This window comes from Muscardinus avellanarius (assembly GCF_963383645.1).
Source record: "Muscardinus avellanarius genome assembly, chromosome: 15".
NCBI classification, from domain to species: Eukaryota; Metazoa; Chordata; class Mammalia; order Rodentia; family Gliridae; genus Muscardinus; species Muscardinus avellanarius.
The window spans coordinates 87,184,470-87,250,946 of record NC_137801.1 but is presented as its reverse complement, the minus strand read 5'-3'; the positions used below and the strand labels follow the sequence as shown (position 1 = coordinate 87,250,946).

The 66,477-nt window shown below is 48.3% G+C and overlaps 2 protein-coding genes across 2 annotated transcripts in view; one reads left to right on the top strand and one right to left on the bottom strand.

Moving 5' to 3' along the window:
- Positions 1-13,706: 13,706 nt before the first annotated feature.
- On the bottom strand, positions 13,707-22,702 carry IL1B (interleukin 1 beta; the record flags this gene model as incomplete). The annotated part of the gene is made up of 9 exons (XM_080711440.1): positions 13,707-13,916; positions 14,811-14,941; positions 15,954-16,118; positions 16,320-16,382; positions 17,331-17,532; positions 18,279-18,348; positions 19,100-19,161; positions 20,498-20,587; positions 22,511-22,702. The coding sequence occupies 9 exons, from the start codon at positions 22,700-22,702 to the stop codon at positions 13,707-13,709; spliced, it is 1,185 nt and encodes a 394-aa protein (XP_080567566.1).
- Positions 22,703-46,609: 23,907 nt separating this feature from the next.
- The window catches only part of LOC308274055 (interleukin-36 gamma-like), a gene marked incomplete at both ends in the record, with an annotated part of 32,976 nt that continues 13,108 nt past the window's right edge, over positions 46,610-66,477 (top strand). The window contains 2 exons of the mRNA XM_080711439.1: positions 46,610-46,691; positions 55,049-55,192. Of these exons, the coding sequence (XP_080567565.1) occupies positions 46,610-46,691; positions 55,049-55,192 (226 nt within the window). The remainder of the gene's footprint in view (positions 46,692-55,048; positions 55,193-66,477) is intronic.

Sequence of the window (66,477 nt, the reverse complement as noted above, 5' to 3'; positions counted from 1 at the left end):
TAGAGTTCACTCCCCAGTAACACGCCACACACACACACACACACACACACACACACACACACACACACACACACACACACGGTCTCTGCTGGCTCCCTTCAGGGAAAGGGCTGCAGGAGCAGAGATAAGAGGTCGTAGGAAGGTGAAGGTCAGAGCTACGCGTTTTTATACAACAGCGAGTTGGGTCGAAAGCAGGGCGGGGCGGCATCTGTTTTTGTAACTGGACAGGACCTCGGGTGGCATCTGTTGTACAGGCGGGAAAAATGGAGTGGAGAAATTCAGTGCACAGCCCCAGGTCAGTCTGCAAGTTTGCCTAAAAGTTGGGATTCCCAGTCCAGTGCTTCTCTTCTTTAAAAAATTAAAGATTTTTTTGGGGGGGAGCTAAAGCGCTGATATTGATGTATATTACCTTGAGATTATCTGTGATGGCTAAAACTGGATATATCAGCCAGGAAAGGAGGCTAAGTAAGTTTTATTTTTTGAGGGGGTACTGGGGACTAAATCCAGGGGCATCTACCTCCAGCCTACACTCCCAACCCTTTTTATTTTTTATTTTGAAACAGAATCTCACTAAGTTGCGGAGGGTCTTCCTAAATGTGTTTGATGTTTCATCTGCATTTTACAAGCTGGGTGTGGTGGTCCTGGCCTGTAATCTCAGTACTTGGGAGGCTGAGACAGGAGGAACGCAGGTTAGAGGCCAGCATGTGGTAATTTAGCAAGACTATTTCAAACTAAAAAACAGAAAGGGCCAGGGGTGCAGCAATGGTAGTGCACCCTTGGGTTACGGTTTCTCTAGTGCCACACAATTAAAGACCGACACAATGACAGCAACAACAAAAATGAAACACCTGTTCAGTACAAATATAATTTTGCTTTCAATTTTGTTTTATTTTATTTTTGGTGGTGCTGAGGATAGAACCCAGGGGCATTCTACCTCCGAGCTACATCCTCAGCCTGATTTCTTAATTGTTCTTTTCAATCAGGGTCTTGCTAGGTTGATGAGAGTCTCACTACTTGCCGAGGCTGCTGTGAACCTGGGATCCTCCTGTCTCAGTCTCCCGAGTCCTGGGATTATAACTGTGTGCCCTACGCCCGGCTCTGCCTTCAAATATTTTCTGATCCATAGTTGGTTGAATCCATGGGTATAGAATCCACGTATACGGAGGGCTGACTGTACGTGTGTTTAAGTATGCAACACACACATATATATATATAGCATATACATGTATGTATTTATAACATACATATTTAATATGTGCATACATAACAGATGATGTATACCATCATCAAAATTGCAATCAATTGTATATTTTAAAGCTTGCTTTTATTTTCATCTAATGCTAAAATGAGTATTTACTCATGTTATATGATTGTCTCCTTCAGTGTGATTTTCTTTTCTCTTTTTCTTTCTTTCTTTTTTTAGTGGTACTGGGGGTGGAACCCAGAGGCTCTTCTATCTCCGAGCCACACGCCCAGACTTATTTTATATTTTATTTTGAAACAGGGTCTCACTAAGTAGCCGAGAGCCTCACTAAGTAGCCGAGGCTGGCTTCAAACCTGCGCGATCCTCCTGTTTCAAACAGCCTCCCAAGCGCTGGGATGACAAGCGTGTGCCACCACGCCCGGCTGTGATTATCTTTTATTTTATTTTAATTTTTTTTAGGTACTAGGGATAGAACCCAAGGGACCTCTACCTCTAAGTTATACCTCTAGCCCTATTTATTTTTTATTTTTTATTTTGAAACAGGGTCTCACTGAGTTGCAAATGGCCTCACTAACTAGCTGAGGCTGTCTGCTATCCTCCTGTCTCAGCCTCCTGAATGCTGGGATTACAAGTGTGCGCCACCACGCCCGGCTTCTTATATTATTTCTTTTGAGTAGAATTTGGGGCCAAAGGAGAGGCGTCTTGAGCACTTCGGAGGCCCTGCGCCAAGTCCATTCCTCTGCTCAAGGCTGGCTGCGTTCCGCGTGACTCAGAGCGTGGGGAGCAGAGGAGGTGGAGACAGGGCCCCCATCCTGTCCTCCCAGGACTGCCTGCTGAGGTCAGCGTGAGGACAGGTGGGGTTCAGCTCTGGCCAGACAGGCTCTGCTTCCTGCACGTCCTCTTCTTCCGCCTGGCACAGCCTCGTGATGCGGTCTCTTTTTCTTGGCTCTGAGAGCCCTTGAGCTCAGGGGGGTCAGGGCTGGGATGGCTAGGAGGGCTGCAAGGCCTGGGAGCAGGCGACAGGCTGGCCCAGGTTAACCCTCGCAGTTTTAATTCCAAAGGGGGGGGGAGGAGGAGGAGGAGGAAGAGGAGGAGAAGGAAAGGAGAAGCTGATGCAGAAGCTGTCAAGAAAATAGAACTCACTGGGTGTGGTGGTGCACACTTATAATTCTAATATTTGGGAAGCTGAGACAGGAGGATTGTAGGTTTGAGGCCAGTTTTGGTAGCTTAGCAAGACCTTGTTTTTTCTTTTTTTGTGGTACTGGGGATGGAACCCAGTAGCATTCTACCTCCAAGCTATACCCCAGCCCTATTTTTTTTTTTATTCTTTATTTTGAAACAAGTTCTCACTAAGTTGCGGCGAGCCTAAGTAAGTAGTTGACACTAGCCGCAAACCTGTGCCTGACGCTAGCCGCAAACCTGTGATCCTTCTGTCTTAGTTTCCTAAATACTGGGATTACAAGTTTGCGCCACCAAGCCTGACCAAGACCTTATTTTTATTATTTATTTAATTTTTAAAAATCTCTCGAACGCCTGGTGTGGTGGTGCACACTTGTAATCCCCGCACTTGTGAGGTGGAGACAGGAGGATCTCACAGGTTCGAAGCCAGCTGTGTGCGCTGGCTTAGGAGACCCTGTTTCCAAAAGAAAAAAAAAAAAAGAGGTCTGGGAGTATAGCCTGGAGGTAGAAGGGTTCCCAGAACCCAGTACCACCAAAAAAAAAAAAAACTCTTACTAATCTGTAGTAGACTTCTATAAAAGTTTTATTTAACTCATTATTGGCAGAACCAACAATTTGGCACAGCTGATCACACTAAAATTTCTTTTTTCCACAGACAGAGATTCAAATATTCATGAATACATAATCAGTAGAATAGAAAATGCTGGAATAAAACTGCAAAGTGAGATACAAAAGAGGACTTGGCTTTGCTTTTCTGCTGGAATGAATAATTTGCGATTCCACCAGACAGACATTACTATACTCCTCTCTCCCGGCTAGCATCTGACTCTTTGGAGCCTGGACCTTCATCACTACGAAATAGTCAAGCAAAAGGCAAACAGACCTTACCTAAGCTATAGTGAATCCGAAAACTTTTAAACACCACCCAAAAGTGTTACTGCTGTGGGTTTCACTAACATTATCAACTCTATGCTTTTAAAAATAATTACTTTCTGGTGTTATAACTACAGGTCACAGCTCTTAGAACAACCATCAAAGATGGTTCCTGAGCCAGGCGTGGTGGCACACGCTTATAATCCCAGCATTTGGGAGGCGGAGACAGGAGGATCGAGGGTTCAAGGACAGCCTCAGCTACTTAGCGAGGCCCTTTGCCAACTCAGTGAGACCCTGTTTCCAAATAAAGAATAATAATAAAAAAAAGGGGCTGGGGGTGTAGCTCAGAGTAGAATGCCCCTGGGTTCCATCACCAGTACCACAAAAACAAAACAAAACAGAACAAAAGACCAAAAAGGTGGTTCCTGGATCAAAGGCTCAGGAACTTGACTTGGGCTATTGGCTAAAGGACTAGAGACGGGGTTACTGGTCTACCCAGGCCCAGGATCAGCTATTCTCCCTCTGTCACCTCGCCTTGGGCTGCTTGCACACTTGGCTCCTTTTCTTGCACGCCTGACCTCTCCGTCCACCTGCAGGAGGCACACCAACCTGCAGTGTGCCACGGCAGATCCCCCTTAAACACAAGAAAGCCCCTTTCCACCCAGGTACCCTGTGTTTCCCTGACCCACGCCCCGCCCAGTGCCCGCTCTTATCTTACGAGGAAATCATTCCACGGAGTGAGTCTTCCTGTGCCCGTGGCTCCGCGCCCCGCCTTCCATTCCCTCCATAATGTGTTCCCATCAGGGATTTTCATCCTCAGGTTCTTCCAGGCCTTTGCTGTAGGGGCGCCGGTGCCTCTTTCTCACTGGGTCTTCTGGCTGGCACATCAGCTGGGCCACGTCCTGCATCTCCGCTTTCTCCAGGTCTCTCCCTCTCGGGTCTCTCTCACCTAACTGGCTTCTCCCGCTTAGTCCTGGAGGGTTTCTTCCTTCCAACCTCTGTGCTGATCTCTCTCCTTTTTCTCCAGCCTGCATCTGCGCTTGCCAGGACAGCTGCTGCCTTCCAGGGGCCTTGCCTGACCGGCCATGTCGCCTGATACAGCGGCACTCGGCCCCCTCCACGACCCAGTTACTCTCCCTCCAGTTCACTGGCTTGAAGTAGCACAGAGGGTCAGAGCTTCCGGTCTACACCGCTGCCCCGTCTAGATTGCAGCCATGGGCCTCCGGTGTCCTGGGGAACCCTGGTGAGGAGGTAGAAGGAAATAGGCAGATAGGGAAGAGGCCTCAGTAGAAAGAAAGTCAATTTCCTGAGGGGTGAGGAATACTAACTTCCAAGGCTTTTGAGATCAGCTATTCCAAGGTTCAGAGATAAGAAGGACCAAAGCTTCACAAAGCCATCGGTTTACTAATCAACAACCCCAGGAGCCATCATGGAGCAAGTCTGATGCTTTACTGAGAGGAGATTCTTCAAAGGACATGCAAATTCTGAGAGCTGCTTCCCAGAATTCCCCAAATCCCAAACTCACCACAACCAAAAAGAGGACCCGCAGACATCTGGCAAAACCTCAGGCCGGCCACCAAATTGGGTTTTTCCCTCTCGGGGACCCCCTCCCCTTTTGGGGGAGCTTTTCTCTCTCTTGCAGGTCATGTTAGCCTTGAAAGAAGGTGGAGTGCAATGAAGGCATTTGGCCCGGGCTGCTCTTGGGTAGTGACTGGAAGGCCTCTGCTGGACATCAAGGCCAACCAGGGAGGGCCCTTAGGGGTGACCTGCACTTTTCTGGCAGATCGTGTGGACCCTGAGAGAAAGTAGTTTGCTCGGGTGACACTCAGGTAGTGACCTGAAGGCAGCTACTGGACACCAGAGCCCCAACATCCCCTTTGGGGTGTTCGGCCACTTTCCCCTATTCCTTTCTGGCAGATCGCGTGGACTCTGGAAGAAAGCAGCCTGCAATTGAAGGCATTTGGCTTGGGATACCCTCAAGTATTGTCCTGAAGGCAGCTGCTGGACCCCAGAGTTCTGACAGCCCTTTGGGGTGTTCGGTCACTTTTCTCTATTCCCTGCTGCTTCCAATAAACCATTTACTCCCCTTCCTGCGGTCTGTGGGTGTCATTCTTCGCTCACCGTAGACAAGAACCCGGTAAGGAAACGCCGAGTTTCTTCTGAAGAAACTTTGTTTCATCTTTGATGAAACACCAGGTTTCTTCTCAAGAAACCCCCTGCTTCATCTTGGGGGCTCAGAAGAAACCCCCCGTTTCACTGGCCTGCCAGTCCCAGGAGCCCGCCCTGGCATCCCCGCAGACTGCAGGGCTGTGAAAGAGGTCCGAGGGACTCTCTGCTTCTCTTCCTTTCCAAAGAGAGCGGAAGAGCAGGCTCCCCGCGCCCCTGGAGATGAGAACCCCGCTCCGAACGCCCCGCAGCGTCCAGGCCTCCTGCAGACACGCGCAGGCTGCGGTGCGCCACCTCACTCCCGGGGCAACCTCGAGACCACTGACGGCTCGTTGTTTGACAAGTCATGAAAAGTAATTTTTGGTGAAAGATGATTCCGTGACTTTGGCATGTCGTTCCAAGGATTTCAAAGAGCCAAGTGACATTGCTAAAACAAGGGTCAAGGGCCGGGCGCGGTGGTGCACCCTCATGATCCCAGCACGCGGGAGGCCGAGGCCGGAGGATCGTGGGTTCGCGGACAGCCTCAGCCACTTCGTGAGGTCCTCCACAACTTAGTGAGACCCTGTTTCAAGATGAAGAATCAAAAATAGGGCTGGGAGTGTAGCTCGGAGGTAGAATGCCCCTGGGTTCTGTCTCCAGGATCGTAAAACAAAACAAAACAAAATTCCTTGCATTCTTCTTTACTTGTTTTTTATACATACAGGATTTTCCCTGCATTTATGTTGAAAAAAGCCAAGATAAGAACGAGAGCAACATTGGGCTCATGTTCTGTATAGCAGTAATGCATAAATGTACGAAATAGTCCTTTTTTATTTTATTTTTTGGTACTGAGGATGGAACCCAGGGGGATTCTACCTCTGAGCTACACCCCCAGCTCCATTTTTATTTTTTATTTTGAAACAGGGTCTCACTGAGTTGCAGAGGGCCTCACTAAGTAGCTGAGGCTGGCTGTGAACCACGATCCTCCTGTCTCAGCCTCCCAAATGCTGGGATTAGAAGCATGTGCCATCACGCCTGACTATGAAATAATAATATTTTTTTGTGGTACTGGGGGTGAAACCCAGAGGTTTTCTACCTCCAGGCTATACTCCCAGACCTATGTTATATTTTTATTTGGAAACAGAGTCTCACTAAGTTGCTGAGAGCCTCACTAAGTAGCTGAGGCTGGCTTTGAACCTCCTGTCTCAGCCTCCCAAGTGCTGGGATGACAAGCGTGCGCCACCACACCCGGCTCTATATGAAACAATTCTTGAAAGCCTGATCTCATTAAGACCTAGTGTGAGCCAAGCATGGTGGCACACACTTGTCATCCCAGCATTCAAGAGGCTGAGACAGGAGGATCACAGTTCGAGGCCAGCCCCAGCTACTTAGTGAGGCCCTTTGGAACTCAGTGAGACACTGTTTCAAAATAAAGAAGAAAAAGCAGGGCTGGATTGTAGCTCAGAAGTAGAATGTCCCTGGGTGTCATCAGTGAGTGGTGAGACTCTCATCAACCTAGTGAGACTCTGTTTCCAAATAAGAAATAAAAATCAGCCTGGGAGGGTAGCTTGAAGGTAGAATGCTTCTGGGTTCAGTCCCCAGTACCACAGATACGCACAATTTTTGATAAGACATTTAGATATTAACTTCTTTTTGGGTGCTGGGGATTAAACCCAGCATCGACACCCCTGGTCCTTTTTATTTTTATTTTGAAACAACATTTCACTCATTTGTTGAGGCTGGCCTTGAATCTTCAATTTTCCTGTCAACTCAGCCTCCCAAGTACTGGGATTCTAGGTGTGCACCATGACGCCTGCCTTAGATATTAACCTTAAAATAACATGTGGAGTGAGGCGGTTCTGACAGTCTATTAAGGTGCTTCTAAGGTTCTATTAAGACACAGAGCTTTTTAGAATTCTTCTAGGCTCCCTGCAAGCCAAGACTTTGAAAGACCAATGTTCTGTGGGGATCGGGGCCCTAGAAGGGTCTGTGGGGAGAACACCGCAGTTGTAGGTGCGGCGGTGAGGTCCACGGTGAAGGGAGGGCAATCTGGACGACATCCGCCCTTGGGACAAGGGTCCTACCCCCCAGACCCAGAGGGTTCTGAGGCTCAGCCTACCTGCTGCTCAGGCTGCTACCAATGACCTGTCCGCTCTTCGCTCGACTTCTGCGCCAACTGGGATGCTTTGGACCCAGGGAGGTCTGTTTTAAAGCCAGACTGTAGCATGTAGATGAACTCTATCTGAATTTCAGATATCCACTCGGAGAAAGGCTCATTCAAATCTGTTATATGCAAACTAGGGGGCCCCCTAATGGCCAGATATTTCCTTATGTGGTGCTTTTTTTTTTTTTTTTTTTTGGTGCTGGGAATTGAACCTAGAGGCATTCTACCTCTGAGCTAAACTCCCAGCCCTTTTTAAAATTCTTTATTTTTGAAACAAGGTCTCCCTAAGTTGCCGAGGATCTTGTTAAGTTGCTGAGGCTGGGCTCGAACCTGCAATCCTCCTGTCTCAGCCTCCCAAGTACTGGGGTCACAGGCTGGTCAAGTGATCCGCAGCACAGGATGTTCGGGAGAGCTGGATCTTCGCTGGGCCCTGCTGCCTGGCCTCGGGGTCCTCTTCAGCAGGAGGGGAGAGTGGAGTCTTGAAGGGTTGTGCGGTTCGGATGCAGGAGGTAGGGATGATGGGCTGCAGAGAAAGAGAAGTCCAGGTCTCTCAGACAACCCGCGAGGGCGCTCAGGTCTGGACGGGAGCGTCCACATACCTGTCACAACTCCTGCCTTAGTTCTCCGAGGACTGAAGTTGCTTGGACCTTACCTGGATCCCTCTATCCCAGCCGCTCTGTTTTCCAGAAGTCATAATATTCCCAGAGATGGTGGGACCCCTAATTTGGCAGCACAGCCCAGGACTCCGATGCCATTCTCGGCCTCGCCCCAGCCCGGTTCCACGGTGTGTTTCATGGTTTTATGACCTGCTTTTGGAGAGGATTTGAATTCTTTCTTTAGTATATACTTTTATTGTTGCGTTGTAATTATACAGCGTAGTGAGATTCAGACGGTACCTTCGTACACGCACACAGCTCTTGGTGTATTCCCTCTGCCCCGCGTCCCAGCTGACGCCCCTCCTCTCTCCCCACACGTCAGTGAGGTTGGACATACATTATGTGCACGCTTCCCTTCCTCCCATCTCTTTCCCCTCTTTGCCGCCCTCCCTCAGCCCCTTCCCACGAGTCTCCTGGTCTCCCCCCTCACTTCTCTGAGCCTGCAATCCTCCTGTCCCTTCGCATCCTGTTTCCTCTCTGGCGTCTGCACGTAAGTGTAAACATAGAGCCCTTGACTCTCAGAGGCTGGCTGACCTCATTTAGCATATGGTCTCTAGTTCCACCCACTTTCCTGTAAAGGACATACGTTTTTTCTTCTTTATAGTCGAGTAAAATTCCCTTGTGTGTATAGGACACAGTCTCTTTATCCACTCATCTGCTGATGGACACCTAGTTGGTTCCATAACTTGGCCACTGTGAATTGTGCCGCTATAGACAAGCATGCATCTATTGCTATAGTATTCTGACTTTTGGAAAGATACTGAGGATACCAGCAGGCGGCTGGGTCTCTAGTGATGGATATGGTGGCTACATTTTAGTCTTTTGAGGAACCTCCATCTGATCTCCATCGTGGTTGTACTAGTTTATAATTCCACCAACAGTATAAAAGAGTGGCTATTTCCCCACAGAGGATTTGAATTCTCATGATTACTTGAATGAGCAGATAGTTTCTCATTATTTGTTTATACAATTTCTTATTTACATAAGCAGATAGTTTCTTGCTGTGCTCATTTACAATCCCACCAATAGTGTATAAGAGTTGCTATTTCCCCACAGAGGACTTGAATTCTCATGCTTATTTATATAAATAAATAGTTATCATACAGATAAGAAAAACAGTGCTTCTGGACCTTTGAGGGAGGACCTCATCACTTGGTTTTCCTTGTGCTGTCAATTTAGGATCTAGGCAGTGGGTGAGATATCCTAAGAACCGAGAGAGCCCGGTGCAGGGGTGCATGCCTGTAATCCTAGTACTTGGGAGGCTGAGACAGGAGGATTGCAGGTTCAAGGCCAGCCTCAGCAACTTAGCAAGAGTCTTTAGCAATTTAGTGAGACCCCATTACAAAAATAAATAAAAATAAAAAGGGCGGAGGGTATAGCTCGGAGGTAGAATGCCCCTGAGTTCAATCCCCAGTAACAAAAGAGAGGAGGCCGTCTGTGGTCACACAGTCCTGGGCAGGCAGTACTCAGGCTCAGCACCCTCACCCTGGCTTCCTGTTGAACCAGATGTTTGTGGTTGGCTCAGCAAAGTGTCCTGGGGGACGAGGGTCACTTTGGGGAGGAGTCCACACAGAATATACTCTGACTTAACCTCCACGTCTGACTAGGGCGTCACAGCACCCACAGCCTCCCCAGTCTGTCTTTCGGACCAGGTCTGCTCTCAGGCTTCATCTTGGGCACTTGGTTGAGATCTGGGAGGACTCTGGCTCTCCCCGCTCCAATCATCAGACCCGTTCCTCTTAGAAGCAGATCATTACCTCTTTCTAGATGGAAGACACTGGATGCAGAGAAATACAGACCTATCAGTAGGGACAGGAACAAAAGAGTCTGGCAGGGGCTAAATCCAGGAACTGGAACTCAAGCCTTTTACAGTTTTAATACAGAAGGTGAAGCAGATTAAAATATGCAGATATAGTTGGGCATGAGCGAATGGCACATGCTTGTAATCCCAGTACTTGTGAGGCTGAGACAGGAGGGCCACAGGTTCAAGGCTGGCCTCAGCAACTTAGTGAGCTTCTCCATAATTTAGTGAGGCCCTGTTTCCAAATAAAAAATAAAATAGGACTGGGAGTGTAGCTCAGAGGTAGAATGCCCCTCTGAGCATTCAAGTGTGTAGCTCAGAGGTAGAATGGGTTCCATCCCCAGCACTACACACACACACACACACACACACACACACACACACACACACACACACATATTTCACAAATATATCCTTCCGGCAAGAAATTACAAATGGTGCTAAAGTTCCTCTTGATTGCCCCTTACTGTGCCCTTCCCTAGCCCCAGGTAACGACTGTTTTCCTTCTGGTCAGTTTTCTGCCTCCATAGACCCTTAGCATGTAACGCGTGGAGATGCTCGGCGTCGCGGTGCGTCGCAGGTGTGGGCGCGTTCTTCTTTTGCAAAGGTGCTGAAACTCTGTGTCCTTGTGCAAGTCGCCCTTTTCCTCAGTGAGCCCCCTGGGTATCTTCCATGTCTCAAGGTCTCTCCTGTTTTTCTAGCTCACCACGGTTTACTTAACCTCCCCCCGACACGCGATGGCTAGGTTATTTCCAGTTGGCCTTCGTACGTGTTTATAAACAGTACATCCATAAACAGCCTTGGACTTGTTTCTTGAGGAGGAGAAACGGGGGACTGCTGAGTCATAGGGCATTCAGTCTTTTTTTAAAAACTAGACACTGCCAATTTTCTTTCCCAAATGGCTGTACCAGTTTACCCACACAGAGCTGGTTTGGAATCTCACATGCATAGACACGGTGAACGTTGTGTCCTTCCTTCTGGACATGAGGGGTGGGGGCAGTGGGATGGGTGGCGTAGCCAAGGAGAGGGCGCTGCACCCATGCTGGGCTACAGGGGCACCTCTGCTCTTTAGTTAAAATTTTTACCATTATGAATGATGTTCAGTGAACAGTTTTGATCATGTGCTATTTCACATGGGTTATGTCTATCACATGGGTTAAGTCTCAGAAGTAAAATTGCTGGGCCGGGAGGGAAGTGTGTTTGTGATTTTCATAGTTATTATCAAATTTTCCTCTGTAGAGCTCACATTTATACCCCACATGTAAAGTGTAACAGCGGGGGTTACCCCACAGTTTCACCAATAGGTGTATTAAACTTTTGATTTTTGCTAATCACATAGGAGAACACTGGTGTCTTAAAGTGCTTTTAATTTGATTTTCTTTCTTTTTTTATGTGGGTCTGGGGATGGATCCCAGGGACATTTGACCTCTGAACTATACCCCTTGCCCTGTTTTTTATTCTTTATTTTGAACCAGGTTCTCACTGAGTTACGGAAGGCCTCACTATATAGCTGAGGCTGTCCGCAAACTGCGACCCTCCGGTCTCAGCCTCCCGAATGCTGGGATTACAAGCGTGCGCCACCACGCCCGGCTTTAATTTGATTTTCTTGTGAGCAGTGTTGAACTTTTTTTTTTTTTGTGTGTGTAGTGTATTGGGAATTTAAATCAAGAGCTTTCAATCCCCAAGCTATACCCGCAGCCCTTTTAATTTTGAAGCAGTTTCTTGCTAAGTCACTGAGGGTCTTACTAAATTGCTGAGGTTGTCCTTGAACTTGCAATCCTCCTGTCTCAGCTTCTCAAGTATTGAGATTACAGGTGTGCACCACCATGCCCAGCTCTGAAAATCTTGTATTTTGGTAGGGATCTAATAATAGTTAATTTCCTGTGAATAGACTGTTAATATCCCTTGACTATTATTTTGTTAGATTTTTGGTCCTGTTTTCAGAAATGTTTTGAGGGAGCTCTTTATATACTCAGTAAATTATCCCTTTATCTGGGATACGAGTTACAAATATTTACTTCTACTTTGTTCTAATTTTTGACTCTGTGTGTGTGTGTGTGTGTGTGTCTTTATGTTTTGGTATTAGGGACAGAACTCAGGGACATTCTGCCTCCAAGCTATACCCACCTAACCTTATTTTATTTTTATTTTGAAACAAGATCTTGCTAGGTTGCTGAGAGCCTCACTACTTGCTGAGGTTGTCCTTGAACCTGCGATCCTCCTGTCTCAGCCTTCCAAGTAGTAGGATTACAAGCGTGTGCCACCACGCTTGGCAGCTTGTGTCTTTTGACTTCTGCTATCCTGACTTCGGTTTTGGCCTCCTTCCTTCTAGTCTCACGCGCCTTTATGCACGTAGCTCCTCTCCCTGGCCTGGCCTTCCTTTATTTTTCCATCGGGGAGCCTCCCCTCGCCCCTTTGGGCCTGCCTCCCGTATCACCGTCCTCAACACTGCGATCTGTGGCTCCTTCCTGGATGCTCCTTTCATTCTCTGTCTTGCCTCAGCTTCTCAAGTTACCTCATTTTCCCCGCATGGGCGGATCTGCCTCTCCTGTCCAACCAAGAACGCCTCACCTCTGTCCCTCAGCCTATATAGCACATGGCATCGCTTTATAGATGTCTGTCTGTCTTTTTGTTTGCTTTGCAGTGCCTGGGATTGGACCCAGGGGCATTCTGCCTCCGAGCTTCACCCCCAGCCCTATTTTTTATTCTCTATTTTTGAAACAGGGTCTCGCTGAGTTGCAGGGTCTTGCTATGTTGCTGAGAGCCTTACTACTTTCTGAGGCTGTTCTTGAACCTGCAACCCTCCTGTCACAAGTAGTTGAGGCTGGCTGTGAACCTGCGATTCTCCTGTCTCTGCCTCCCAAGTACTGGGATTACAAGCCTGCGCCACCACACCCGGCTTGTAGGCATGTGTTGGATAATTGGACACATGAATCCTGGCTGCTGTTCCTGCCGCTTCCTCTTTGTTATTCCTCAGCCATTCCTCAGCCAGCCTAATTTTTCAGGTGATATTGTGCGCCAACTATCTTTTGTTGAAAGATACGAAGAATGAAGCGGAGGGACGGGGAGGCTTGTTTTTGTTGCCAGAGATGATATATCTAGGTACTTTGCAGCACTGAGAGGTGATCTCCCCGCCCCCCAAAAGAACTCTTATGGCCCCATTTATATTTGGTTGTGTGTGTCCAAACCAAGAAAAAAGCCAATAACCAAGGCAGAAATTCTGTTCAGTGAGATTTATTTCAGAATTCTTGAATTAGCATGACCCCACTTCATCATTATACATATCCCCGTCTACGTAATCCGAGCCCATCTAGTTTCAGCCTCAGTGGAAGAACTTGACATAGATGGCACACCAGTTCATGTCGCATTGATTCCAGAAATATCAAAGACGGGGATCTTTAAATTGCAGACATCGCTGCCGCCTGACCCCCTTGAAGTAAATTAAATAGACCAACCAATCAATAAATACATAAATAGAGAAGTGGCTGCTCATCAGAAGCTGGGAGCAAAAGACAGAGGGTTTCTTTGAACAAAATATTGCTTCCACCCAGCTGGCTTTGAAAAGCGGAAAAGGGGAGAGAGACCTGGCGTGGCAGAGGGGCAGCAGCTGGCACAGAGCCCTCCTGTGCCCTCCTGGCCGCCCTGGGGGTTGAGGACCTGTGGACGCGCCGGGCAGTGCTCTCTCTAGGGAGACACGAGTTCCATGGTGAAGTCAGTTATATCCTGGCCGTTATTGTTTCCCAGGAAGACGGACCTGTGCTCTTCCTGAGAAGTACTGATGTACCAGTTGGGGAACTGAGCCGACTCGAATTCCACCTTGTCTTTAATTTCTATCTTGTTGAAGACAAACCGCTTTTCCATATTCTTCTTTGGGTAATGTTTGGGGTCTACAGTCTGCAGCAAAACAGAAATAAGCATGTGAATGAGGGAAGGGACAAAGGTATTAGAAGTGTTGTTCTCAGGACCAACTGGAGTGGGAACGGACAGGCAGGTTGCCGGACCAGAAGCCATACTCCCAAATCATCTCTGGGACCCTAAATCTCTATGCAGTTGCTAACGAGCCCTTGTTTTTTCTGAATCTTAGGATTAATGCTGGGAAGCATCATGTTGGTGTGAATTTTTTTTTTTAAATGTAAAGATTAGCCAGGGCGGTGCATGCCTGTCATCCCAGTATTTAGGAGGTTGAGACAGAAGGATCAGAGGTTCGAGGCCAGCCTGAGGAACCTAGAGATATCCTTAGCAACTCAGGGAGACCCTGTTTCAAAAATAAAAATAGGACCGGGACCGCAGCTCAGAGGTATACTGCTCCAGGTTCAAACCCACAAAGATTTGGTGAAAGCTTCTGAGAGTATGTAGTTTCCAGCCACTTATCAGTATACAGATATTTATGGCCCTGGCTGGAATAACACTGTGGTGTTGGGGGTGGAGTGAGTGTGGAATTGGAGTGGAGATTGATGGCAGGTCCCTTTAACTGATTAGTTCACCTAAGCATTATCTGTCAAATAAAAGACACCCCAACCATGTTTAATGGTGTTAGTCTTAACACTGTGTGCTCTGTTGGGTGGTAACAGTGGCAGAACAGGATAATGGCAGCGGAACGATCTGATTTTCTGCGGTGGGAATGAAGCTTGCATGTGCTTAAAAATCATGTTAAGTTTTCACATTTTTGTAGCACTGCTCCCAGCTTTCCTGGGGTGGTGGTAGGTAGCAGGAGATGGCCTGGGAAGCCAGTGATGGCGGGGGTGAGTCAGAGGGCACTGGGAGGGCTTCTCCTGGGCGCTCACTCACCTCCAGCTGCAGGGTGGGCTTCTTGTCCCTCATCACACAGGACAGGTACAGGTGCCTTCCCTTGAGGCCCAAGGCCACCGGCATCTTGTCGTTACTTTCTCCTCCTTGCACAAAATTCATGGAGAACACCACTGAAGAAAGGCGAGAGGCCCTCGGTCAGGGACACAGCAGTGTGGGGACAACTCAAATGCAAGACCCGTGCAATTTGGCTCCCTCCAAGGGAGCCAGCGTGAGGCTCCGCTGGCTCCGACAGGATCTCTGGGCTTCTCACAGACAACAGCAGGGTCAGCGGTCTCCCCGAAGAAGACGAGAGGGTTTCAAAAAGCCTTGCGAGCAGGCCAATTTGATCAATGCAAAATCCAGGAAGGAAGTAAAGCCAGGGTCCCAGAAGAAATCAGGCCCCAGAGCTTTGGGAAGAAAGGTAGGGGAATGGCTCAGATGTGTCTCCAAGAAAGAAACACTGGTTCTTAATCCCAGCACTCTGAGTGGGAGGCCCGGGGCCACTGTCCCTGCTCAGTGCTAGAGAGACAGGATTTTCCCGGCCTGGCTGAGAGCAGGAAGCGCGCCTCTGAGGGCTGCTGCCTCTGGGGTCAGCAGCCTGGGAGGAGGACAGGCTGCGGTCAGATGTCCAGCCACAGCAGAGCAGTGCCAGGCTGCTCCCCAGAGCCACGCTTGGGCTCACCGAATTGAAACCGTGCCAGTTACAGCAGAGAGGTAGAGTGCCCAATGGCCAAGACACTTCTGTATAAGGATCCATGTGGTATTGTGTGGGAAGGGTATAAGAGCAAAGGTGCAGGGCTGGGATGGGGATGGCATCTCTCCACCACTCTAGTTTCAGCCCCCACAACAGGAAAACAGAACCCACAGGCGGTTAGGCCTGTCCTTCAAGTGACCGCACGCCACGCAGCCATGACATTGTGCTCTCCTGGCTGGACCTGACTGGGCAGCCCCACACCCCGTCACACCTCCCGCCAGCTGATGAGCATGCGGAAGCTGGCGACCTGGCATCACGGCTAGGGCCCAAACAAACCTATTTTCTTTTCCCTCGTGGGCATAACGCTCAGCCTTCTACTGTGTTCAAAATGCGGAGGACCCGCAAGTGGCGAGGAGGCCGGGGAGGCGCCAGCCCAGCCGGTCTGTTACCTTCTCGGTTCTGGTTCTCTCCGTTGAGGTGGAGAGCCTTCAGCTCGCACGGCTCAGACAGCACTATGCACTTCTGCCGCGTGTCTTGCAGTCTGCACTCCAGGGATCGAACAACCGCGTCATGCACGTATCCGTCGCCATCCCCCGGCTCACAGGTGAGGGCTTCTGAAATTCGGAGCACATAAGGCATACGGTCAGAAGTGTGAGCCTGGCTGTGGGGCGGTGGGCTGGGTGTCTTGGAGGCTGCATCGTTACCCAGAGCGGAAGCTCAGTTCTAACGCTGCGGGAGGAGGTCGAGAGTGGGGTGGATAAGAACACTGGGCCTGTCGTCCAATGGGCTCAGGGTTCAGCACTATGATGCCTCACCGTGGACAACAGCGGAGGGACTTCTGAAAGATTTTGCTAATAACCACACGAGCCGACCCACACCTGCAGGCGACAGTAAGTGGGCAGGCGGCAAATGTAAGTGGGTATCTATGTTTTCTTTTAGGAGTAGCTTTCAGCTAGTTGAGGATGTGGGGAAATAGGAACTCTTACACACTGCTGGTGGGAACGGAAGTAAGTATAACTACTACGGAGATCGGCTTGGAGGATCCTTAAAAGACTAGGCATGGCACCATCGTGTGACCCTGCCACCTCTTAGTATCTTCTCTAAAAAAATTAAAGAATACTATAGTGATCTATGCACACCCATATTCATTGCAGCACGATTCACAATAGCCAAGTTATGGGGCCACCTTCGGTGTCCTTCAGTAGATGAGTGGATAGAGAAAACGTGGTGAATACACACAACAGAGTTACTCAGCCACGAAGAGCAGGGAGACGGGCAAGACCAGAGTGTACTATGCTGAACGAGACGAGCCAGATGCATGAAGTCAAAGGTGAGGTGCTTTCTGTCCATTGAGAGAAAACAGGAAACCAAAGGGACTTGAGTCAAAGAAGGAGAGAGACAGGGAACAGAGGAGGGGGTTGTGGGAGGGATGCAGCGGAGGAGCGAGGGGAAGGAGGCTAGGAGAAGAAGACAGTTCACATGAGGCTATGTCTATATATGAAGCCATTACTGCTGGTCTCACTAAGGGGAGAGAGGCGCGGGGACGGGGTGGGACCAGAGAGAAATCCACCAAGTGCTGTGCGCAGGCGTGGAGGTGTCGCTCCGAACCTCCCTATGATGTACAATTACAATGCAAAAAATGAATAAGCAAAGAGAAGGCTGGTTTTCAGCCAAAGAGAGGATTGCTTCGGTTTCTTGGTTCCTTTGTTTTCTCCTTGTTTCTGGGCCTTTAAAGGGCTCCAGCTCCGAGAGGTTGGTGGCTGCTGACTGGATGGAGGGAGAAGGGCCCGGGAGCAGGTCCACTGCTCTCTGCTGGCACTGCTTACCTTCTTCAAAGATTAAAGAAAAGAGGGTTTGCAGGTCGTCCTCCTGAGAAGCCTGTGGCCCAGAAACCGGCTTCACCCTCAGCTTCTCTACAGCCACGAAGAGCGACACCACCTGCCTGAGGCTCTTGTTGAAGTGCTGTTGGGAGACCTCCAGATGGATGCCATCCTCCAGCGAGTAGAGGCCCAGGTCTTGGAAGCAGCTCTGTGGAGAAACGAGGGAGCGAGTGCATTAGGGCGGCCAGGCCAGCCACAGAGAGCAGGAAGCGTCCTCAGAGGTAACCAGGCTCGGACAACCACCCCTGTGTCTGTGCCACCCACAGGTACAGAGTGGCACTCCCCACCACTGTGTGGGCTTCCTGACACTGCACCCGCTCTTCTCGAGGGCTAAAACCCATGGCTACTTTATCTTCTTTACACCTGCCCCACCGTACACTCACCACACGCACACATCTTCTTCCCTTTCCCATCCCGAATGCTCTAATGTTTAATCATTCATCACAATAACCACTGCGATGGTTTCTATTCACCTTGGCTCACCAATAAGTGCTCAACTGTTGGACACAGGGTCCCTTTTCTCATTGCGTTCTGCAGATACCATAAGAGTGGTTACTCTTTGTGACATAGGATGACACTCTTCTGTTATTCAGAGAAACTCCACATTTAGGCCCAACTGAAGTTGCCCCTAGGCATGATAATGGCCCTGAAGCTTGCAGGACAGAACAGAGGAGACCTAATGGTGGTGGTGGGGGGGGAGAGTTGGGCCAGGGAGAAGTCCTGCTCGGAGCGGAGGCTCCTGGTGAGCCAGCACCAGGCAGAAAGCACAGTGAAAGAGGCAAACCATTCCATCACAGAATGTCCCAGGGAGTGAGCTGACCCAGAATCCTTTCCTATGAGCTTTTCCCTTTCAAAGCCCCTCTGGGGGCTGGGTAGTGGGGCCCACAAGCTCACCTTCATCTGTTTGGGTCCATCAACCTCAAAAAACAGGTCGCTCTCATCACTGTAATAAAAAAAGACGAAGCTTAGTGACGGGTCCTAACTAAGGTTCTTTTGTGCAGGAAGGTCTTCCCAGTTCATAAAACTGCAAGCAGGCCGGGCGTGGTGGCGCACGCTTGTAATCCCTGCGCTTGGGAGGTGGAGACAGGAGGATCGCGCAGGTTCGAAGCCAGCCGTGCTGGCGTAAGAGACCCTGTTTCCCAAAATAAAATAGGTCTGGGAGTGTAGCCCGGAGGTAGACGGGCTTCCAGGAACCCCAATACCACCAAAAAACAAACAACCAAACCAAACAAACAAACAAACAAACAAAACTGTAAGCATCATGTCACTCAAGGCTTCCTCAACACTTCTAGAAAGTTTTATGGGGATAGGTAAGGAGCCATGTAGAAGGCAGATTATGGGTCATGCAGGTTGGCATCCTGGCTGCACCCTACTAGATCCTGAGACCTGAACTGTAGCCCAGAAGAGTCAGCGAAAATCTGAGCTCTTCTCACTCAAACCACGCTTAGCAAAAGGGTGCCCTGCAGGGTCCACCTGGAATCCATTCTTCCCATGTGACGTCTGCAGCGAATTCTGCCTGCAGCGAGATCCAGGCGGGGTCCAGGTCCCCAGGCTCGACCTGGACTGGGGACCTCATCTTTAAACGTGGCAACCTGGAATCCTGCTTGCTGTCAGCTGAGGAATCTGGTCGGACAAAGCTTGTCTCCAGGCTCATGTAACCTTCACTTGTGACAGGGGGCCCTGTTCGCACTACTAGTCCCTGTGTCCCCACTTACCAGGGGTAAACCATCACCTCGCTCATGAGTTCAGGTACCACTGCCATGACCGCTTCAGACACCTGTGTAAAGAAGAGGTCGTGAGTGACAGGCGTGGCTATAAGGGTCCCTCTTTATAGCACACACCAGGCTCGCAGAGAAAGGGCCTCAGCATGAGTTAACAGGAGCGTGAACAAGCTGCCTCTTGGGCCTAGAGGAAAGCTTTGGCTGAACCGAATCCTAACCAGAAAGCCAGGCATGCTGGTGCACCCTGTCAATCCAGTCCTTGGGAGGCTGAGACAGGAGGATCCTAGGTTGGAGGCCAGCCACAGCAACTTAGCAAGGCCCTCAGCAACTTAGCGAGACCCTGTTTCAAAATAAATAAAAATAGGGCTGGGGGTGTAGCTCAGAGGTAGAATGCCCCGGGGTGCAATCCCTAGTACCACACACACAAACCCGGCAGCAGCAACAACAATAACAAAACCCCTGGGAACATATCGCTAGGAGGACTGGGACGCAAGACTTGGCATCAATTGCTCAGAAACCAGCAGCCAGATAAGTGGTATTCATTCCCAGATATGTTATAGCACCACAGTCCACCTGACATTGTTTGCAAAATCCCAACTCTCAGGCAGAGGAGGCGGGAAGAAGGAGGAAGAAGGAGGAGGAGGAGGAGGAGGAGGAGGGAGAAGAGGAGGAGGAGGAGGAGAGGGAGGAGGAGAAGGAGGAGGAGGAGAAGGGAGAGGAGGAGGAGAAGGAGGAGGAGAGGGAGGAGGAGGAGCAGGAGCAGAGGCTCTTAAGACCTAGATGTAAGTAAGTTGAAGTCATACTTGGACAGCAAAGCTGGTTGGAGAGGATCCCGGATCAGCCTGTTGAGCCTCGAACCTCGAAGAAATCTGCTATCTGCCAGTTTCTCCCTGACTGTTTTATAGCCATCAAAAGCAGAAGTAAAGAGCTGAGAAATTTCCCCTTTGGTTAACTGATTTCACAACCAAGCCCAAGGCATGGGGGAGGGGAGAGGGTTGGTGAGAACCTTTGGATGGGGGGCGGGGAAGGGGGGATACCCTAAAGTAATTCCCTGGTTCGTGGAAGAGCAAGGGCGGGGGGCCGACGTGACACACCTGGAAAAACGAGTCACTGTGCAAATAGCATGGTGTTTCTTATGGCCCCGTGCTGATGATGTTGATATTAAAATACTGGATTTTCCTGGGTTAGAAGAACGTTTTAATATAGCATCTCTGGAACGCAGCGGAGGACGCACAAACACACACGTCCGCTCCCATAGCTCCTTGGACTGAAGCTTAGCGACCTTCCCGCTTGGAGACGGATAAATGGGTATAAAGAATCAACAACAGCCTCGCAGTCTGGATCGAGTGCCACTCTCTGGCCTGGGAGCTCTCCACCGAGAGGGCCCGGCACCTGCAGCTTGCAGGGGTGCGAGATCCTGGCAGGGCCGGGGGACCCTGCCAGGTGACCCTGCCAGGCCCGCCAGCAGCTCCGCTGTGTCACCTGGGAACCACACGGTGAGGGTGACCAGTGAATGAAGCCTGACTTAATCATATTAATTATATGTTGCATGAAAAGATGGGGGATGATGAATCAAGCATTCACGACCACAGTCCTTTCTTACAATACAGAGGAGATATTCTCTGCCTAAAGGAACTTTTTTTTTTTTTTGGCCAAACTTTTGTTTCTATAAGAAAACCCAGTGGAAATTCACATTCTCTTTCTCCCCTCTCCCCCGTTCTCTGTCCTCTGCCTGTCTGGCTCTGTCTGTCTGTCTATCTGTCTGTCTCTCTTTCTTTTTCTCTGTACTGGGAATGGAAACTTGGGCCATTCTACCTCAGAACTACAGCCCAACCCTTCCTTCCTTCCTTCCTTCCTTCCTTCCTTCCTTCCTTCCTTCCTTCCTTCCTTCCTCCCTCCCTCCCTCCCTCCCTCCCTTCCTTCCTTTATTTATTTTGAAACAGAGTCTGGCTAATTTGCTGAAGGTTTTGCTAGGTCCTGAAGCTGGCCTTAAACCTGACTTTAAACCTGCGATTATCTTGTCTCAGCCTCCCAAGCAGTAGGATTACAGGTGTGCGTCACCACGCCCAGTGAGGTTATATCTCCTGGCAATGCCTAGTGTTACCAGATTTCTTTTTAACCCAGAGTGTTAAACAGAATTCTGCTTAACAGCAGAGCGCCCATCGAGGGCACTGGCCTGGGCAGCTCTTCACTGTAGAATCAATGAGTGACCAGGTCATGAACGGGTGCATGAGTCCAGGAACTTGTTATGCCACCGAATGGGGCCCTCGCTCACCTCTCTGGCTCCCCAGGAGGCGGCGGACTCTTTAGAGCCGAGTCTAGCTCAGAATGACCGCAGACTTGAAGGGTCTGTTTTCTGAACGGGTGAGCAGGAATTTGACGGTGTTTTCATGCAAAGAGGCACGAGCCCACCCGTGCTGGGCAGTGTGCTCACCCTGCCTTAGCCCTGACAGAGACAGGGGAGCGCATCCCAGGCACAGAGACAGCGGGCTTTGAGGTGGGGCTGGGGTGGCTCCATGGGTTTGCTTGCCAGGCAACCTTCTGGTTTGTAACTTGGCTCCCAGTGTCTTAACATCAGGAAGGCAGGCTGGAGCGCCCCTTCTCAGGTAAGTCATACGTTCTGTTGAAAATCTGTCCACCGTATCCATTTCTTGTGAGTCTGGTTCCCAACACTGAGCCCTGAGAAGATTGGTGTCTGGTCTCGCTGATTCCCCAGAAGCCCTGTCTGGGTGGCTTGATGGACAGAATCTACTATGCAAATTAACCACTGTGTGCCCGGTGCGGTGGCACACTCTTGACATCACAGTACTCAGGGAGCTGGAGGCAGGAGGGCTCCAGGTCAGAGGTCAGCCTCAGCAACCGAGCAAGGCCCTGTTTAAGAAAATAAATAAATAAGAAGGACTGGGAGTGTAGCTCAGAGGTAGAATCCCCAACGTAAATAAATAAATAAATAACTGTTATCCAAGTCTCTGGGGGGGGGCATATCTTCCTCAAAGCCTTTGGGCGGTGGCCAGCAGGGCTTGGTGGACTGGTGGCTTTGTGAGCTGTTCTGACAGAGAACACAGAGATGTCCTCCCTCCGTGAGTGTGACTCCAAGCTGAGCAAAGGAGGATGAGAGTGGGCGAGGACAGGGGGTATGACATCGCCGTCTTATTCGTGTGTGTGTGTGTGTGTGTGTGTGTGTGCGCGCACGCGTGCGTGTGCCCTCTGAAGACTGAATCCAGAGGCTTTCTACCTCCAGCTCTTTTCTTTTCTTTTCTTTTCTTTTCATTTTGGAACAGGATCTCTTTGAGTTGCTGAGCACCTCACTAAGTTACTGAGGCTGGAACAATGCTCAATCCTCCTGTCTCAGCCTCCCAAGTACTGGGAGGACAGGCCCAGGCTACCAAGCCTGGCCCACTTCACCATCTCTGAGCTGTAGCTTTCTAGAAGCTTGGCTCCTGCCAGCTGAAAGGAGCCCTGGTGATGTCTGGTGCGACCTAGCAGGCCATATGGTGCACGCAGACTGTTGTTTGAACACGGGTAGCAGATGCCAAAAACAAGACCTAGAGATGTGAACTGGGCTTCCGGCGTCCCCGCGTGGCTGAAGCGGTGCATGGCGTCTTTCTCCTCCAGGGAAACTTTGGAGTGTGGGGCGATGTCGCAGGATGTAACGGTCTCTGCTGTTCAGCCAGGTCTTGCCCCGGCCCCGCGGCCTGGACCCTCAGCCGTCCACCATCCTGCCCGTCTCAGGAAGTGAAAGCTCGTGTGCTGGGCAGGCAAGTTACACAATGTGAGCGCCAAGCCCTCCACCTCCTCCACGGACACAGCTCACCCCGGGAGCGGAGAAGACGCACTGTGGAAATGGTTGCCCCAAAGAGGAGCGCAAGAATGACGTCCATGCGGGTGGTGACTGGACCCCAGGAAGTGGCAGAGCCGGGATGTCAGGGGGCTCCAGTTTTTGTGGGGAATTCTTCAGCCCTTGAGTCACTCAGCTCCCCTCCAGCCACTTCCCCTCCACGCGGGCAGGGCATTCCTGTGCCACATGAGGCAGGCATCAATGCAAAGCACCAAAGGCCTTGGTGTCATCTTGCACCCATCCCTGGGCTCCCTGGCTCCCGTCCCCAAGGCCGGGCGCTCCACTGGTCCTCAACGATTTTGAACACGAAGTCAAACAGAGCCATGGTGGGTCGGTTCTTACATGGGAGCGCACGTGCGAGGGGCCCTTCCTCCTTGCTCGGAACAGAGCTAAGCGGTGATTGGCCTTGCCACTGTCCCAAGCACCGTCTCATTCTTGGAGTTGACCCTAATGCTGTTCTTAGGAGTCTGCCATGTTTTCCCTCCCAGTGTTTCCACGGGCCCCTCTGGTCTCTGAAGGCACTGACCAAGTCCTTTGTTCACATACCCGCTCCTGTGGACACTTCTGTTTCATCAGTTCATGGGCTTATCAGGACTGACAATATGTGTTTTAGTTTTAAAACCTCTGCCCTTCCTCTTATGGCATTTTTTTTTTTTTGATACTGGGAATGGAACCCAGGGGCCATTCTACCTCTGAGCTACACCCCAGTCCTTTTTATTTTTTATTTTGAAATAGGGTCTAAGTTGCTGAACCTGGCCTCAAACCTGTGACCGTCCTGTCCCAGCCTCCTGAGTACTGGAATTTCAGATGTGTCACCCCGGCTATGGCATCATTGTCAGCGGGCCCGATACCTTCTTGGACTCAGAAAGGGGACAGGCGGATTCTATTTTCCTTCTCTGGTCTGGAAGAGAGGGCTCAAAGAGCAAGCGACTGGGCCTGGCGAGGGATTTGGCTTCTCGTGGCTTTTTCTTGTTGGCTGAGCTGTTATTACACTTTTGAGATGCCAAGGAAACCTTGTCCTTCCTTCCTTCCTTCCTTCCTTCCTTCCTTCCTTCCTTCCTTTCTTTCTTTCTTTCTTTTTTTCTTTCTTTCTTCTTTCTTTCTTTCTTTCTTTCTTTCTTTCTTTCTTTCTTTTTTTCTTTTCTTTTCTTTTTTTTTTGGTGGTACTGGGGTTCCTTGAAGCCCTTCTACCTCCGGGCTACACTCCCAGACCTATTTTTACATTTTTATTTGGAAACAGGGTCTCCTAAGCCAGCGCACGCGGCTGGCTTTGAACCTGCGTGATCCTCCTGTCTCCGCCTCCCAAGCGCGGGGATTACAAGCGTGCGCCACCACGCCTGGCGTGAAACCTTGCCCATTCTTTGTGTCCAGCTGAAAAATTCCCTAGGTGGGTAACACGGACGGCAGGCTTTCCTACATGGTATCTTTTCTCACAGGTAGTGGGTACAAAGGGCAGATCCTGAACACAGAGCTTTGGGACCACATATCCCAGGATTCTGAAAACAGTTTCTGTAACGGCCGAGTAGTGAAGGTCTTAGGCGTAACTCCCAGCTCTGCCACTGTTTTGGGAAAGCAGTCATAGATAATACATGACCGAGTAGACTGGATAGATTGTCCTGCGGGCCCCAGGCTTATACTATTGTATTATACCTTTTTTTTTTCTTGGCTACAAATGTAGAGAATTTTTTTTTTTTTTGTGGTACTGGGGTTCCTGGAAGCCCTTTTACCTCCGGGCTACACTCCCAGACCTATTTTATATTTTTGAAGCAGGGTCTCTTACGCCAGTGCGGCTAGCTTCCATCCTGCGCGATCCTCCTGTCTTCGCCTCCCAAGCGCAGGGATTACAAGCGTGCGCCACCACGCCCGGCGTAGAAAATATATTTTTTAAAAAGCTTCCCTTAGCTCAGTGCAGTGGCCCATGTCTGTAATCTCAGTCCCTGGGAGGCTGAGACAGGAGGGTTGCAGATTCAAGGGTGGCCTTAGCAGTTTAGCCAGACTCTTAGCAACTTAGCAAGCCCTGTTTCAAAATGAAAAATGAATGAATGAATGAATGAATGAATGAATGAATAAAAGGCTGGAGGTGTAGCTCAGAGGCAGAATGTCTCTGAATTGAATTCCCAGTACAAAAAAGGCGGGGTGGGAGGGGCTGTCTTTCAGGAGCACACAAGCACCAGGCACTTTCCCCTTCTTGTCTGAGTCTTTACAATCACCTTTAAGATAGATGGTACTGGCCCATTTCAATCATGTGCAAAGTGAGACGGAGAGAAGTGACTTATCTAACACCACACCCACAGGGTCGCACCTGAGCCAGGTCTCCTCCCTCACTTGTAATGTTGTGAACGTTTCCTGCCCCCGCCTCTGCCCGTCCACACGCTACCCATCTGTGGACCTAGTCCTTAACGACTCGGTTTTATGCCACACAGCACTGCGGGCCAGATGTGCCCGGCTCAGCGACTGGGTCCCTTCGTGTTTCCAAGCCATCCTTTCGGGATCGGGGCCATCTCCGTTCCCTCGAACTCCCTCCTTCCTCCTCCTGGCCCCAGTGAGCTTTGGGAATTTGCTCTTTCCCTCCAGGTGCCACTGGCATTTCCAAACCCGATTTTCAGTTCCCTTTCTTCCCCTTTCTGGCTCTCTTCCTCATTTCTCCTCGCTTTCTTGCCTGAAGCTGGTGGCCCCGTTGCTGGATTTCCTCTGGTCTTTCGTTCTTCCTTAAGATTTCTGATTAAACTGTCAAGAAATAAAATTCCTTTGGAGTTGCTATCCTTGGAATCGTTTGCGTTTATTTTTTAATGATCCTAAAAATACCACTTATTTCTTCAAATCTGTGATTAGACATTTCTCTCCTAAAATATCGGTCACATCTGTGGTCTCCTCTCTGGTTATTACATAATCAGGGCAGATGACGTGACATTCCCTTCCGAGATGTCCTTCTGGGATGCCATGGTTTCACTTCTTCCTATTAGCTGGAAGGGAGCTTTCTCTCTTCTGAGAGAATACGTTCTCCACAAAGCCACTCACGATTTGTTGGGTGGGTTGGTCAAGTCCAGGACCCAGATGTTCGGTAGTGGAATTCCCCTAAGTATTGAGCCATTTTAGTAGCCAAATTTCTTCTACATACTCAGAATGAGAGTCTGGCTGTAAGCAGTGCTAATCCTTTGTGTAAAAACAAAGCTTTAATACTGTGGAGAGATGTTTCAGAATTCCCAGCCTCTGACTGGGTGGTGGCTTCTTTTTTCCCCCTTCTCTAACATTACAGGTTTAGAAAGTCGGCCAACACATCAAAGGAATCTGAGACTGTCACACAGAGACCATTTCACAAAGAAAACCTGTTTTGTGTCACAGTTTCAGGAGAGAAATATCAAAGTTAGTAGTGATTTTTAAAAGAATCTCTTTCTTAGGCTTTTGGCTACTATATACGCTAATTTTCAAAGCTTAAAATAATACAAAGTATTTAAAGTAAATAGTGGGAGACCTCCACTCCCTCTGACTCACTTTCTCTTTCACTGGGTAAGAATTTCAACCAGGAGGTATTCTTCCAGTCTTTGCCCCCTCAAGGGCTCATCCATCCATCCATCCATCCATCCATCCATTTATCCATCCATTCATTTATCATCCATCCATCCATTCATCCATTTATCCATCCATCCATCCATCCATTTATCCATCCATCCATTTATCCATCCATCCATCCATCCATCCATCCATCCATCCATCCATCCATTTATCCATCCATCCATCCATCCATCCATCCATCCATCCATTTATCCATCCATCCATTTATCCATCCATCCATCCATTTATCCATCCATCCATCCATCCATCCATCCATTTATCCATCCATCCATCCATTTATCCATCCATCCATCCATCCATCCATCCATCCATCCATCCATCCATTTATCCATCCATTCATTTATCCATCCATCCATCCATTTATCCATCCATTCATCCATTTATCCATCCATCCATCCATCCATCCATCCATCCATCCACCCATCCATCCATCCATCCATCCATCCATCCACCCATCCATCCATCCATTCATCCATTTATCCATCCATCCATTCATCCATCCACCCATCCATCCATCCATCCATCCACCCACCCATCCATCCATCCATCCATCCCTTACTATCCTTTGATGGCTTCTGTGGATCACTTCCCGAATGCCACGGACTTGTAGACTTCTCTCTATCTCCATCACTGCATTGTAGTTAAAAGTCCTCTTTTGTTACCCAGGCCATTAAAATCACTTGCAATTGGGTCCCTTGATTGCCATGGAAACCTCATCCATCCACTCCCCACAATCAGCCACAGAGCTCTCTACAAAAAAGCAAGCCTGGTGCCATTAAGCCCTTGCTCATAGCCCATCATTGGTTCCCCACCTTCTGTGTGGACAAGTCTAGGCTCCTGAGCATGGAATTCCCTGCTCTCCTCTCCAAGCTCACACTTCAGCCTTTTCCAGCTATTGGTAGATATGACACTTGAGTGTCACATCTTTCTAGCCACTGTGCCTTTGTGCAACCTGCTCTTTTTACCTGGGCATTCTTTCTCCTCTTTACTAGTTGGACAACTCGGTCCTTCAAGAGTCTTGCTTCCCCTCTCCCCCCAGGGCAAGCCCATGCCCAGGCTGGGTGGTGGACACCCTTCCTCTGTGCCATCGGGTCTCCAGCACCATCCACAAAGCTCCCTCACGGTGCCGCGTTTGCTTGTCTCCTTTCTGATGAGTGCGCACCACATTCCAGGGCTGGGTTACCTCTCTCTGGAGAGTGGTAGAAAGAATTTTCCATGAAAAAATAGATTGGAGGCAGGACCAGGCAGCTTTAGTCAGCTTCCTGAAGTGCTGAGCCTCTGAGATAGTCCTCAAATGCCACGCCGGGAGGGTTTCGTCTGGTTCAAGTCTGTACATCCTCAATAGAATGGCACTTGTGTTACGGTTTAAATGATGCCGTAGGCTCTTTTTCTTATTCACCTAAAGTTTGTTGAATAGGAAAGTTAAAACTAATAGGCAGCTCGGCGCAGCTTTACGAATCTTTATTACAAAATCAGTAGGAAATAGAAAGAGAAGAAAGAAGCAGCATGCTAACAGGCACACTGGAGAGCCCGAAAATAGAACTCTCCCTCTCTGGGACCCCAGCCCTCAGGTAGAGTTTGTATTGGTGTCTTCTTATCAGCGTTACCAAGGCAATGGGCTAGTAACTCATTTCTTAGGCAGGTGGTGCCTCTTTGTCTCCGGACAGTGTACTTACTAAGTGCAGGGGTCAAGAATCTACCTGGTTTTTGCCTCTATTATATTGGGCAGTATTAGTTACTCATCAACTACGGGTGCTTCGAAACAGCACATGGAGTTTACCTTTCCTATACCCAGGCCAGGTCATAGAGAGAGGAGGTACACAGAGGCACTGATTGCCTCTATATAGTTTTGGGGCTAAAGGCTTCAGTTGATTCTAAGGCTTTTTACTATAGGTTAATCATTAGAATGAAGGGCAAAAGCCAGGTGTGATGGCACACACTTGCAATCCCAGCGCTTGGGAGGCTGAGACAGGAGGATCGCACAGGTTCGAAGCCAGCCTCAGCTACTTAGTGAGGCTCTCAGCAATTTAGTGAGACCCTGTTTCCAAATAAAGTATAAAATAGGTCTGGAAGTATAGCCCGAAGGTAGAAAAGTCCCTGGATTCCACCCCCAGTATCACACACACAAAAAATGAAGGGCAATGAGAGAGGGGGGACTCTGCATTGTAACAGCTGCCGCCCCTCCCCTCCTGAGTGCCCGCACAGCACCCAGGCTCTGACTACTTTTTACATTTTGGAAATTAATACCAAAGCAAAATTTTAATACTGGCACACATGAACACTATTTGGGAAAACTCAAGCCGGTGGCCTGGGAGTCCTGTGTTGGCCCGGGCGGTGTCCAGCACGCGCTCTGGGGGCCTGTTGTCGAGTCTGCGCCGATGGACCCTGGCTGTTCCACAATCGTTTTCAACTCAATTTGTCCCAAACACAACTCACTCTTGCTCTTCCTGCCCAGCTTGTTTCTCCCAGGTTCCTGGTTCTCCAGCTACTCAGTTGCTCAAAGAAAAATCTGAGTACCGCGCTGGGCACAGTGGCGCACACCTGTAATCCTAGTACTTGGGAGGCTGAGATAGGAGGATTTCAAGTTTGAGGCCAGCTCTGGCAATTTAGGTGTGTAACTCAGAGGTAGAAGACCTCAGGGTTCAATCCTGACTACCCAAAACTAAAACAAAAACAAACAACCCTGCCCCATACTGAGTACCTGTCTGGGATTCTGCCTTCCCCCAACCCCACCCCAGTGTGTTCAGTGGCCCTGGGAAGTGTTTTCAGGGCTCCGCCCCGCTCCTTCTGTGTAGAGCCCTCTCCCGTTACTCCCCGGTGCTGCCCCTCAAGTCCCACGATGCATCCAGAGATGTAACAAGGAAATTGGCAATGTCACCGATACCACTGGGCGTGGCTGCACGGACCCAGTTTTTTCCTTAAACGTTGTCTCTGGGTGGAGAGCATGCCGGCCTCTTTGTCCCTTGTCTCCTAACTGATTCTGTCAGTTGACAAAGAGAACGCACACCCTCCTGTCATCATTACCGTCACCCTGTAATGGAGTTATTCTTTGTAAAGGGTAAATGGGTTTTCCAAAACAAAGAAATTTGGGGTGTATTCGTGAAGGGTGACTCATGGCATCAGATTCTCAGAGAGAGAGAATCTCCCGAGAGGAAGGCCAGAGTCTCCAGGGGGTGACTTCTCTCCCAGGAGCTGGCCGCTGGGGGTGCGGGTGCCCTGGGGGCCATGGTGAGCCCAGACCCGGGCACCGCCTCCCTCGCCCAGGTGTCCCTCGGCTAGCCAAACTGCCTGACTCTTTGGGGTTTAGGTAATGACACTGAATTCACAAGGGGCTGATCAATGAGCTAGAATGTTAATGTTTACTCCTTTTTTTTATACTGGGTATTGAACCTAGGGGCATTCTATCTCAGTCCTAAAATGCCAGCCCCCCCCTTTTTAAACATTTGAGCCAGTGTAGTGGCGCACGCCTGTAATCCCAGCATTTGGGAGGCCGAGACAGGAGGATCGCAGTTAGCGGACATCCTCAGCTACTACTTAGTGATAAGGCTCTTTGCGACTCACTGAGACACTGTTTCAAAACAAAAAATAAAAAATAGGGCTGGGGGGTGTATCTCAGAGGTAGAATGTTCCTGGTTTCCATCCCCAGTACCGCAAAAAACAAAAACAAAAACAACAAAAATTGAGGCAGGGTCTCACTAAGTTGCTGAAGTTCCTGTTCAGAGCCTCAGCCTCCCAAGGACTGGGATTGCAGGGAGGAGCCACTGCACCCGGCCAAAGAATTACATTACGACGAAGGCCAGATTCATAGCGACTGTACGCAATCAACCTTACGTTAGGGTTAATACACAACGCGAGAAGCAATTAATACACATGTGTGAGGTTCATGAACTGAGATACTCAAAATGCAGATTCTACTAGAAAAGCTGAATGTGCACCTGCCGTTAACATACCTTTGTGGGGACTCTGATTCTTATACTCTCAGTATCAAAACACCTGAGAAAGTAAAGGATCAGCCTGCCATACTTAAGAGGCGGAGACAGGAGGATCGCAGGTTCAAGACCAGCTTCAGAAACCTAGCAAGACTCTTAGCAACAGATGGAGAAGAAAAATAAACTAGGGCTAGGGGTGTAGCTCAATCCAAAAACAAAACAAAAACAAAAAACAGAACAACCAATCAGATTTAGTAAATCTGCAAGTTTTTTTCTAGAATCTAAATTGGGTTCTATAATTCCTGGTCAGCAGTTATTAACGGTTCCCCCATAGCCTCTTGAATAAAATAGATCTTCTTGCTTTTGGTTGAGTATAGACTCTGCAAGGTCCTGATTGAAAACAAATAAGTCGTAGGCAAAACAGATTTTGAAATGTATTTCTGCATTGCCGGTAAAGAAAGGAAATCTCTGAGTTCCTCTTTCTGCCTCCCATGTCAAAGTGCCTTATTTATTTATTTTTCTGGTGGTACTAGGGATGGAACCCAGGGGCATTTTACCTCCGAGCTACATCCTCAGCCCTATTTTTATTATTTATTTATTTACTTATTTTTGTTCATTTGTTTTTTATTTTTATTTTTTTTAAATTGGCAGTGATTTTTTGGATATGATTCCAAAGGCACAGGCAACAAAAGAATAAACAAACAAACTTCATAAGAAATAGAAAAATATTGTACATCCAAAGACAATGTAAACAGAACTAAAAGTTACTGATAGAATGGGTTAAAGTATTTCCAAATGCTATATCTGAAGGTATATTAATATTTCAAATATAAATCCTAAAATTTAGCAACAATAAAAGCAAACAATACAATTTAGAAATAGGTAAAAGACTAAAATAGATAATGAATCTCCAAAGGTTTTTATATGACCAATAAAGACATGAATATCACTCATCATTATCATAATATAGCTAATTATTAAGGAAATACAAATAAAAACTATAGTGAAATACTACTTCACATTTGTTAGGATGGCTACTTAACATGAATTACCTTGCTCCAGCCCTTTACCTTGAGTTTGTTACTATCTTTACTTATAAAGTGTATTTCTTATAAGCAGCAGATGGGTGGATTCTGGTTTTTAATCTATTTTGCCACTTTATGTCTTTTTTATTGGGGAATTGAGGCCATTTACATTCAGTGTGATTATTGAGAGATAACTTTTTTTTTTGGAACTGGGGGTGGAACCCAGGGGCTATTCTACCTTTGGGCTATACTCTCAGACCTATTTTATATTTATTTGGAAAAAGGGTCTCACTAAGTTGTTGAGAGCCTACTCAGTAGCTGAGGCTGGCTTTGAACCTGTGCGATCCTCCTGTCTCAGCCTCCCAAATGCTGGGATTACAAGCGTGCACCACCATGCCCGGCTCGAGAGATAACTTTTAATTCCTAACATGTTAAGATTTTATTTCTGTTTGATAGACTGTGTATTCTTCTTTGCTTAGTTGTCTGCTGGATGGAAAATCTTGTTTCTCTGGTTCTGGTGTGTGTTACCTATTTCTTCTTTATAGTTAATCTCTTTGAGTATTTTCTCTAGCGCTGGTTTTGAAGACATAAATTCCTTCAGTTTCTGTTTGTCGTGGAAGCTTCTTATTTCCCCATCTAATTTGATAGATAGTTTTGCTGGGTAGGAAATTTGTGGCTGAAAGATGTTTTCTTTCAGAGTTTGGAATATGTTACTCCAAGCCCTTCTGGCTCTCATGACTTGGTTTGGGAAGTCTGGAGTGATTCTAATTGGTTTGCCTCTGAATGTCACTTGGCCCTTTGTTTTTGTTGCCTTTAAGATTCTCTGCTTGGCTTCCACATTGGTCATTTTGACAATTATGTGGCGTGGGGATCCTCTTCTCCGATCCTGTCTAAAGGGAGTTCTATAAGTTTCCTGGACCTGTGTATCGACCTCTTGCTCTCTGTTTGGAAAAATTTCTGCTATTATTTCTTTGAAGAGATTGTTGATCCCTTTGGTTTCACCTTCTTTTCCCTCCTCTATTCTTATTATTTTTAGGTTAGCTCTCTTAAAATGGGCCCATATTTCTTCAATGTCAGATTCCTGTTATCTGATTTTTTTCTAAGTTATAAATTATGCATTCGTTTTTGGAGTGATCATTTTCAAGAGCGAGATTCTATTCTCCATGTGGTCTAATCAATTGTTTATAGTTTGAATTGATGCCTTTACTTCAATGATTACATCCTTTATTTCTTTTAGACTCTCTAAATTCTTTTCAAAAGTCCTTTATTATTTGTACAATTATATTCCTGATTTGATCTTTTGGAGATCTCTGAATTTCTGTGTTATCAGATTCTCATATCATGGGGTTGTGGGCATTCGTTGCTCTATTGTTGTTCCTCTTTCCCATGATTTCAGGAGTTTGTGCCTTCTCTGGGTTCTTCCTGGGTCACCACGACTTCACTTACGGTGCTCTGGATCTTGAGTTTGTGGTAATCTCAGCCGCCACTACTCCTTTACTGGGTTGTATTGTAAAGTCTCAGACCCAGGGTGTTAATCGAGGCTGCACGAGACCATGGGGGTGCTGGGCTGGGCGTTTTCCCATGGGGAGCTGTGACTAGGGTGTGGTATCTTTGTCACCACTACTCCTTCACTGGGTTGGACTGCAAAATCTCAGACCCAGGGAGATTATCAAATTTCCCTGCCAAGTCCCTGGGGGTGCAGTGCTGGGATTTCTCCTGTAGGGCCACAATTTCACTTACAGTTATTGTGCGCGCTGATCTGGAGCATCGCGGGCATGGTGAACTCGCTGTCGCTGCTGGCAATATGGTGCTGTTGCCACGCCCTCGGCCGTGAGGCAGGCGTATTTCTTTTCTGGTTTTGAGCTCCGTTCTGAGTCCCTGGAAGGTGTGATGAGATTGGCCGCTGGGAGTTTTAGACATTTTTTTGCGCTGAAAGAACTGCTGAATTACACCCGAATGATCCGCAGCTGCTCACTTCAGCTCCTTGTTTGCCTTTCCTCTCTGGAGCCTGGTGCTGTGAGGCATGATGGCGCCGGTGAGGCTCTGCAGTGCAGGCTGTTTTCTTTTCTGGTCTCTGGTTGTTCTAGTCTTCTTTTTCTCTGTCCCTTGTGTTTACATTTATTTCTCTGCTGATAGTGTTTTCTGGCTATGAAAAGCACTGATTTTGTGGCAATAGAGATTGGGTGTTAGCAGGACTCGTAAATGCTGCTTTTCTCGGTCGCCATCTTCCCGGAAATTTATTTTTATTCTGAAACAGGGTCTGAGTTGCAGAGGGCCTCACTAAGTATCTGAGGCTGTCCATGAACTGTGATCCTCCTGTCTCAGCCTCCTGAATGCTAGGATTACAAGTGTGCACCACCACGCCCAGCCAAAGTGGCTTCTAAAGCAAGCTTACTTACACCAGCATAGCGGCGAGCTGCAGGTGAACACACATCAAAGTCAGGCTTTGAACACCAGCATCCTAATCGATGCAGCCTTGAAGGATGGTCTGGGGGCCAAGGGCCCCTGGGCTCCAGGACTGAGCTCAGGTTGTTGGCATTCCCTGGCTTCCCAGCAGGTGACCAAACACGAGTCCTCTCTAGTGGCAAGACAATTTACCCACAGATGACAGGCCCCACTGCCATGGTTGACCAAGACCAGCCACTTATGAGTTCACTATCAAAGGTCTCCAAACACACAAAGCAAAATCTATGAGCTTCATGAACAAGAGTCAGCAGAGACACCCACGCAATGTAATTAACCAAGATTTTGTTTTTGGTACTGGGACTTGAACCCAAGGATATTTTGCCTTGGAGTTGCACTCCCCATCCCGTTTTCACCTTTTAGTTCCATTTTTGAGAGCTTGTTTGGAGGTTTTAGCAGGGGAGCGTAGCTACTTGTATACCCTTTACCAGACAGGTCCTCCTCTATTCGGGAAGGTCGTCCTTTTCTACCGAGGGGGTAGCTTCGGGAGAGACACACATGGAGCAGTGAGGGAGGAAGGGGACACTGCCTAGCCAGCCAGATCAGCCGAATCCACCGTGGCGATCAATGGGGTGACAGATGTCGCAGCCAGATCACGCATATCCTAGTTTCTTTTTTGAAACAGAGTCTTGCAAAAGTTGCAGAGGGTCTCACTAAATTACTAAGGCTGGTCTCAAACCTGAGGTCCTTCTGTCTCAGCCTCCCAAGTGCTGGAATTACAGACAGGTAGAGTGTGATTCTGAATAGGGCCTGGGCCAGGGGGCAGTTCCAGCTGCGGAGCAGGCTGGAGGCCAGAGGATAGGCATGACTGTGGGGCTGGGGGCTCCTGCCTCAGCTCCCCTAACAGGATCCGTGATGAAGACAGGCGCGGGCGACCAGGCCACCTGGCGATGGCGAAGAAAGAGGAATCTGATACCCAGGCTGATCGAATATTTAGGATGGGAGGTTCCCCTTGAGCCCACGAGCCAGTCTTTCCTGGAGTGGTGTTGGGAGGTGGAGACAGTGGGGGGGGGCGGTTGTCAAAAAGACAGGAAAATCCTTGGTCAAGATTTATCCTGCCACCAATCCTTCCCTGCTTCTTGAGCTACGTTTGGACTCCCAAGCTGCGGGTTCAGTTCCGCAGGCAGCTGGGCCACGGAGCCTTGACTGGCTGTTCACACCCCCACCCGAAGAGGCTCTCCTCTGCCACCTGGTGGTCGGGCATCAGCATTGCAAAGGACGATCACCGCGGGGCGGGGAGGGGGGCATTTAAAAACCAAAGAAAGAAATAGGAATGAATACAGATGTTGTATTTATTTAGAAATTGAGCATTTGTTTGTGTTCCAGCTGCATGTTAATTAATTGCTTCCACAAATAGCACCCACCTGTGGCAGGCCATCTCCAGTACCGCAAAGAAAAAAAGGTAAAAAATAAAAAGGGCTAGAGTGTAGTTCAGAGGTAGAACACCTCTGGGGCGTTCAGTTCCTAGGGAGAAGGAGAAGGAGATAGGGGAAGGGGAAGGGGAAGGGGAAGGGGAAGAAGAAGAAGAAGAAGAAGAAGAAGAAGAAGAAGAAGAAGAAGAAGAAGAAGAAGAAGAAGAAGAAGAAGAAGAAGAAGACGGCGGTGGCCTGTGAGTGACAAGAGACGTCTCTCTTTCCATTTCTGAGAAGTTGATGGTAAAATTGGCATAGATATTTATTTAACAACAGAAATTGGAAACCAAGTAAGTTTTCACTGAAAGTTGGCTGTGTTTCCCCCCCCCCCTCTTTTTTTTTTTTTTGCGGTTCTGGGATGGAACCCAGGGACATTCTACCTCCGAGCTACACCCCAGCCCTATTTTTACTCTTTATTTTGAAACAGGGTCTCAGTGAGTTGAAAAGAGGCCCCACTAAGTAGCTGAGGCTGTCCTGGAACCATGATCCTTCCTGTCTTAGCCTCCTGAATGGATTACAAGCATGCGCCACCATGCCCGGCTTTGGCTGTTTCTTATCATTGGGGGTTTTCTAAGCTGAGTTTGGACGGTTCTTATGCTTCCAGAAAGAGCAAGGGTGATGACTAACATTTTTTTTTCTTCTACCTGGAATGCGGGTCACCTTGGGGTTAGAAAGCTTGGACTGAAATCCTGCTTCCCTCTGGTGCTTCTGAGCTAATCACATATGTTCCATCTCCTCCTTCTCCTCCTCCTTTCAAGTTATTTTTTCAAAAGTTCAAACAACATGGAATTTGTGAAAGAAATATTTTATATCTTCCCTCACCCCAAATATACTCTCTGGCCCTAATATGTATCCTTCTACATTATATCCATTCATTTGCATGTATATGTATATGTATATACACATGCATTTTTTTGCCTAAATGGGTATCACACTTAGCCGTAGAATTTCTGTTTCCTCCCTCCCCCTTCCTTCCTCGCTTTCTTCCTTCCTTCTTTGACCCGGGGATTGGACCCAGAGACCTTCTACTTCTGAGCCATACCCCCAGCCCTGTTTCATTTATTTTATTATGAAACATGGTGTCACTAAATTGCCGAGACTGGCCTCGAACCCTCGATCCTCAGCCGCCTGAGTACGAGGATTACGGGCATGCCCCACCGCTCCTGGCTTAAAATTTTCTTTTCAGATCTGTTTTATAAACACCATTTAGGTGTCTGGCTTGGTGCTGCTTGCACAGCGTGTGTCGCCCCAGACCCCTGCTCCCCTCGGTAGCCGACCTCCCGCCGCTCCCCACGTCACTGTTACCGCGTTTGCAGCGTTTTGGCCTCGACTGGCCCCTTCTGTAACTTCATAGAAAAGGGAGCCTGCTTCCTGTGACCTTTCCTTCTTTTGCTGCGCGTAATGTTCCTGAAATGTGTCCATATTTTGACTTTTCTCTATTGCTCTAGTATGCTTATGTATGTATTCAACTGCCTTCGGACATTTGATTTGTTTCCAGTATTTGGCAATGGGAATAGAACTATTCTTTGGGCGGAGTTATACTGTTATTATTTTCCTTGGTGTAGTGGTTAGAAGTGGAGACGACTGGGTTATAGCCTAAGTGTTTGTTTCTTTTTCTTTTCTTTTTTTTGTGGTGCTGGGGATTGAAGCCAGGGGCATTCTACCTCTGAGCTATACCCTCAGCCCTATTTTATGTATTTTGAAGCAGGGTTTTGCTCGATTCCTGAGGAGGGGTCTTGCTAAGTTGCTGAGGCTAACCTCCAACTTGCGATCCTCCTGTCTCAGCCTCCCAAGTACTGGGATTACTGGTGTGCACCACCATGCCCGGCTGCATGTTTAATTTTGTAAGAAGCTGCCCGATGGCTTTGCCATTTTATGTCTCCCCAGCTCTGCATGAGGGTTCTGCTTGCTCTGCATCTTTGGTGACACTTTCTGGTTCCTTTGAGCAGGTGTAGTGCACCTGCTCAACCTTCCAGTTTTCTTCTTCCTAATGAGTGGCACCGAGCATCTCACCAAGCACTTCTTCATCACTCCTACACACACACATCTTCTTTTGTAGACTGTTCATGCTTTGCTAACGGAAAAGCATGATTTTTCTTGGGTGTGGCTGGTGATCGAACCCAGGGGCATTTTAGCTCTGAGCTACACCTCCAGCTCTATTTTATTTTATTTTATTTTATTTATTTATTTTGAAACAGGGTCTTACTAGGTTGTTGAGGGTCTCATTAAGTGGCCGAGTCTGGCCTCAAATCTACCATCCTCCTGTCTCAGCCTCTCAAGTATTAGGATCACCGGCGTGCACCACCGTATCTGGCAGGAAAGTGTGACCTCGATGTTGTTCATTAAGGCACAGGATCCTGCATGGTCACAGAAACTGTCCAGTTCTTGCCTTTACCAGAGCCGCACTGATGAGCCCTCTGGTGCTCACTGTTGGCCGCTGTTAGTTAACTAGAGGGTTTTTTCCTCTTTTCTTGTTACGTCATCCCAGTTCATGACACACGATAACCTCGACGTACGTTTTCTGTTGTGACACTGGCCGAGGGGTGTCAACGAGTGGATGCCCTTGATTTGGCAACAGCTGTGTGTTTTGCTGGTCTCATAACTGCCTCTTGCGTTAATACAGGTTCACAAGAGCCAGGCGTCTGCGAACCGCCTGGGAGACCGCTGCCCTCTCTCCGCGTACTTGATTTCTCTTACATGTAATCTTTGCTTCTTCCCTTATTTTGGAAGCAAATTAAGGCTGATTGAGAAAGTTTGGAAACATAGCGGCGTAGAAGGGAAAAAGTAAAAAATAAGGAAAAGAAATCCCAGCCTCCTCAGCCCGGCCTCGTCTTCCTTCCTAACGTGTGCTTGCTGGGCCTTTAGAAGTTTCTTCTGTCTCCTGATCTGCATGTGTTGGTCTGTTAAGTACTTGGACTTGGTTTGTGACTCCTCAGAGGGATGATTGTAGAACCAAGGGCCCCCGGCTCAGGGACTGCTCTGCCCAGCCGCGACGCTGCCCTGTGCCGCAGGGAATCCCGAGGACCTTCCCTACCTCAGCAAGCCCCTGTGCGCTCACGTGGTGGGCGCTTTGGGTACCCACACACCCTCCTGCTAATTGTCAGGGTCTTTTTTCCTTTTAGATTTGTTGGTGTATTATAGTGAGAGTCATTCTGATACTCTTCGGATGTGCACAAAACATTCCTTCCCAGAATCTGATTAATCATCTCTGTCCCCATCAGTGATTGGGGGCTGGGTTGTTCAACAAAGTGGATCAGTGCGACCTCAGGGTAGAGGTCGAGCAATTGTCACAAGACTCCTGCTTTCCAAAAACCATAAATGCTTTTAACGTAGTTTAAAAATGTAGCAATATAGAGCCGGGCGCGGTGGGCACGCTTGTAATCCCCGCGCTCGGGAGGCTGAGACAGGAGGATCGCGCAGGTTCGAAGCCAGCCTCAGCTACTTAGTGAGGCTCTCGGCAACTTAGTGAGACCCTGTTTCTAATAAAATATAAAATAGGTCTGGGAGTGTAGCCCGGGGGTAGAAAGCCTCTGGGTTCCACCCCTAGTACCACCAAAAAAAAAAAAAAAGTAGCAATACTGTGTTACCTCAGTGTTAGCATCTTCAAACACACCCCTCCCCCTTTGGAACACCGTCTATAACCGAGACCCCGCACCCCGGGGCATCTTACACCCCATGGCACCGCACTCTACCTTTCCTTCCAGCCTGCACTGCCTGACCCCGCTGAATCAGTCACCACGAGGGCCTCTCTTGCTGCCACATCTTGAAAGTCTTTTCTTGTGATGAGTATCAAGTCTGTGCCCAGGCGGAGATGTGGGTACCTCTTCTTCCTTGGAAGGAAACTCCTTGGACCCCTGTCTAGTGACATCATCATCGTCACCAGCATCGATATTATCACCATCACCGTGGTTATCATTCCTATTAATATCATCACTTCATTATTGCCCTTCTCTTTAACAGTAGCAGCATCGGTGTTATCGCCATGACCACCACCATCATCGGGTCATCATTGCTATCGTATCCTTATGATCATCATTTTCATTACTGTCTTCTCATCACCATCAGCACCAGTAATATTCCAATCATCACCACTACTATCATAATCATCATTACTAGCGATGTCTTCGATGGGGATTGAGCCTGTATTGAGTGCTAAATAAGGGCAGTATTAGTTGCTAATAAGAACAAGTTTCATACTTAGGCAGAAGAGTAAAATCCTTTTCTCTGTCTCTAAGCTGTCAGCCAAAAGCTGCAGCCAAGGTTGACCTTGGTCAGCTGAAAGTTGGCTTGTTAGCCTAGCTGAACACCGAATGTTAAAACACAGACCCCTAAACTTAGAAAAAGAACTATATAGAGTCTTACAATAGTTTAGACTAAAGTTAAAAGAAAAGAAGCAAGTTATATTAACCCAATATTAATTACTAATAACACATAATAGTTATCTCCCCAAACCTCTATACTTTAAAAGACTATATTCCTGTGTCTTTTTTTCTTTATTATAAAACAAGTTTTCAACATAATAAGTAACTTCTAGCACATAGAAATAAGGAAGCTGAGAACTCACCAAGGTCACAGGTGAACAATATATGCTTTAGCCTTAAGAGTAAAAATAAAACTAAAGACAAAGCAGGCTTCTACCATGCAGCCCCTGCCCTTGCTAACCAAGTAACACATTTTGATCAAGGATGTCAGACCTGTCTGTCCCTGTGAAGATGAACAAAGAAGGCTACAGATAAGGCTCACACAGCAGAGGTACCTGTCAGGCCTCCACCGGCATTTGGTGGGAAAAGAGGACTACTGGCTAACAGGTTAGGAGGAAGGAGAAATGATTCCTATAAAAAATGTGTTCTGAGACATCAGGGTCATACTTTCAAGGCACTCCACTACATGCCCTGACGTAGCGCTTTGATCGTTCTGTCCCTTCTTTCTACCTTTGTTTATTTTATTTTATTTTTGTGATACTGGGAGTGGAACCCAGGGGCTTTTCTACCTCCAGACTATACTCCCAGACCTATTTTATACTTTATTTGGAAACAGGGTCTCACTAAGTTGCTGAGAGCCTCACTCAGTAGCTGAGGCTGGCTTCGAACCTGTGCGATCCTCCGGTCTCAGCCTCCCAAGCGCGGGGATTACAAGCGTGCGCCACCACACCCGGCTTATTTTTTCTGAAGTAGCTGAGAACAAGAACCCACAGTGTCATCCCAAACCGTTACAGTCTTTACGATGCTGGGCGTCAATATCGTGATCACTATTGCTCTTACCACCATCCACTGCCTCAGCAGCGTCACGATCCCAGTGCCATCCACATCATCACCACCAAAATCATCCTCATCATTGCCATATCAGCACCATGACTGATCACCCAATCACCCTCCTTATCACGGCCCCACCGTCAGTCACACGCCCATGACCATGTCCGCGGCATGACCGACCGTCGGCATGGTCAGCACTGCTGTGATGGAGCAGAACTCTTTCTGGGTGAGGCGGGAGCCGAGGCTCGACCACGCGTCTCCTCTACAGAAACTCAGAGTCAAATTGGCAGGAGAGCAGGTTCTGTTCAAAGCCAGCTTTGAAGGAAGATAGAAGACATCTTGTTTCAAATGTCCGTCTTTAGAGAATTCTACGGGCAAGGAAGTTTTTATAGGAGAAGGGGCAGCAAAAATGGACAAAAGAAATATGCACAGGTAGGTTTAGTTAGCAGAAGACCCATCAGTCTCTGTCAGGCCGGGCGTGGGCAGCTCTTCTGCCCTTCTGCTCAGCCTGAGGAAACAGGGTGGAGAGAAACAGGTTTTCTTTTTCCTTTTTTTTGGGTCTGGGGATGGAAGCCAGGGGCATTCTACCTTTGAACTACACCCCCAGCCCTACTTTTTATTCTTTATTTTGAAACAGGGTCTCACTGAGTTGCAAAGGGCCTCACTAAGTAGCTGGAGCTGGCTTGGAACCTGCGTGATCCTCCTGTCTCAGCCTCTCGAGTGCTGGGATTACAAGCGTGCGCCTCCACGCCTGGCTAAGCCTTGCTAACTTCTCGAGGCTGTCCTCGAACCTTCTGTCTCAGCCTCCCAAGTACTGGGATTGCAGGCATGCACCTCTCTGCCAGGCTTTTCTTCTGCTGTTCTTTTTAGGCCTGATGTGGGGATGGGGATGGGGACGGCTATTATATGGGGAAGCAAACAGGGGCCAAGCAATTCTCTGAGCCGTCTGAGGACCGGAAGTTGGCCGCATCTCTCCCACTTGCAGGGAAGCCATTGAAGGCGCTCTAGTGTCCTGGCCGTGCTCAAGGCTCATCTCTTAAATAGACGTTCAGGAAACAAGAATGTTTCCCTTTATTGGCTATGACAGGAAACAAAACAAAACAAAACAATTAGGACTGTGAGCAGAACTCAGAGGTAGGACACCCCTGGGTTCAACCCCAGCACCACAAACACACACATACACGTGGCATTAAAAACGTACAGGTGGGGAGGGTTAGAGTAAGTGCAGGCATTTCGTGGTCCTTAAATGGACGGGGAGGGGAGTGATGCTATTTATTAGCAATTGCTTTTTATAGGTTAAGAATGCATGGAATATTTCTAGGATACATGATAAATGAATGGAAAATAAGTGCATGTGTCAAACCAGTAGGAAGAAAAATTGAATGATAATAAATATTTAAACCAAATAAAGGAAGAGTAGGAGAAGAAACAGAAATCAATTAATGACACACAACAGTGGTTGGTTTCAAACCCTGATGCCTGACTTCATTGATTTTAAGACACACACGCATATATTTTTCATTTTTACATCTCTGAAATTCATAGACATGCGCCCAGCTGTGGGGCATTGCCAACTGTCAGCCAGTGCGCTGTCATGGCCCAGTAGGTAGTGTTTCTCTTTCTTATTAATTTGTTTTGTGGTACTGAGGATTGAACGCAGGGACAGTCTACCTCTGAGTTACATTCCCAGCCTTAATTTATTTTTATTTTTATTTTGAAACAAGGTTTCGTTAGGTTGATGAGAGTCTCACTATTTGCTGAGGCGGTCATGAATCTGTGACCCTCCTGTCTCCTCTTCCCAAGTGCTGGGATTACAAGCGTGCGCTCCCACGCCCAGCTCTATTTCTCATTAATAAACTCTTGTGGTGCCTTCCAATCTATGGTGTTTGGAGTGGATGTAAATGATTTATGCTATGAGCCTGATTAAGCAAAGCAAAAATCAACCCAACTACATGATGTTTGTAAGATATACATCTAAAACATAGAAGTGGAGAAACTCGAAAAAAAAGAGATGTAGAAAAAGATACCACTGAAGAACTAATAACAAGAAAGGCTGCCTACTAACAAAGAAGACGTTACGGCAGTGAGCCCTGTGATGGATAAAGGCTCCGTTCCCCAGGGAGATGTAGCAATTCTAAACGTGTATGCACCAAATACTGCGACTTCCAAATGTATAATGCCACAATTGAGATCAAAATGATCGACGCATATCATAGTGGGAGATCTTAATGTACCTTTTTTTGTAGTACTGGTTATTAAACCCAGAGAACACTTTACCTCTGAGCCACATCCCAGCCCTATTTTTATTACTCTTACTCTTACTATTATTATTATTATTATTATTATTATGTAGTATTTAGTTCTGGGGATTGAACCCAGGGGTATTCTACCTCTGGGCTACACCCCCAACCCTTTTTATTTTAAAACAGGGTCTCGTTACGTTGCTGAGGCTGGTTTCAAACCTGTGATGCCATTATTTCAGCCTCTCAAGTACTAAGATTATAGGTGTGCACCATCAAAGCTGACTTATTTTTAATTTTTGAAACAGGGACTGTCTAAGTTATTGTGTGTTGGAGATGAACCCATGAGTGCTCTACCTCTGAGCTATACCTCCAGCCATTTTTTTAGGGGACTCTACCTCCAGGCTACGTCCCTGACCAATTTTATATTTTATTGTGAAACAGGGTCTCATTAAGTTGCTGAGAGCCCCACTAAGTAGCTGAGGCTGGCTTCGAACCTGTGTGATCCTCCTGTCTCAGCCTCCCAAGCTCTGGGATTACAAGTATACACCACCATGCCTGGCTCCAGCCATATTTTTAAAAATTATTGGTTATTTAAAATTTTTTTTTCGTGGTACTGGGGTTCCTAGAAACCCTTCTACTCCAGGCTACACTCCCAGACACCGATTTTTTATATTTTTATTTGGAAACAGGGTCTCTTAAGCCAGCGAGGCTGGCTTTGAACCTGCACAATCCTCCTGTCTCCGCCTCCCAAGCGCGGGGATGACAAGTGTGCCCCCACGCCCGGCTTAAAGTGTTTATTACTATTACGAATCCTCTTTTCTGCAGCCTTGGACTGGAGGGCATCAAACCACCAGCCACACCTGGGGTGGGAAGGATTCCTTCACTATCTGGGCTGGGGGAGAAATAGTAGAAGGGCAGGGGGTGGGATGGAGACCGGAGACACCCAGGAGCCCAGGGTCGATGCACACACCCGAGCTTGCCCTGCAGGGGCTCCTTTCAAAGTCACAGCACCTGGGCCTCCAGCAACTCCTTCAAGCAGGAAGGACCGGTCACAAAGGTGGCCAGGGGATTGCCTTGAATGTGGGCTTGTAGGGACTTATTATCTAGGGCAGTGTGCCTAGAGCAGGGTTCTGCACAGGGAGACTCCCTTGCTGGCTCTGGCTGGGCAGGAGACTCGCTCCTGAGCGAGGACCTCAGACCCCTGTTGGGTGGAGGAGCCCCAGACTGCACCAAGACTGTCGGGGATGGGTGGCCATGGAATGTCAGCTATGATAACGTATAGCACTGGCTGACACCATGACAGAAGAATCGGTGACAGGCAGTTATAGAGGGTCATCCCACGAATTCAGTCTCTTCCTGTGCTGAAGCGCAAGATGTCTGCCTGGCTCCTCTGGGGACTGTGCTCCTCGCTCCTCCTGTTATGCTCTCCTGCCTTCTCCCCCGCACTCTCCCCGGAACCCTAGGAGCAGGATCTTCTTCTGCCTACCTGCCTCAGAGATCTAAACTGACCACAGGACCTGCTCACAGGAACTGGCATCTTGTGTGCCCACGCCATAGCACCACGAGCTCCTGCTCCTATCCGACATGCCCGCGACCCTCGCCTGCCTGCCAGTGTCCCCAGGGTGTCTATGGAAGGGTTGATGCTAAGTAACCATGGATCCTGAGGCTAAGTGTCCATCCCCTGATACGGGGTCAGGGGAGGTCTGCAGTTCTCAGCCCTGGCTCACACCTGGGCCCGCCCCAGCCAGGCCCAGCCCCTGGGGTCCAGCCCCGGAGCCCGGTGGATGCTAAGCCTTTTGGTTCCTCGAACCCTGCTGGGCACTGAACCACCCGTGGGCCGTGGAGCAGCGAGTGTGTGGATGGTACCGGGGCTCCGCCTTTTGGGTCAGTTCTAGGAGCTCTATGTACAGCTGGCGTGGCTGTTTAAGACAGAGGTTGTCAGCCTTGGCTGCTCACCAGCACCGCCTGGGGTGACAGCTAAAGCCATGGGTGCCTGAAACCGGGCATGGTGGCACACACCTGTAATCCTGGTCCTTGGGAGTCTGAGACAGGAGGATCGCAGGTTCGAGGCCAACTTCAGCAACTTAGCAAGGCCTTCAGCAACTTGGTGCAATCCTATTTTAAGATAGAAAACAAAATTGGGCTGGGGGTAGAGCTTGAAAGTAGAACACCCCTGGGTTCAGCCCCCAGTACAGGGAAGAAAAGGTCATGAGTGCCTGGGCCCCTCCGGAGGTTCCAGTTCAGTGGTCCAGGGTGAGGCTGGAACATGCTATTTTTAAGAAGTCGTATTTCCACCTGCACCACCACTGTACCGGGTATCCGAGTAGCTGCGCTCCCCTGTGAGAACCTCCAAACAAGCTCTCCGGTACCCAGGGGCTGATTTTGCAGCTGAACGTGCAGTCTGCCTTGATGTCAAGGTGCAGGCAGTGCGGCCCGTCCACTTGCTGGTCTTTGTGCTTGCTGAAGTTTAGACAGTCGATGAGTTCTCCACACGGGACTCCGTCTGCGAGAACTCTGGAACTGGGGCTGAGAACCCACAGAAAGACAGGGCCTTCCTGACGTCCAGGCTCCCTGGCAGGCCAGGACACTTGCCCGGTCCTTTCCTCACTTGCGTCCAGCCCTGGGCAGGTGGACTGGACAGTCAGCCCCAGAGCCTGTCTCGGCATCCTGGGCAGAGTGATGCTACCCCCAGGCATCTGTTTACAGCCTTGGTATGGATGACGGCAGGCAATGGGTGATGTCTACCCAAGATGCTATATTTATCACCACCGTCGCATTTGCATACCCCCGCCCAAACTGGTTGTCCAAATCAGGACCAGCCTGGCTCCTCCCACTCAGGGCTTATAAGGGCCAGGCCAAGCAGAGCTCCAGGAATCCACGACAGAGTCGCCGACCATAGGGATCCCTGGGCCAGGTAGGTGACCCTCGCCTCGGTTTAAAAGGGTGACGGACATGGATGAAGAAGAGCCGTGTCTGATGGGCTGGTGCTCTGCCTCTTTAGGGATACTGTGGGAGCCGCCTGTGTTTCTCTTGATTTAGGTGCCGAATTCTATACGCAGCTCACTTGCCAAGGCAGTGGGACTCTGTGAATGTGGGGGTGGGTGGGGTCCAGCCAAGGAACAAAGGCCTTAAACTTTAATGGTGGATCGTCCTGCCCTTAAAGCGCCATCAGATGTTTGATTCTGCAGAGCGGCCTCTTCCTCTCCCTCCTCCTCCACCTCTTCCTCCTCCTCCTTTTTTTTTAAAAAAAATTTGAAACAGGGTCTTGTTAAGTTGCTGAGGGTTTGTCTAAGTTGCTGAGGCTGGTCTTGGACCAGCCATCCTCCTGTCTTGAATTTTTTATTTTTAATTTTTATTCTGAAACAGGGTCTCACTAAGTTGTTGAGGGTCTTGCTAAGTTGCTGAAGTAGATCTCAAACCCCAAGTCTTCCTGTTTCAGCCTCCCAAGTACTGGAATCTCAGGCACGTGCTACCACACCTGGAGAACTATTTTTTTTATTCTGTTTCATCTTTATAAAGTGTTGTCAAGGGCTCCTACGATAATATTGTGACTGCATGTCGGTGTTGTGACCTGTGGTTTGGACAACATCACTGAGGAGGAGAGGCTGGGGAGGGTGGCCCCGCTCTGCGAGGCTTTCTGGATGCAGAGCTGTTCTGGGTAGACCGCAAGGCCAGCCTTTCAGCACCGGTCACATGTGCTGCCGCTGACTCCTGTCCTGTCCACTCAGCTCCTGTGCTTCACTGTTCTCTTATTTCATCGACATTGAAAATGTCTGTTTTGGAGGAGAACTCTGGAGTGAAAATGGACTGCGAAGATTCAGAAAAGGATGAGAGCAGGTCCTGTTCAGAAGGTGAGGTTTTGGGATAATCTACATTAGGGTCAGGGCATAATTCTGAAACAAGACTTTGCTACGTGTTGTGGCTGGACCCGCTTCCTCCCTAATAGCCTTGAGAATGAGACTTAGAACTTTCCTGGTAAATAAGTTCGAAGGAATCCTAGATGGTCCAGAGAAGGAGCCTTTGCCATAGTGCCCAGGCCCATCAGGTGTATAAATAAATGGGCCATTCTACCTAAAGGTTTGGGGCCTTTGCACCCACCTACTTAGTGGATGGTTTTATACCCTGCTAGTGTATGATGGTTTTATACCCTGCTAGTGTATCTCTCCCCTGCCAACTTTTCCAGGCAGACAAGGAGGCCCTGATGTGGAGAGTGGGATGGGAAAGATGGCCCAGGGCAGGACTTTGAGCACTTCATTCAGAAAGGCCTGTAAGTGTCTGCTCGAGGGTGACAATGAGAGATGGCTTTGGGGTCACATGACTGTGTGAAGGGAGAGATCTATGACCTGACAGGGGATAAACCCTGGCTATTTGATCTCTTGTTTCCTAACATTTGTGTCCAGGGAAGCTCTTTTTATTTTTTAATTTATTTTTATTATTTTTTTTTTGGTGGTACTGGGGTTCCTGGAAGCCCTTCTACCTCCGGGCTACACTCCCAGACCTCTTTTTACATTTTTATATTTGGAAACAGGGTCTCCTAAGCCAGCGCGCGTGGCTGGCTTCGAACCTGCGCGATCCTCCTGTCTCTGCCTCCCAAGCGCGGGGATTACAAGCGTGTGCCACCACGCCCGGCCGGGAAGCTCTTTTTAAAAATTTGTTATGGTCCTGGGAGTTGAACCCATGGAACATTCTATCTCTGAACTACACCCTCAGCCACATTTTACTTTATTTATTTACTTATTTGGTACTGGGGATTGAACCCAGAAGCAGTCTACCTCCAAGATACACCCCAGTGATTTTTATTTTTTTTATTTTGAAACAGTCTCACTAAGTTGCTGAAGCTGGCCTCAAACCTGTGATCCTCCTGTCTCAGCTTCCCAAGTACTGGGGTCACAGGCATGCATCACCATACTTGGGTCCTATTGTATATTTATATTTTTTGAAATAGGGTTTCATTAAATTGAGGGAGGCTGGCCTCAAACCAGCTATCCTGTGTCTCAGCCTTCCAGGTCCTGGGGTCACAGCCATGTGCCACCACACCCAGCTCAGGGAAGCTATTTTACATATCATTACAATCTCTCTGTGCAGTATTTTTCAGCACAAATGGAAAAAAATGAAAGAATGAGGAGACCCCTAGTTCCCCCATATGTCTGGGAAATCTCATTTTTGGAGGAAATACTAATCTTTTAACTAAATATTGTTGAAAAATAATAATTACATGAAAAAGAATAAAATTGGACCCTTACCTAACACATATACAAATATTAACTCAAAATAGATAAAAGACCTAAATATAAATCTTAATACTATAAACTTTTAGAAGAAAATCTGGGTCATAAAAACTCACAACATTGAAATTGGCAGTGATTTCTTGGATATGATTTCAATAGCACAGGCAACAAAAGGGTAAATAAACTCCCTAAAAAATATTGTATATCCAAAGACAATGTAAACAAAGTTAAAAGTTACTGATAGAATGGGATAAAATTTTTCCAAATGCTATATCTGAAGGTATATTAATATTCCAACTAGAAATCCTAAAAATTAGCAACAATAAAAGCAAACAATACAATTTAGAAAGAGGTAAAAGACTAAAATAAATAATGAATCTCCACAGATAACCAATCTTAGTTGTCTGCTGGTTCTGGTGTGTGTTACCTATTTCTTCTTTGTAGTTAATCTCTTTGAGTATTTTCTCTAGCGCTGGTTTTGAAGACATAAATTCCTTCAGTTTCTGTTTGTCATGGAAGCTTCTTATTTCCCCATCTAATTTGATAGAAAGTTTTGCTGGGTAGGAAATTTTTGGCTGGAAGTTGTTTTCTTTCAGAGTTTGGAATATGTTACTCCAAGCCCTTCTGGCTCTCATGACTTGTTTTGGGAAGTCTGGAGTGATTCTAATTGGTTTGCCTCTGAATGTCACTTGGCCCTTTGTTTTTGCTGCCTTTAAGATTCTCTGCTTGGCTTCCACATTGGTCATTTTGACAATTATGTGGCGTGGGGATCCTCTTCTCCGATCCTGTCTAAAGGGAGTTCTATAAGTTTCCTGGATCTGTGTATCGACCTTTTGCTGTACGTTTGGAAAATTTTCTGCTATTACTTCTTTGAAAAGATTGTTGATCCCTTTGGTTTCACCTTCTTTTCTCTCCTCTATTCCAATTACTCTTAGGTTAGCTCTCTTAAAATGGGCCCATATTTCTTCAACGTCAGATTCCTGCTGTAGGATTTTTTTTTTTCTAAATTAGAAACTATGCGTTCATTTTTTGAATGATCATCTTCTAGGAGCGAGATTCTATTCTCCATGTGGTCTAATCGGTTGTTTGTACTTTGAATTGAGGCCTTTACTTCATTAATTGCATCCTTTATCTCTTTTTGACTCTCTCTGAATTCTTTTCGAAACACCTTTATTATTTCTACAGTTATTTTCCTGATTTGTTCTTCTAGAAATCTCTGAATTTCTGGTTTATCAGGTTCTGATGTTGTGGGGTTGTGGGCATTCATTGCTCCATTGTTATTCCTCTTTCCCATGATTTCGGAAGTTTGTGCCTTCTCTGGGTTCTTCCCTGGATCACTACAACTTCACTTAAGGTGCTCTGGATCTCGAATCTGTGGTATCTCAGTCACCACTACTCCTTTACTGGGGTGTATCGCAGAGTCTTAGACCCTGGGAGTCAATCGAGGCTGCTTTAGACCATGGGGGGGTGCCAGGTTGGGCGTTCTCCTATGGTGTGATATCTCTGCCACCGCCACTCCCCACTGGGTCAAGTTCCTGGGAGAACAGTACTGGGATTTCTCCTCTAGGGGCCACATTTTGACTCACTGTTGTTGAGTGCGCAGATGGAGCTGTCATGGACTCGGTGAATTCGCTGCTGCTGCCGCCGGTGGCAATATGGCACCGCTGCCATGCCCTCGGCCATGAGGCTGGTGTATTTCTTTTCTGTTTTTGAGCTCTTCTCTGAGTCCCTGCAGGGTGTGCTGAGCCCAGCCCCTGGGAACTTTAGATGCTCCCTGCGCCGAGAAATCTGCCGAATTCCTCCCAGCTGGTCCGCAGCGGCTCACCTCGGCTCACTGTCTGCCGCTCCTCTCTGGAGCCTGGTGGGCTGTTGACTGTGTTGGTGGCGCCGTCCGGTAAGGCGCTGCAGCCTCGTCCTCGGGCGTGAGGCCGGCGTATCTCCTCTCTGGCTCTGAGCTCCGTTATGAGTTCCCCTCCTCTCTGGAGCCTGGTGCTGCAAGGGAAAATGGAGCCCACCGCTTCGCGCCGTGGCTCCTGCTGCAGTACTGCGGTCTGGTTTCTGGTGTCTCGTTTTTCCAGCCCTCTTTTTCTCTGTCCCTTGAAATTACATTTTGCTGATGGTATTTTCTGGCTATGAAAGGCGCTGATTTTGTGGTAATAGAGATTGGTTGTTAGCAGGGCTCGTAAGCCCTGCTTTTCTCTGTCGCCATCTTCCCGGAAGTCCCTGTCCAGTCCCCTGCTTGTCTTTTAAAGGATGGGTGGAGCCATGCAGTCCTATTAGAGCAGCTCTACCCAGGCATGGGGAGGAGGAAAGAGTGAGTCCACTTCCACTAAGTAAAGAAAGCCCGAGAGCTCAGCATGTTGTGCACACCGGTAATCTCAGTACTTAGGAGGCTGAAATAGGAGCTCAAGTTGAAGGCCAGCCTCAGCAGCTTAGTGAGGCCCTCAGCAACTTAGCAAGACCCTGTTTCAAAATAGACTTAAAAGGGGTTGGGGTGTAGCTTGGAGGTAGAATGGCCCTGAGTTCAATCCCCAGTACACACACACACACACACACACACACACACACACACACACACACTAAACATAAAGAAAGCCTAAGAGTTACCTCCTACACACATACACACTAAATAAACATAAAGAAAGCCTGAGAGTTACCTCCTACACACACACACTAAATAAACATAAAGAAAGCCTGAGAGTTACCTCCTACACACATACACACTAAATAAACATAAAGAAAGCCTGAGAGTTACCTCCCATGTAGGAGGATTTGTCTGGAACCCCTTTGAGAATGCCATCTTCCAGGATCAGAACTTGCTGGTTGTGTCTCAAATACGATATTTATTTGAAGCTAAGCGCTTGGCTCTCAAGTCTGGAAAGCAGTGCTGGATCTCAGGAGTGATGTGCGAGTCTGCGTTTGGCCTCGGCTCCCCACTTTTTTGGGCTGTGGCTCCTCTTGTTAGTTTTGAGAATAGATAAGGCCCTCCAATGATTAACCACTTTCTTGGGGGTTCTAGTGGCACAATATTGAGGAAAGCTGTTCCATACCTTCAAATACAGACGTATTTGGAATCAGGGTCTCACCAGGTTGATGGAGGTCTTACTCTTTGCTGAAGCTGTCCTCGAATCTGCGATTCCTTTGTCTTGGCCTCCCAAGTACTAGAATTACGAGCGCTCAGCACCACGTCCGGTTTATAATGTTACTTTTTTGTTGTTGTTGTTGTTTACTCCTGGCTGGGCCCACACTGACTGAGGGTCATGTCTCAGAGGAAGAAGTAAAACCTCCATTTTCCCACTAGTAAAATGGAGGTGCTAAGACCCATCTTCCGCAGGGTCCATATGGGGATGCGAGGGCTTCAGGGAAAGCCTGTTCTTATGAGCTCTAGTAGCAGTAGCTACAACACCAGTGACAGCTTCACTAGTGTTCATGGCGGTGGTGTGGATATCGTGGGCTCTAGCAGGCTGCTTGCTCCCTAGTCCTGCCATGGAAGGTCGCTGCTTTGTACAGCTCCCTGATAATCACTCTGTGGTTCCTGCCGCAGGAGGTCACTGCTCCAGGCAGCTTCCTGAAAAATTATATTTAGTAACTGGGAGGTTGGGGAGGAGAGAGCTGAAAATTCTCCTGGCCATCTATAGCTAATGCCTTACTTCTATAGAAACTCTAGACAAGGCATCATAAAAGTTAATCAAACACTGAAGCTAACAATTGTCCCAGGTTACAATAAAGAAGGTCAGCGAGGCAGGCCTGGGACAAGCTTGGAGGAAGGAGGGATTAGACGTTACTGGGTAGAGACGACATCAAAGATGGCACCCTAACGATTACACCAGGTCCCTTGGAATTTGCCCACTTTTGGACAAATCCCACTTGGCCAAATACCATATATTCAAACTGAACTGGTCCAAGATGATCGTCTCAGCGTGTGTTCTAAGACAGCCCTCGGCATATTGATAACCTTCTTTTCTGCATCTTCTTGTTGGTGGGCGGAGGGCAACGCCAGGATGGCACACATCTTGGCCAGATCAGGCACCTGCTGTGTGGATGGGGAGGAGGATGAGGAAGGAGCGGATGACGGAACCGGGCAGGGGCACCTGCAGCTCTGCGGACCACAAGCGCTGTGTGCAAGTCCGTTTGTATGACTTTGAACCTCGCTCTGATGTACAGTTACAATGCACTAATGAAAGTATTAAAAAAAGCCAGACGCAGTGTTGCACGCTTGCAATCTCAGTGCATGGGAGCCTGAGACAGAAGGATCGCAGGTTCGAGACTGGTCTCCACAACTTGGTGAGACCCTGAGCAACTTAGTAAAACCCTGTTTAAAAATAAAAATAAAACAGGGTGGGGGTGTGGCTTAGAGGTAGAATGCTCCTTAGTTCAATCCCCAGTATCCCTTCCAACCCCCGTAAAAGACACAAAAGTATAAAAAAAAATGCAGAGTCTGATTCATTATGTCTGGGAGAGTGACTAAGGCGATGTTGCTCGCAGACTCCTTGGGAACTCAGATGTAGGAGACCCAAGCATTTCATGCTGGGTGCACCCTGAAATCATCTAAAAAAACATTAAGAAATTATAGGTCTTTGGGTCCCACCCCCAGAGGTGGGATCCATTGGTCTTGGCAGGGCCTGGGCCATGGTAATGTCTGCAATCTGTCCAAGAGGCAGAGTTGGGAGTCGCTGTGCCGAGCGCTGGGCCCTGGGTTGTACCATCACATGACTCGGCTTCCTGACAATCACTAAGCACCCTGCCCAGATTGTCAGATATTACGTGAGTCATGCTTGGAGGTTTTTTACCAAAACACAAACTACCCTGTTCTTATTTTCTTTCTTAATAACAATCTTGCCCTGGGGCGTTTTGGAATTCCCAATGAGAGGTGAATCTAGAAAGTTACTCTTTTGGTTAAAGCACAGAGTCGAAAGTTGGTCTGTATTTGTGAGATGACCCAGCATGCTACTGGGTCTATTTCCAAAAAATATTTAAATTAGAATACTATAGTGGCACACCGTGCCCTGAAATCTCCTCTTCCATCAATTCATCTTTCTACTGGATCAGATGCAATCGTCCATCTAGAGTCTTATGACCTTGCTGGGGGTTTTGGAGGTCACATGTATACCAATTGCTTGTTTGGGACTATAGTTCCTGAAGTGTGGAACCCAGGGGAACCTCTGTGCTCATATAGGAGGCCTTGAGATATTGAAAATTGTTGACTGAAACCCAGAAACATCAGTCAGAGACATGTGGACCGTAACCAGTAGGTTGTGTCGACCCAAGTGCTCTGTAAGCGGGATCGCCAGGTGTTGCTTTCGGCTTAGAGGCTCCGTGAAGAAATTCCTGGGACAGAAATTGGAACTGGCACAGTTTGGGAACCAGTGGTTTAGAAATCGGAAGCAGCATCCTTTGGGTAGAGTACTGCTTTGGGGTCCATGAATCCTTTTGATGGTGCCTTTAGGAGTGGGAAGAAAGCTCTGACTGTGATGAGGATGTGCTTGGAAACAGGACTAGACTGATTCTCAGCAAAAGGCAGGGGCCTGGGAACAGGGACAAGCCGAAGGGAAGGGAAGGAGGGGAGGCCCGGAGCTGAGGCCGGGTGCGAGGTGCCTCTGAGAAGTGCAGCATGACGTCACTGAGGGAAGCTGGCGGCTTGGGCTTGTGCTCAGTGCGAGCTTCTTCCTCAGATCCACACCATCCCCGAGGCTGACAGCTTTTTCTCACACCATCCCCGAGGCTGACAGCTTTTTCTAGACACCGTGTACTCTGGGAAGGAGCAATATCACAGCTGAAGAGCTTGTTAGAAATGTAAAGTCCAGCCGGGCGTGGTGGCGCACGCTTGTGATCCCCGCACTTGGGAGGCGGAGACAGGAGGATCGCGTAAGTTCGAAGCCAGCCATGCTGGCTTAAGAGACCCTGTTTCCAAATTAAAAATAATATAAAAATAGGTCTGGGACTGTAGCCCAGAAGTAGAAGGGCTTCCAGGAACCCCAGTATCACCAAAAAAAAAAAAAAAAAAAAAAAAAAAAAAAAGAAAGAAATGTAGAGTCCAGCCTGGTGGGGTGGTGCACCCCTGGAGTCCCAGGACTTGGGAGGCTGAGACAGGTTCAAGGCCAGCCTCAGCTACTTAGTAAAACTTCCAGCGACTTAGGGAGACCCTGTAACAAATACAAAGGGTTAGAGTTGTCACTCAGAAGTAGAATGCCCCTGAGCTCAATTCCTGGTATAAAAAACCAAACCAAGGCAAGCAACCAACCAAACAAAAAACTCCAAAGAAATGCAAACTCTGGTGCCTCATCCCAGACCACGAGGCAGACCTACATTTGAACAAGGCCTTGGCTGATTCTCACGCACGTGCATCCTAGGGACACTGACAGAGTTCCCAACGTGCCGGACACTGAAAGGCCCAAAGGAGCTTGCTTGCAAGGTGCTGAGGTCAGGTTCCATCGTGCACAGAGTCTCATGCATTTGGTCCAGGAGCAGACTCAGCACCGGGTGTTTACATCATGCAGGCATTTGTAAAGTCAGGGTTGAGAGCTATTTGGCTCATATAAATGCAGAGAGAGAGAGAGAGAGAGAGAGAGAGAGAGAGAGAGAGAGAGAAGCAAGTTCTGTGCCAGCGACATCACAGCAGGGCAGCAGGAGCACTTGAGGGCTCTGACAAGGAGTGTAGAAACAGATCTTCTGGCTGGGCCTGGCAAGGCATGCTTGTAATCGCTGTACTTGGGAGTCAGATCACAGGTGCAAGGCTAGCCTCAGTAATTTAGTGAGACCCTCAGGAACTTAGCAAGACCCTGTTTCAAAATAAAAAGGGCTGGGAATGTAGCTCGGAGGTAGAATGCCCCTGGATTCAGTTCAGTCGGCAGTATTACAGGAAAAGAAAGAGGAAAAACAAAAGTAACATTTGTGTGGTTGTGAACTGAGCAGCAGTGTAATTGTATTTCCCATAGTAGGTTTTGGTGAAAAACAGCTGAGACGGATGGTTCTGTGTTTAGGACTAAAGTCCTGCCTCCAGGTACCACACTGCGCCCAGAGGTCTGCAGATGATGTCCTCCGGGGTGGGCTCCAGCGCGATGTCACAGCGCCCTCTGCTGGTCCTGAGAGGCACAGCTGGAAGAAGGCCTGCAGGTATTGCGAAGGTAAGCCTAGGGTGCACTCAGGTGCTCTCTGCAGCAGGACCCAGGATGGGCAAGTGCTGAGGATGTTTCTTGTAGGAATTTTTTTTTTTGGTGGTACTGGGGGTGGAACCCAGAGGCTTTCTACCTCCGGGCTATACTCCCAGACCTATTTTTAAAAATATTTTATTTGCCGGGCGTGGTGGCGCACGCTTGTAATCCCCGCGCTTGGGAGGCGGAGACAGGAGGATTGCGCAGGTTCGAAGCCAGCCGCGCTGGCGTAAGAGACCCTGTTTCAAAAATATAAAATAGGTCTGGGAGTGTAGCCCGGAGGTAGAAGGGCTTCCAGGAACCCCAGTACCACCAAAAAAAAAAAAAAATAATAATATTTTATTTGGAAACAGGGTCTCACTAGGTTGCTGAGAGCCTCACTAAGTAGCTGAGGCTGGCTTCGAACCTGTGCGATCCTCCTGTCTCAGCCTCCCAAGTGTGGGGATTACAAGTGTGCGCCACCACGCCCGGCTTCTTGTAGGAATTTTTAATGCACTGAACAATGTGTGCACTTGTGAGGCTGCTGAGAGCAGTCCTGAAAGGCTGTGCAGTCTCCTCACAGAGCTTGGGCTTGCTCTGCATAGGATGCAAAGCCGCTGAGAGGCTTGGGAGGGCTGCTTGGCTAAGGTGAGTCGGGCAACCTTCTCTGTTGCTCATCAGCCACCATCCTCTCAAAGCCGGAGCTCCTAAAGGCCCAGGAACGAGGAGAAAACAAAGGAACCAAAAAACCAAAGCAATCCTCTCTTTAGCTGAAAACTAGTCTTCTTTGTATTTATTTTTTGCATTGCAATTATACACCATAGCGAGATAGATGATAGATAGATAGACAGATACTAGGGATAGAACCCAAGGGTGTTCTAATTCTGAGCTACACTCTCAGCCCTTTTAATTTTTTTTTAAATTCAAGACAAGGTCTTGCTAAGTTACTGAGAGTCTTACTAAGTTGCTGAGGCTAGCCTCAAAACTGTGACCCTCCTGTCTCAGCCTCTCAAGTACTGGGATTACAGGCATGCACCACCACATCCAGCTAAATAAAATATATTTTAAAATTAACTTCACCTGTTTCTTTTTCTTTGTGTTAGCAAGGCCACACGAGGATCTAAAATCACATAGGTGGCTCATGTGCTATTTTGATAGGACCTTCATCTGAGGGATGCAGCAGTGATCCCAGAAAGACCTAAGTCCAAGACCAAGACGGGCAGCTAGGGCGGCCCTGCTGGGTGGGACGTGGTCAGGAGTTCCAGCACTGAAAAGCAGAATGTTTTGATGCTATGACTTCTTTGCACACTTACTTAGCAGCCCTAAAAAGCTCACAGGATCCACTTATTGGTTTAAGTTACCAAGCATGTGCCAACACAATATGCTCGCTGAACTGCTCGGCTTCCTCTCTGACTCGCTGACTCAGCCCATGAGGCTCAGGCTCAGCGCTGGCACCCGTGTCGCTGCTGCTGACCTCGGTGGACTTGATCTTGCTGAATCCGACTGTCGATCTCATTTCAACCAGACAGATCTTTCCAAACTATAATCTGCTCTTGATGCGGCCCTGTCTAAACCCCTTCAACAGCCCCCCTCGCCACTGCCTGGAGGATAAATTTCAAACCCATTGGCATGAGTGAGGTTCCGGCAGGGGTCAGAGCTCACACTCCAAGGTGCACAGTGGAGAGTCTTTGAGGGGTGGAGTCTTAGCCAGGTGCAGTGGCCAATGCCTGTCCTCCTACTACTTGGAAAGCTGAGATAGGAGGATTACAGGATTGAGAACAGCCTCGTTCTATATAAATGAAGGGTGAGGCCAGTAGAATTGTGGAAGGGTCAGCAGGGTATGGTGGTCCACACTTGTAACCCCAGCATTCGGGAGGCTGAGACCAGAGGATCGTGGTTCGCAGACAGCCTCAGATACTTAGTGAGGCCCTCTGCAACTCAGTGAGACCCTGTTTCAAAATAAAGAATAAAAAATAGGGCAGGGGATGTAGCTCGGAGGTAGAATGCCCCTGGGTTCCATCCCCAGTACCACACACACACACACACACACACACACACACACACACACACACACGAATAGCAGAAGGGGTTTGGGGGAGGGATGAAGTGGAGGAGGGAGGGGAAGGAGGCTGGAGGAAGGAAACAGTTCACACGAGGCTATGTCTATATATGAAGGTATTATTGCCAGTCTCGCTAACGTGTATAGGGAGGGAGGAGTGGGGGGTGGGTGGAACACAGAGAGAAATTCACCAAGTGCTGTGTGCAGGCATGAATGTATCACACTGAATCTTGCTATGATGTAGAATTACAATGCAAAAAATAAATAAAAAGATTAGTCTTCCGTTAAAGAGAGGATTGCTTTGGTTTCTTGGCTCCTTTGTTCTCTCCTCGTTCCTGGGCCTTTAAGGTGCTACAGCTTTGAGTGTCTTTTAAAAAATTTCCTGGATTGCTTAATCAGATTCAGTGTAAGAACAGTAAATGTTGTAAACATTTATTATAATTTTCCACCAATTTCTTTTCTATGGGTGCATCTTATGGCACATCACAGCAAGACTCAAAGTGGCACATTCACGTGTGCACACAACATCTCTTGGTGTGTTGCTCCTGTGATGAATTATGTCCTCCCAACCCCTGGTTGCTGCTTCTTTTTTTTTTTTGGAGCTGGGGATGAAACCCAAGGCCTTCTACTCTGAGCTACACTCCCAGCTATATTTTTTTATTCTTTATTTTGAAACAGGGTCTCACTAAGTTGCAGAGGGCCTCACTCAGTAACCGAGGCTGGCCATGAACCTGCGATCCTCCTGTGTCAGCCTCCCAAGTACTGGGATGACGAGCCTGTGCCACCAGAGCCTGCAAAGATTTCCTCTTCACCGCCAGTTTTGAACAATTTGATCATGATGACCCTTGATGTCGTTTCTTTTGTAGCTGCTCCCTTTCTGTGTCTCACAGAGTGAGCTGAAACAATGTAGGACTTGCTTTCTTCCCCTCCTTTTTTTTTTTTTTTTTTTGGTGGTACTGGGGTTTCTGGAAGCCCTTCTACCTTCCGGCTACACTCCCAGACCTATTTTTTATATTTTTATTTGGAAACAGGGTCTCTAAAGCCAGCGCGGCTGGCTTCGAACCTGTGCGATCCTCCTGTCTCCGCCTCGTAAGCGCGGGGATTACAAGCGTGCGCCACCACGCCCGGCCTGTTGCTTCCCCTTTCTCATGCATGGCGACACTCGACACGTGACAACTGCTGCTTTATTTTATCTGACTTCCATGTTGTTTAATGTAGGAGGTCATATCTGATTCTTGTACCTCATCTTGGCTGAAGTAGACAGCGGCCAACCTGACTGTTGACTTTTGCTATCTGTCCTACTCAAGAGCCCCGAGTGCTAGCTTCGTCTTAGAGCACGGTCTCTACACGGAACCTCTAATTAACCCATAACATGAAGCACCTGATGATCTAACACCTGAACACATAATTGGTCAGGTACCAGACCACAGGAAGTGCTCAACAAATGTTAGTTCTTATTAGTAATTAAGCAGTTTTGCATGACTGCTCTGGATGGTTTTTGAAAAGCTCAGTATTAGCCAGGCGTGGTGGCACATGCTTGCAATCCCAGTACTTGGGAGGCTGAGACAGGAGGATATCAGGTTTGTGGCCACCCTCAGCCTCTTTGTGAGGCCCTCTGCAACTTAGTGAGACCCTGTTTCAAAATAAAGAATAAAAAATAGGGCTAGGGGTATAGCTTGGAGGTAGAATGCCCTGGGTTCAGTCCCCAGTACGAGAGAGAGAGAGAGAGAGAGAGAGAGAGAGAGAGAGAGAGAAAGAAAAAGAAGAAGAAGAAGAAGAAGAAGAAGAAGAAGAAGAAGAGGAAGAGGAAGAATGAGAAGAAGCTCAGTATTTTGGCCAGATACCCCAAATGCCATTACTGTGAAAAAACAAAAAAGTTTAGCTTTTTTGTTTCTTTGTTCTTCAAGGCCTTCATCACCCTTGGGCTTTTCCAGTTTTAGGTAGAGGGTGATTCCTAGCCCAGCCTGCACATCAGAACCAACCAGGGAGTTGGCTCACTGGCCAGGCCCTTGCTGGAGGAGCCTGGGTCACCTGCCAGGGGCAGAATCTCAGCATCTGTTCCTTCTCCTCTGGTTGCATCGGTCACATCCCTGTTCCCTCTCCACTTCCTGGAGGTCGACTGCCACTTCCTCCAGCAGAACCCTGTCAAAGCCTTGATAATCGATATAATTTTCAATATGCATGCAGATGTTGTTTCTCCCAGAGTGGCCTCTCAGGTCTTTGATTCCTTTCCTCCAGTGATCTTGCAGTGACGACTCCTCCCCCGCTTGGCCGCTCCCTGCCAGGCCATTACTGATGGCACCAGCCCCCATCAGCTTCAGAGATCCTACCCTGTGACCACACATCCCAGTTTCTTCATTCACTCCCCCTGAGCTGCACGGTACTTTTTTTTTTTGGTGGTACTGGGGTTCCTGGAAGCCCTTCTACCTCCGGGCTACACTCCCAGACCTATTTTATATTTTTATTTGGAAACAGGGTCTCCTAAACCAGCACACGCGGCTGGCTTCGAACCTGCGTGATCCTCCTGTCTCTGCCTCCCAAGTGTGGGGATTACAAGTGTGCGCCACCATGCCCGGCTGCGCGATACTTTGATCCACGAGGTCCCAAATCGGTCATATCCTCTATATTTTGGGCATTCCTTTCTGCACTCAGGTTCCCAATTGCTTTTATACCCAGCTTTAATTCCAAGACCCGTCATTGGGATCATTCTTTTGCATCCACTGTCAACACTTCTCTCTCTTTTTTATTTCACCATCCTGGTGTGTGGCAAAAAACACAGCCCTGGCTAAGTCCAGTCCCTGCTTGCTTGCTCTGTGCACACTGTGGAGGAGGGAGGCTGGGAGAACAAGTGTGCACGCATGTGCACAAGCAGTGCACGATGTGTCACTACACGCTGTGACCTTCAGCCCTGGGCGCCCTTTGACTCTGCTGCCTGGCAAGACCATTCTCCTTAGGTCCCTCAGCCTTCTGGGCTCCTAGACGAACATTTAGGATCATCTCCTCCCTCCTCTAACATCTGACACCTCCTTAGCTGATGACGACCCACACATGGTCACTGTATCTGCCCTTTAGCGTTTACTGCCCGTAGGGCATTGGAAGGAGGACAAGAGAAATAATATTCTTTGAGCTGGACCGCTGAGTCTTCCCTGGCTGCTGGCGGTACAGGGCTGGTGCTGGAGGGGCTGAAGATAGGCCACCGTGGCCAGCACTTGGCCCTGAATGCTGTCTTCTCTCCTTTGGAACAGGTCTTGCTTGGCGACTTCCTTTAGAGGTCAGTCGGTGGGACGTTTTGGCAGGTTCCAGGACTGTAGTGCCAGTGCTGAGTGTGGTCTGGGAGCCTACAGGAAAACAACCAGACAGCATCCAGATGCTGGCGAGGCCTGAGCTTATGTCTCCAGCCCAGACACCTCCCCAGGGCTCCAGAATTGTACAGTGGAGGAGCCTCTGTGCACAGCGATGGGAGGGCCTAATCACTGCAAGCTACACCTCCCTCTCTCTCTCCTCCCTCTCTCTCTCTCTCTCTCTCTCTCTCTCTCTCTCTCTCTCTCTCTCTCTCTTCTCCTTCTCCTCCTCCTCCTCCTCCTCCTCCTCCTCCTCCTCCTCCTCTTCCTCCTCCTCCTTCTTCTTCTTCTCTCTTCTTCTCTCCCTCTCTCTCTTTCTTTTCTTTTCTTTGATGTTGGGTATTGAACCCAGGATCATTCTACCTCTGAGTTATACCCCCATCCCCATCCCGATTTTATTTTTTATTTCGAAATAGAATCCTTGTAAGTTGCTGAGAATCTTTCTAAATTTCCCAGACTGGCCTTGAACCTGGGGTCCTCCTGTCTCAGCCTCCTAAGTACTGGGATTGCAGGTGTGTGCCACCATGCCTGACAGTACTTGTCATGTAGAAGGAGTTAACAGATGTCTGCGGATTCTATCTCCAGGGGCAGTGGGCCCAGGACTTAGAGGCTGCAGTCCTAAGTGCAGCTGTTTATAGACAATGGGTAATGCTGATGGTGCCACTTTTTTTAAAATTTTTAATTTTTTGGTGGTACTGGGGATGGAACCCAGGAGCCTTCTACCTCTGGGCTACACTCCCAGACCGATTTTATATTTTATTTGGAAACAGGGTCTCTTAAACCAGCTGAACTGGATTCGAACCTGCGCGATCCTCCTGTCTCAGCCTCCCAAGCGCGGGGATTACAAGCGTGTGCCACCACGCCCGGCTCTGATGGCGCCATTCTTGATATCATTTTTCAGCTTCACTCGGATCCCTGAGATCTGGAGTCAGCGCGGGCACTGGGCTCTGTGGGCACTGGGGAACCGGGCTGGTTTCTAGAGAGGAGAATGGTGTCCTGAGGCTTTGGACCTTCCGTGACCCGATCTCCTCTCCTCTAAGTCCCAGGGTCACGAGGTCTGGCCTGTGGCTGGTGGGTCCTACAGCTGTTTCCCTTCTCCCCACAGCTGACACTGCAGACGGTTAATGGGAGGGACGGGCGCTTGTATTGCAACCCTCAGTCTCTGTTGCTAAAGACGGAAACCCAAGTGGTACTGTTGAGAGTTGAGAGCCACTGGGAGCTGAGTCCCGGCTGTCTAGAGAGAGAAGGGCGGATTCCGTGACGGTCCGGAGCCGTTCCCCGTGGGGGAGAGAGGGGAACGCAGCTCAGGACAGAAAGGGCTTTGACTCACAGGATGGAAAAGAATATCAGCACGAGCTGGCCAGAGACATAGGCACTTATTAAGGGAAGTGAGAGACAGGCATCCAAGGGAGAATGGGCCACCTCCAGAGGGAGGCAGGCATCTTGGGGTGCAGGGCTCTTCTATGAGGCATTGGGGAGGGGTGGGCAGAAGGGTGTGTGTGTGGGTGGCATCTGTGTGTCATCACAGGTGACCGAGGGGGTTGGGTCACCTTAGGGGTCCTGATGGGGCTTCATGAGCTTCTCCATAGGTGTCTCTTTGATTCAGACTATTCAGGGACAGTGAACAGTGCCCAAGAAGATGGCTCTTTTGTGTGACCTGTCCTCTGACCAGCGGATATTTCTCCTGTGTCACTATTCCTGGGTTGGATAGTTAGCAGTTCAAGGGATCTTGTGAGTGAGTGAATTTCCTTTGTGGTGTCTGGCCACCTTTCTGGATCTTCTGTGTGGTCTCTGATCAATAGATACCTCTTTGAAGATAGTCAACAGTGATCAACAGTAATTATTAAAGACTCATATCTTTCTTAAAAACTCTGGACTAAACAGACCTGGTTGAGGAGGAAGGGTACTGGGGAATTTAGCCACAGATTTCTATACTAAAGTTCCATTTTCTTTGTTTTTCCTTAAAATGTCCTCTCTACCTATTTATTTTCTCTTCCTCCTCCTCCTCCTTCTCCTCCTCCTCCTCCTCCTCCTTCTCCTTCTCCTTCTCCTGTACTGGGGATTGAACCCAGGAATTTTACTTCTGAGCTATAACCCCAGGCTGTCCTCCACCCTGTGACCCTCCTGTCTTAGCCTCCCAAGTGCTGGGGTGACAGGCGTGAGCCACTGAGTCTGGCATTCAGCTATCTCTTTTATTTCTTCTCCCCTGCCTCAGTTGGAGCGTTAATTAGAAAGAGCAACTCCAGCGCCCTTAGCTGCAGGTAAACAAACCAAGTCATGGAAAAAGAAAGTGACTTCTAGAGAGTTTTGTGACACTTAACTGTCAAATAAGCACAGAAAAGGGGCCTCTTCTTCCCAGCCTGTCTCTTCTCATTTCCCGAGGTTGGGATAGGGTGGGGGTGGGAGGGAGACCACAGAGGCCAGCAGCCGCCACACGGAACGAAATGCCATGCTCACTGGGAGTCTCCTCTCCACTCCCAGGCTGTCTCCATCACATGATTCAGCCGGCCAGGGCAGCCCTGCCCTCTGCGCACAGGGTCACCTGTGCTGAGGGCTTTTGCGCGATGACTAATGCACTCACATGTACCCTCGAGCATCCCCGTGTGAGTCACAGCATTCTCATTACTAAAATGCACATGGATTCCGATGTGCTCGTCTGGGCGCGGCCAGGGATTCAGCATCCCTAACACACGGACCACTCTGTGAGTAGCGTTGTCTTGGGTCACTCTTGGGGAGTTGTGTGGGAATGATCGCATGAACTCATGGGAATTGGCCAAGGCCAGGTAAGTGGGGCGCTGAGACGTAACCTGAGGTTGGTCTGAAATTCACCCGACTTTTACTCTCTCACGATGATTCCTTTTTATGTGTTTTGGAAGTGAATTGAGTCACCCAAGGGTAGGGCTGGGAGTTGCGGGACTGGATGTTCCAGTCCAGCTCTTTGCTCCTTTCAAATCTTCCACCATGTACAGCTCCTAGGGCCTTGTCTTTGAGCATCCCCGCCGGCCGCCTGTCCCAGGAGCCTTTCTGCTCAGCACAGTACTTGGATGGAGGAGGGAGCCAGGGAGTGGGAAAAGTGGACTGTCTGGTCTGGTGGTGAGAAACTCTTAAGATATTATGAAAATTATATTTCTACATATCCCGATTTGAGATCATGCATGCATTTATGAAAATACCTCTTTTTACAACAAGGACGCGCACAGGTCGGGGAGTGTTTCCCTTTGAGTCCTTCCCTGGGACCCACCCTTCCTGTACATCATTGTGAGGCTGGTGGTGATGCGCTCATACACGGACACGGTCACTTAAACTTTCTTTAATCAGTTCTCCTTTTCCTCCTCACTCTCCTCCCTACTCACCTCCCACTATTCTACTGGCCTCTCACCAGTAGAAAAAGAGGAGAAGTTCTTAGTATGAAGTGAGTAAAAAACATGAAAACTGTCATTGGAGTTTGGATGTCCCCCAAAGGCTCATGTGTTGAAAGTGTGGTCCCCAAAGCAGCAAGGTGCAGAAGGGGGGCTTTTAGGCAGTGATTGGATCATGAGGGCTTGGAGCTCATGATTAGTCCATTGATAGATTAATCCGTTGATAGCTGAGTGGACTGTGGGAAGGTGGGACCTACGGGGAGGAAGTGGATCCCTGGGGGTGCACCTTGGAAGGGGTGATCTTCTCCTCCTTCTCCTCCTCCTCCTCCTTCTCCTCTTCCTTCCCTCCTCCTCTTCTTCCCTCCTCCTCCTCCTCCCCCTCTTCTTCTTTCCTTCTCCTCCTCAGTCTTCTTCAGTCTTCTTCTTCTTCTTCTTCTTCTTCTTCTTCTTCTTCTTCTTCTTCTTCTTCTTCTTCTTCTTCTTTCTCCTTCTCTTTCTCCTCCATCTCTTCCCCCTCTTCCTCTACTTTCTTCTTCTCTCTCTTTTCTCTCTCGTGCTAGGTATTGAACTCAGGGACATTCTATCTTTAAACCACACCCCAGCCCTCATTATTTTTTATTTTGTAACAGGGTCTTGCTAAGTTGCTGAGGCTGGCCTCAAACCTGTGATTCTTTGGTCTTAGCCTCCCACTGCAGATGTGTGCCACCATATCCAGCCATCCTTCTCTTATGACGTAGAATAACTAAATACCATTCAAATTAGATCATTGCATTTTGGGCGAATTTCTGTGCTAAACTCTTTGGCTCTATGCTTTTTGGAGAAAGCTTATTGACTTCTTTACCTGTTAACTCTTGAGAAATTAAGTACATGGTTTAAAAAATAAATCTCTTCCAGGCTATTTTGATACATTATATTTTTTATTTTGTATTTTTTGCAGTACTGGGGATGGAACCCAAGGACATTCTACCTCTGAGATACACCCTCACCCCTATTTTTTATTTTGAAACAGGGTTTCACTGAGTTGCAAAGGACCTCACTAAGTAGCTGAGGCTGTCTGCAAACCACCATCCTCCTGTCTCAGCCTCCTGAATGCTAGGATTCCATGCCTGGCTCTTCCAGGCTATATTGACACATTCTATTTTCTTAGAAAATTATTTCTTTCTTTCACTTAGAATTTGACAGAGACAAACAGAGTAGTCTTTTTGTAGTCCTTTTTTTTTTTTTTTTTGGTAGTACTAAAGGTAGAACGTAGGGTCATTCTACCTCTGGACTATATCCCTAAATATATTTCAGTTTTTATTTGGAAATTGGGTCTCATTAAGTTGTTGAGGCTGGCTTTGAATCTGTGATTCTACTGTCTCAGCCTCCAAGTACTGGGATGATAAGTATGTTTCACAACACTCTGCTCAGATTAGATTATTATTATTATTATTATTATTAGTAGTATTAGTAGTAGTAGTAGTAGTACTGGAAACCCTTCTACCTCTGGGCTACACTCCCAGACCTATTTTATATTTTTATTTGGAAACAGGGTCTCTTAAGCCAGCATGGCTGGCTTCGAACCTGCGCAATCCTCTTGTCTCCGCCTCCCAAGTGCGGGGATTACAAGCGTGCGCCACCACACCCGGCATTAGTCTTTTATTATTCTTTTGTTTTCTTATTTTTTCTTTCTGTTTTCTCCCTTTGATTTATTTTTACCATTTTATAATCTTTTGGGTATACATATTTGGCTCCTTCCTTCCTTCCTTCCTTCCTTCTCTCTCCTCCTCCTCCTCCTTCTCTTCCTCTTCTCCTTCTCCTTCTCCTTCTCCTTCTCCTTCTCCTTCTCCTTCTCCTTCTCCTTCTCCTTCTCCTTCTCCTTCTCCTTCTCCTTCTTCTTCTTCTTCTTCTTCTTCTTCTTCTTCTTCTTCTTCTTCTCCCCCCCCTCCTCCTCCTCTTCCTCCTTCACACTAGGGATTGAACCCAGGGGAACTCTCCCTCTGAGCTATATTTCATATTTTATTTTGAAACAGGATCTTGCTAAGTTGCTGAGGGCATTGCTGAGTTGCAGAGACTGGCCTCAAACCTGCCATCCTCCTTTTTTAGTCTCCCAAGTATTGGAATTAAAGACACGCACCACCACGCCTGGCTTTGGGCATGAAGGACTGGTAGAGCTGCGTCCACACTTTGATGTTGACTGAAGAGCTGTGGGCTCTGTGTGCTGGTCAGGTGGCTGCGATGACAGAAAAGAACAAGAAGGAAATTGCCGGAAGGAAATTGTGTGAAAGAGAAGAGAAAGGTGCAGCTGTGAAGGATGAGCGTGTCGGCTGAAACACGTCACCCGGAGCAGGTGTAAGAAGGCTTCTGTCAACCAGGACGAGAGGTGGTGAACGCTGCTCCGGACTGCCACTTGCTCCTGGGAACAGATTCTCATGGCTGGGTTCAAAAGGCCTGGGCAGGGATTGGCAATAGCCATTCTGGGCATAAAATCTGTTTTGAAATAAAAGCATGCTACAGATATGAGCTCAGGTTTCTCACTTC